Source organism: Cydia strobilella, chromosome 8 (genome assembly GCF_947568885.1).
Source record: "Cydia strobilella chromosome 8, ilCydStro3.1, whole genome shotgun sequence".
Classification (NCBI taxonomy): domain Eukaryota; kingdom Metazoa; phylum Arthropoda; class Insecta; order Lepidoptera; family Tortricidae; genus Cydia; species Cydia strobilella.
In genome coordinates, this window is record NC_086048.1 from 12,409,084 (window position 1) to 12,481,172 (window position 72,089).

General features: G+C 38.1%; 1 protein-coding gene across 1 annotated transcript; it reads left to right on the forward strand.

Moving 5' to 3' along the window:
- Positions 1-21,662: 21,662 nt before the first annotated feature.
- Positions 21,663-50,631, forward strand: LOC134743656 (protein timeless homolog). Its single transcript, XM_063677239.1, has 22 exons — positions 21,663-22,082; positions 22,169-22,352; positions 22,942-23,076; positions 23,671-23,927; positions 24,272-24,469; positions 25,651-25,833; positions 28,333-28,620; positions 31,485-31,603; positions 33,955-34,111; positions 37,253-37,333; positions 39,059-39,168; positions 39,617-39,661; positions 39,738-39,810; positions 40,656-40,854; positions 41,560-41,708; positions 42,245-42,339; positions 42,624-42,833; positions 46,178-46,354; positions 47,268-47,462; positions 48,410-48,606; positions 49,380-49,830; positions 50,169-50,631. The coding sequence occupies exons 1-22, from the start codon at positions 21,829-21,831 to the stop codon at positions 50,255-50,257; spliced, it is 3,846 nt and encodes a 1,281-aa protein (XP_063533309.1). The 5' UTR covers positions 21,663-21,828; the 3' UTR covers positions 50,258-50,631.
- Positions 50,632-72,089: the final 21,458 nt, after the last annotated feature.

A 72,089-nucleotide genomic window follows, 5' to 3' on the forward strand; every position in this document is an offset into this window, starting at 1 on the left:
AATAATAGATAAAATGAATACCAACAAAATAAATACAATATACCTCCTAGCATAATTATATGTCAGCGCGACTGCAAGTATGAAGTTGCGCGCGACAACGTCAACGGGTGTCTGTTATCGCTCGCAGCCTCGCACTATGCTATGCTGCATTCAGATAATGGTGACAAAGGGCAAACGTCATTACGTCAACGCATCATTGTGCCGTAAAGCACAGAATAAATAATAGTAAGTACTTACTACCGTATAGAAAGGGCACTTCCTACAAAACCGAAGTTTGACAGCGTGCAGCGATTCAAGGACGAATCATGCTGGGTCCATTTCTTCTAATGTCCACTATCCCTATTCGGCTATTTAGGGTTGTTAAAATTTAAGTCTTTAGCTTATCTGTGGTCGTGCAGGCAAAGGTATGTCAAGTTGTGCCTACCCTAATAATTGCTCGGAGCAATGCTGACTATGCTGAGCCCAACGGAGCCGAGAATACCCGAAAGGAGGAGTGTCGCCCCACTGGGTAGAAGTGCGTCCAAGGGTAAAGATGGCTGCCACTTTATCGTCTGTCGCCGTGGCTGTCACGTTATAACTAATATGTAAGAAAGAAACTGACGCATGGTACGACAAGTGATAAAAGCGGGACCATTACTTCCGTGCTGTACGTTTGCTGATCGCCACCATCATCTGCTGCACAAGAATAACGCTATGTTAATTTTCATTTCTTTTGGCTAGCGATGGTGGCCAAGAGGGCACCCGAAGCCCTGCCCAGCGAAGTACCCAAGACGCCCCCAGCCGCTACCCCCACCGGGCCCCCGATGCTCCCAATCACCATCCCGGCAGCCATACCACCTGCTGCACCTAAACACACCAAGAAAAAGTAATGAAAACATCGAATAGCTTAGGCAATTAAACGACACGCGTACAGTTGCTAGAAAACAACTAGAAAATGAAAATTTTAAACAAATATTGGGTACATAGGGCAAATGCCGTACATACATTTGATTATGATTTTAATATATGATAATAATATTTATTTCATAAACAAACTAATACAAATGGAATTTTAAAAAATTAATAAGAAGCTCGGTAATTTTATTTTGCTCATTAATAAATAAAATGAATTAACATATCCAAAATTAAAAATATATTAATATTAAAAATAAACTAAATTAAAAACTAAATTTGTTCCAGTGAGTGCCCGGAGCAAAGGTCCCTAGTATACTGGCGGAAGTGGCGGAGTTACCACGTTGTATGGCTAGGGAAATTCTTTGCGTCAGGTACTCACCAGAACGGGGATCGGCTCCGTGGTCCCTTAGGTGTCGGGCTAGGGCTGCAACGAACACTTTGGCCTCGGCACACCAGTCTCTACGGCTATCGGGACGAACTCATACATTGGCTCCAAGTTGCTATACTTGGCGTGCTTGAGGTTGGCGGCGGCTTCAGCAGCGCCGCCTGCTGCACGCGTCGTGTTAGTTAAGTGAGAGATTGCAAAAGTGCTAACGCAAATTGCGTCCCAGAGTAGGCTGCGACCTCTCACCCATGGACTAGGTGAGTCCGTCTGGCCTCTTGCCATCAGTGCGGCTTAGGCCCTGGGGTTCCAATATACGAGGTATATTGGCCGAGACCAAGGCGCGCCGTATGAGGTCATTGATGGCGTGATGTCGCGGGAATCTTACCGCGGCGCGTTGGCAGCTCAAGCCATGGTGGCCGTTGGCCTCTACTGATGCTCCGCAAATACAGGGGTGAGGCTCACAGACTTGGCACCCAAATCTCAGGGCTGCTCCTATCCTGAGGGAGTCATTTTCAAGGAGGGTGCCAAGATGTGGAGAGGGTAGGGCATGCAGCCAGGCTTTGAGGCGAGCTATGTCTGCACCTGATTGCAGGCTTTTCGGGTTTTTCGGCAAGTTGCCGCTTGGGCATCGGACTGACCACTCTGTGAGGGCCTCGTCTAAGGATGGAATAACAGCATTATCACCATTAAATTGGAGGATCTGAGTGACAAGTTGCTTGGTAGCGTGAGCAGAGACGATGAAAGCGATCAGTCCGATGTCTTCAGCTCGCCGGATGCCTGACCGGCCATGGCGAACGGGCAGGGTAGCCTGGGTCCACTGAGTGTCGTTGCAGTGTTGTTATGTTTAGGATATTATTTAGCCCCTTTTTAAGAGTCCAATCGAACTTAAACTATCGTGAGACATATTTCAAAATATTTATCAGCACGGTTTTTACTCACTATTATTTTTAGTCACTTTTGGCGACATGTTTCGGATTCTTTGGGAATCCATCCTCAGGCACGAGTGTCCGCGGCGGTTGTACGTCGTGCACTGCCCGCGCACGAGATACCTTGCGATTGTGGTAGGGCGTATGTCGGTGAGACCGGAAGGAATGTCTCCACGAGGTAAAGCGAGCGTAAAGAACATGGACACCAGGAACTCAGCGGTGGCAGAGCACGCGAACGATATAGGCGCGTCCCATTTCATTCGTTTCGATAAAGCGAGATTACTGGTACGGGATTGAAATTGCAGGCCGCCCTAATTTCAATCGGGACGGAGGCTGGATGTTGCCACCTGCATGGAAGCCTATAATACCTAGGGTCAAGCGGCAAGTGTGTTGTGACGATCACGGGGACATAGTGAGTGCAGTGTGCTTGACTTCGTTCGATACAGCCGCCCTACCAGACCTTCACTTGACGACTCCATCTGCGGACTGCCCCGCGCCCCTCGCCCCCGCCCCATCAGCGCGTGCGCAACGAGCGACGAGGCGGGCGGCGCGGGCAGTGCACGACGTACAACCGCCGCGGACACTCGTGCCTGAGGATGGATTCCCAAAGAATCCGAAACATGTCGCCAAAAGCGACTAAAAATAATAGTGAGTAAAAACCGTACTGATAAATAAGCCCAATCGAAGTTGTGGATTTCTTGTTGGAAGTTCCATGTGGGGGATGTTCTGAGGGTGTAGGTTAGACGGGGCATAGAAAAACAGTTTCGCAGCAACAAAAGGGATGTGTGTGCTGACAGTTACTGAAGATCGGGAAGTGATGCTGCTAATTTAGAAGTTTTTCCACTTAATGCTGTGCTAATTACCTTCATGAAAAATTGGAGCGCCTAAGGGATGGTTTGTCTATTATTTTTGAATTTGCAAGAAGGTATGTGAAATTGGGGATGGATTCCCGAGCGACGGGTCCGCATGTAAAAAGTTTGCATTTGGCGGTGTTAAGTTCGAGACCGGTGAACGAGAGTTGAGTTTTTGCAGGTCACTTAATACGACGTTAGGTCTTCCTCCTTCTAGTCTCCTTCCTTTTGCTCATATATAGTTATACATGTATTACCTACGTCTAGCGATGTTAATAGAGCGTCGGTTTTTTGTTTAGAAGTTTTCTAGAAATCGATTTTCGCTCATGTCATCTCGGACATGGGTATATTGAGTATCAGTGCATTCAGTGTGATGTCCTGAACACAAATATATGAGATGACAAGCGAGTGGTGGGGGTAGTTGCTGTGACGTCATAAAGTCGGCAGTACAAAGTTTTTTACTTGATTCTTTCAAACATACCATGTGGAGTACCAAATGGAAGGGTTTTGTGAGTAGATCACAAATATATAACATACTGTAACATTTTCACTACTTAGTCTAACTAATTATTAGAGAACGTTAAAAAATTTCACAATCCCCATTTGACTTTGAACTGCTCTAAATTGAAAATTACGGAATGGATTATTCCGAAATGCATATCAAGTGACTGTGAATATCCTCTATATAATGTTAAAAAATAATCAACCAGATATATCCAAAAATAAAATAAGTACATCAAGTTGAATAACGCTATAATATTCTGTTACATTAAACTGAAACTATTAATTAAAACAAATAAAATACCTGACTGTTTACATATATTTTTGCAATGTTCTTTTTACTAGCTTTCATTTCGTACCCATATTGCTATAGTAAGAAAAAATAACAATCCCCCGCCCCCTCTTTTTTTTCATTAGCAGGCGCCATTTTCAAAATTTACATAGCCTTTGTCACTATCATAAATATCATAATTTTCTCGAATTCACACACCTCATATATTAAAAACCGTGCAACCGTTTAGGCTGTAGGGCGTGCCAAATAAATAGACATAATATATGTATACAGGACAGGAGGGCGAGCGTGGGTCGAAATACATTACCCTCCTTCTGATGCAGTCGGGTAAAAATACCATTTTATAAAAAAAAATACTGGAAACGAATTTTTACCCGACTGCATCAGAAGGAGCGTAATGTTTTTCGAGCGTGAGTATTTATTTGGCAAGCCCTACAGCCCAGACGACTGGACGGACGGTTTTTTACATATGAGATGTGGTTGAATTCGTCAGATTTGTGGTAGTGACATAGGCTATAATTTTTTTTTAAATGGAGCCCGCTAATGAAAAGGGAATTGTTTTTTTTTTCTTACTATAGCAATATGGGTACCGAATGAAAGCTAATGAAAGGACCATTTTAACAACTATACTGTTACTCAACTTGATATACTTTTTTATTTTTGGATATATCTGGTTAATTATTTTTTAACATTATATAGAGGACTAGCTTTTGACCGTGTCTTCGTCTGCGTGGACTTAGTAACCCCAGCTAGAGTAAAAATAGCGCCTGGAGAAAGTCTTATATCAATTATTCAATTTGAGCATATTATGCACACAAATTAGCAGACATTAATTATCACAATTCCACCCCGCTTTTTACTTTCTTAAGGGATGGTTTTCGGGATAAAAACTATCCTATGTCCTTCTCAGGGACTCAACCTATCTCTATGCCAAAGTTCATCTAAATCGATTCAGCGGTTTAAGCGTGAAGAGGGAACACACACAGACAGGCAGACAGACTTTCGCATTTATAATACTAGCTTTTGCCCGCGACTTCGTCTGCGTGGAATTAGTAATTTGGGTACCTTAATTCTTATCTGCTTTTTAATCCATCATTTTTCACCCCCAAATTGGTCCACACTATACATTTCCACCCCATTTTTTATACCCTTATGGGATGATTTCGGGATAAAAGTTATTCTATATCCTTTCCCACAGCCCAAACTATCCGCTTACCAAGTTTCATCTAAATCGGTTCAGCGGTTATTGATTCCCCATACAAATTTCCACCCCCCTTTTCACCCCCTTGAGGGGTGAGTTCTGGGATAAAAAGTATCCTATGTCCTTCCCCAGGACTCAAACTATCTGTATACCAAATTTCAACTAAATCTGTTCAGCGGTTTAAGCGTGAAGAGGTAACGCACAGACAGACAGACTTTCGCATTTATAATATTAGTATGGATATTCACAGTCACTTGGTATGTATTTTGGAATAATCCATTCAGTAATTTAAAATTACTAATTTTCAATTTAGAGCAGTTCAAAGTCAACTGGGGATTGTGAAATTTCTAATAATTTGTTAGACCAAGTAGTGAAAATGTTACAGTATGTTATATATTTGTGATCTACTCACAAAGCCCTTTCATTTGGTACTCCACATGGTATGTTTGAAAGAATCAAGTAAAAAACTTTGTACTGCCGACTTAATGACGTCACAGCAACTACCCCCACCACTCGCTTGTCATCTCATATATTTGTATTTAGTACGGCTACCATCAGTTCGGCACTGACATAAACGCGAGCGTAAACGTAACTTACTTTCTATGCATCTCGCTCGTACTGACATATTAGTGCGAGCGAGATGTATAGAAAGTAAATTACGTAGACGTTAGAGTATATGTCAGTTTTGACACTGCCAGTGACTCATGGTACGGGTACAGGACTAACAGGACATCATACTGAATGTACTGATACCAAATATACTCATGTCTGAGACGACATGAGCGAAATGTAACCTAAAGCCTGTCGTACCCGCCAAACTTTCATTACTTTTGAAATATTGTTCACTAATAAAAACGCGTTGATCTTTCGTTTATCCCGCCATTTTTACAAACCCTAAACATTTAGCTGTCAAATAGTTTTTAGTGTTCCGTGCAAAACATGAATCTAGTATTAACTCTGGATCGGTCATGAGGGGTGGGGCGAAATGACCGAACGGGATAGTCTTATGTATCTTTCAGTAGTAGTGACAGAGAGCAATATATTACTTTTTGTCTTTGTCATAGTTTCACTTTTCCACCGCTGCCACAACCGAAATTGTGGCAAACAAATAAGTACGAGACATGTCATGCTTGATCGTTGCTTGTTTAATTATTGTTGTTTTCTATGAAATTGTGCTTTCTCTTATAAAACATAGTGATGGTTAGCGTTTTGAATTGATAAAATAATGGTGAATTATTCTGCAATCGGCTGTAATAGCCGCTCTGAGCAAAAATATGAGAACATAACCTTTCACACGGAAGTACGGTATTTTACACCTTCCTCTTAACGCAATATGTGAGAATAACATCGTAAAATTACGTTACACTCAAAGCAATGTAGAATCAAACGATTTCAATAAAAATATCACAATTATTTACGCAAATTAACAAAACATTATTTGTAAAATTATCCGCCCAAATTACGTAGGTTGTTTGTGGTAATCTGTCAGCTACTCAGACGAGTCTGAGGTAAGCCGTTTTTAATCTTCTTCTTAATTTAGCTGCATAACAATCATGTTAGGGATACCAGATGAAAATATCATAATTTTATAGGTAATTTTGACCTCGAAGTTTTTTCGTATTTCCAATTTCAAAACAAAATATATACAAATGTTGTGAAGATTAAATGTGGTGTACATTAATTGGTGTGAATAATGTGATTGTGATTTGTGATTTCATAAAATTAAAACTCATAATACATTTTATTTTACGTTTTATTTACTAAACATGTTTAGTTTTGTACCGCCTGCACGAATTATATGAGGTATTTCATTGTTCATACGCCTGAAAAGAACGGCCCATTGACATTTTATTCAACAATTTTAATACCGTCAAACTTTGACTCCAGGGTAATCACCCCAACGTGATATCAAATATTGGGGTAATTTTGACCAATATGGTATCCCCACGTTTATGACGTCATCTATGTCTATCCCTTACGGGCGCACGCGGTAGGCCGCATCTATTGTAATGCTAGGTCTATGGTGCAAAACTTTGTTTTGACAAACGGAACACTTATTTTTTAGGGTTGCCAGCACTAAAATACAAAAATGGCGCCAAATTGAAATCTTGCGTCCTTTTTGGGACACCCGTTATCTGTTTATATGTTTTCAAAACCAAAAACCGATTCCAAATAAGTAGACAAAATACCTCCAGAAACTTGAGAGCTAAAATTAATTTTTGAGATTTTAATGTTCAATAAATTGGACATTAACATAAAAACATGTAAGGATCAAAGAACATTTGAAATTTAGAAAAAAGACTAGGGTAAGACGGGGACAATTGAAACACGTTATGATTGAAATAAGTCAAATTTCTTGAAAATTACAATACCTATGCATGTGACGCAATACTCAGGGTATGCGGTCAGTCATTCTTAAATCCTGGACCGATAGCGCTCGAGCGCGCGAGCAACGCAGTAGTCTTGAGGAGCCGTTCAAAAATTTCGCGGTTATAAAGAGAAGGACCTGTGCTCGGCGATGTATTTTGACTACTTGAACTTTCAATGTTTTGGATGGGAATAATGGAACATTTTGACTGCCTTTAAACAGCGATGGAGTGTTGTTTTGTAAAGAATATTGGTCCTTGAAGTAAAACATGTGACGTGAGGACGGTTGAAACAACTTACTTGGGGGCGATTGAAACGTTTCAAACGTCCCCGCGTTTTTACAAGTCTTACAAATAGTTGCGCCGAAGAAACTTGAGTTCTGTGTTTAAGCACTAACCTTCCAGACGCTTCGGGCCTTCGGCCCTGCGTAGAGCTCGGCCTTCACAATTAAGACACGTATTGTTCTGTGTTTGAGCACTATTAACCTCCCGGACGCTTCGGGCGTTCCTTCGGCCTTCAGACATTTGTACTTTGTACTATTGTCCTACGCTAGAGCACTAACCTTCCGGGCGCTTCGGGCCTTCGGCCTTCTGTCTTCGAAATTAAGACACTTGTACCACTTATACTAGGTAGTTCAGTTGATTATTGATATTTATACTTCTTTTTTTTCACAAAAATACATGCTTTATGAAAAAGGGAGCGACAGTGATTATTGAAACATTGTTAGAATTGAAACTTTTGACTTTTGTTTGTATAAAACACATTTGATTAAGCTATATGTATTAGGTAATCACAACGAAGAAGTCTAGATGTCTTACAATATTTTTTTTGCATCTCTTTCATTGATCTAGAAAAAAGCATTAGCGAACTACTTTCTAGCAATGATCCAAACATCATTATACAAGACCTTTCAACTTAACTTAATGAGTCGCTAAACGAAAGTGAAAACAGTGAAAAAAAATCCCAGAAATCGTAGGATCATTAAGCCATGGATAACTTCGGGTATTCTGCGATGTATCAATAACAGGAACAAAATGCAAATGAAACTCCGATCTGACCCGGAAAATGAGGTCCTGAGGGTCACATTTAAAAGGTACCGGAATTTCACGTGTAATTTGATAAAAAAGCTTAAACGTAGTTATGACCGCAATCTGCTAGAAAACACAAAGAAGAACTCAAAAGATTTTTGGGCATCGATTAAAACTATTACCAATTATAAATTTATTTATTTATTTTATTTAAGAAACAAACAGTCGTTTACAAACAAGTTTACAAATATTTCTTAAATTAAGACCTGGAGTTTCATTATTGTATATAAATTGCAGTCTATAAAACAACAAAAACATAAAGTAGGTAGGTACTAGGTAGTAATAGTTTGAAGGTAGGTATAGGTAAAACTCACGAGAGCCGGCGGAAGATTTGTACTGAAACTGTAAATTATATCTAAAAGAAAATCCTCGCCGATTCTCGTGAATCGACCCATGAGTAGGTACAGGTAATAAAGTTAATAAGTAATGTAGGAATTAATAAGTAATGACATGATTTCCGGAAAGTGACATAAGTATACATAAGAAAAATTTACATAATTAATTAACTACCGAAAAACACATTTTAATGAATTAATGGAACAGTTAAACAAATCCAAATTATTAAGTTTTTCATTTTCGTTAAAAAGTTTACAAACACGTCTTATAAATACATTTCGTGCATAGCATGTTCTACTATAGGGAATGGAAAACATTTTTTTCTTCTGACAGTGGCGCTGACGTCTACGAGGAACTCTCAAACGTATTTGATGTAGTAGTGAGGGGACATCTAATACATTGTTCATAATTTTGAAAAGTAGGACAGAATCTACACAGTCTCGTCGACTAGCAAGAGTTTGGAGCTTATGATGTATCAGCGACTCGTTATAGTTAAGGTGAGTATGACCAGTTCTAAAATCGAGGGTTCTAACAAACTTTTTTTGTATTCGCTCCACTCTTTCAATATGAACATTATGATAGGGTTTCCATACTGCGCAGGCAAATTCTAGGTGGCTGCGAACAAAACTGTTAAAAAGGATTTTGTAAGTGACACTATTTTTAAATGGCTTTCCCACCCGTAAAATGAAACCTAGTTGTTTGTACGCCCTTTTTATAACCGATTCTAAATGAGGTATAAACGTTAGTTTTGAGTCCATAATAAAAAGCATAAAGCTATAAAAACAGACAATACTGAGTTACTTAAACACAAATCGGACCCCTTTGACGCCGTTAACCAAGTTAACTACTTCTTTGCTAATATTGGGAAAAAGTTAGCTTCAGAAATCCCTACTAATGATAATGTTGCTCGTATACTAACTGACACTGGTGCTAGATATAACAACAACTCCAATTCGTTTCTTTTAATGTTTAATTTAATTAAAAAAGATGAGAAATAACAAATTATCTTTCATTTTGCTGAATATATTAAGGTGTTTCAAACGTTCCCACATAGTGTTTCAGTTAAAACACATAGGGGTCAATTGAACCACTCTTCCACATTCTCTTTAATTCCCTATCATTACATAACCATGGGCAATAGGCTTTTAACCCTTAAATGCATGATTTTTTGTATAACTTTTTAATAAATTGAAATAGATGTGTCATGCTGTATAAAAGTAATAAATGTGATTTTGGATAGCTGCATATTGAGCCACGGACCATCAAATATACGATGCATATATACATCATTATGCATTTAAGGGTTAAAACACATTTTATTTAAAAACTAAATAAATAACTTACCCACAGGTAATAATAATAATACATACACATACAGATAATACAGGCACATACCCTTCTAACTGTAAAATAAAATAGTACAGGCGGTTAATCATAAAGTGTTTCAAACGTCCCCGTCCTACCCTACTTTATAAATAAACTTTATTATTATATTAAAGAATATTTTGCAAATGCTGGAAACTGTACTTACATCTATACTGTACCTACGTTTAATTCTGGCTCTGACATTCGAATCTGTCATGCATATTGTTGTGATTCATCTATTATATTTTTTGTTGAATTTATTGTGTAAGTACCATATAATTGTGTTTGCATGCATTTAAGTATGTTTTATTGCAAATAAAGTGATTAATTGAATGAACCTACTAGGTCTAAAAGGGTAGACACTAAGATGTGAAAATACCATGGATGTCAACAAGCAAAAGAGAGTATTTTTGCTGTAGGTATTTACGTCAAAAAATTCTAAGTAAGAATATTTAATAAGTTGGTCATGCTCAAACTTGCTTGTCATATTTCATAATTAGGACCTACCAACAGCTGCACCTGCACCTGCAGCGGTCCCCATATTTTTCATTTGGTCGTTATTTCCTCCCATATCTGAAACAAGCTACATATTTATTAACAACAGCTACAATAATAATAGGCCAAAGCCTAAGATAGAAAGGATATATCAAAGAAAAACCGGCCAAGTGCGAGTCGGACTCGCGTTCCAAGGGTTCCGTACATTACACAATTTTTAACAATGTATTTTTTTATGTAAATCGTGAGTTTTTAAAAACCCGTAGGGTCGGATCAAAAACTAAGTAATTAAGTCCGACTCACGCTTGACTGCACATTTCTAAAGGCCCCTCCAGACTATGTGCGTGAATCGCGGCGCGACTTCGCGGAGAGAACATGTCGCGACGTTGACGTATGACTCCACACTCGCAAGTTTCACGGCGATTTCGCAGTTTGGTTCTCGCCAAAATGGCGGAAAAGCATCAGCTGATCGAGCTTAACTGCATGCTGCATCGTACGTGATTTAGCTATTTTTCCATTTTGTTTTGTTGTAAAACCGTAAAATATAGCCGCTTTATATAATAATTATTATTTATCTTGCCACATATGAGTCAAAATAGTGTGTAATGTGGAGTCTTGCCAGTTCGCACTTCGCGCCTTCTTTGACGCGGGCTAATAAACCGACAAAAAACGGGGAACTAGGCGCGAAGGCGTGAACAATCTGCGAAATCGACGCCACACTTACGTTCGCGGCTTCGCGCCGTGATTCGCGCATAAGTGTGGAGGGCCCTTAATAGGTTTTCCTAGCTGTCATCTATAGGTATAAGGTAAAGAAGTATTTTGTGTATTTTTATTTCAAAATTTAAGACCCAGTAATTTCGGAGATAAAGGGGGGAATGGTCATTTTTAACTATTTTCTTAAATAACTTCTAAATTTTTAACTATTTTCTTAAAATTACAAAAAAAATATAATTGAGATTCTCAAAATGAGCTCTTTTATTTGATATGTAAACGATATAGTTTGAAAGACTTTATTTTTTAATTTTCCCAATTACCCCCAAAACTGGCCCCCATGTTTTTTTTTTCATCTATGTTGAAAGTTGTAGGTCCTCGCTTATAGTACGGGCGGCCTACAACTCTTATTACTGGCCCCCGTGTTGAAAATTCATTTGTTTACGTTACATGTCCGTCTTTGGGTTACAAACTTACATATGTATACCAAATTTTAACTTAATTGGTCCAGTAGTTTCGGAGAAAATGGGCTGTGACAGACGGACAGACAGACAGACAGACAGACGCACCGTAAGAACCTAGCTTAATGTTCACGGCAGTTTGACCTAGATGAGTTAGTTTAGCCCGAAATCGGGTTTGCCGCGTCCATCATTGTGATACTTTGTATTAAACACATCCGAAATGCTCTACATATGATCCAACATTATTTAATAAGTATAATCATATAATAATATAATTATTCATATGTTGTAAAGATTACATATTCAATAAACAATTAACCTAAGTAGGTATGTAAACTACGTAGATATAACCACTCCGTGAAAAAAAGGTACCTAATTATATCACCTATAGCATCTGGGAAAAAATTGTGGCAACACTGTCTGGTGCTGTTGAGGGGCCTCCCCGATCCGTATAAATCATTCGTGTACTTACTGTTTTGTGTCAGCATTATTTGCGATACAGCGAGAAAATGCCGCCAGCATCCTTGATACAATGCCTCAAGATCCTATTTTAGATTTAAGCTAGTTATTTATTTCGTTTAGTATTGCCACTGTATATATCTTGTATGTAAATAATTAAACTTGAGACAAAAAAAATGTTTTGTTTGCGTCAAAAATAACTTGAATTTGAACGTACACTGACATCAAAATTAGGTACTTTCTTCTTCTCTGTCGTATCGCTCTTGACAGAGCGTTCATGGTCACGTTGAGGCGTCCGCATCGGTAGTAGAGGCGGACACAGCTCTTCGCACGATCTCCCGCCATCTCTCCCTGTTGGCAGACTGTCTAGCACACTCAGATACGCGGTTTCCCACTGCGGACTTTATTTGGTCAGTCCAGCGCATAGGTGATTTGCCGCGCGATCTGGTTCCCTCCATTCTGCCTTGTCGTTCTATGTCGCTCTATGGTCGTTATCTCGCCTAGAGACACTAGGTACTTTACTTATACCTATTTGAAATATGTTATTTAGTTATCGTGAATTTCGCTCGTACTTGTCAGCAGGTACTTTTTTTTACGTTGGGGAAATGCGTTTACGCATGCCACCTGGTCCGGGGGAACCAGGAGGGATGACGGACTAACCAGAGGACTACCGTCTAAAACCACCAACGAGTGCCGAATCCGCCTTAGATGCAGTGCCGCAGGGTCGCTATCAGCATTCGACTGCCTACATATTGTATTGTATTGACGCGGGAGAGACGTACGATAACTGTAAATAACATGACTCAAATATCATTAACATGAATCAAACCTCGTTTTAGCGCCCCGTACCGTCGGACTCGCGCACCAAGGGTTCCGTACCTTTACATATTTATTATTTTAATGTTTTTAGTAAGTATCTGTTGTTATAGCGGCAACAGAAATACATCATCTGTGAAAATTTCAATTGTCTAGCTGTCACGGTTCGTGAGATACAGCCTGGTGACAGACGGACAGGCAGACAGACAGAGAGCGTAATAGGGTCCCTTTTTACCCTTTGGGTACGGAACCCTAAAAACGGAGCCCTTGATCGATCGTGTCGTGTGTTTGTCTGTCCGTCCATCCACACGCGTCTGGCTGTCTAGCATGTCACAGTCACAGGCGTCACAGCCGATTTGCTCCGAAACTACTAGACCAATTGATTTCGAACTTGGTACACATATTATGTAAATTGGTAAACCAAAGATGGACGTGTAACGGAAAAAAAATTGAAGAAAGTTCTTCAAAATATATTGGGTGACATATCAAACGAAAAGGCTTGTTGTGACAATGTCCAATTTTTTTTTATGATTTTAACGCGAATACCTAGAAAAATAAATAAATCGTTTTAAAATTAATTAAGAATATTGGCCATTAAAGAATACAATTATAGTGGGTCAAGCAAATCTTGTCAGTAGAAAAAGGCGGCAAATTTGAAAAATCGCGGGTTAGCAACACTGTGTTCGAATAATTCCAAAATCGCGTGTCATCTGTGTCTTATTTGTGGAATGTGGATCGCCATCTTGCTTGTTTACATCATGTTTACATTCTGAATCGTCTCTATTTTATAAGATAATTTCTGTTGTCATCATTAAATACCAATATATTAAATAAGATTGTGCAAATGTGCATGAACTTAAGGTGCCTACAATGTATAATCATGCTCATTGATGGTAAACATTTCTAAAATTTGAGGTTATGATAATTACTGGAGTTCTTCCAGTAATTTTAAGATTATGTGCTGTTTTTTTGTTTTAGGGTTAAAAGGCATAAATAAAATTACAAAGTATGCCTAAATTTATCCAATAACTAATAATTAATAATTTATTAAATGGAGTTCTGGACACCGTCCATAGGCCCAAATGTCTAATATTTTCAGCGACTGATTCGGCTGGATTAAAACTCGCCCAATATAAGGCGTTCGTGGTATTTTCTCTTCAGACAACTTACCTACGGCGGTTTATGTACGTGTACAACGCAACCAAGGCGAAAAATAAACTTATTATTTGAAATTTAACAAAAATATTGAGAGCAATGGATTAGATTATTCTTGTAATATTGGTAACTGTTCTTCATTATATTCATTCAATGAATCACATGAATTATAGTGTAAGCTAAAGTGACCCATATCTATTTTACCTTTAAAATAAATAAACACCACCATATAATTTTTTTTCTTTAAATATGTATAATATACAACCGTATAAAAAATGTACACAAGTATGTGACATTCTTCAGGAAAAGTACAATTATTCTCTTCGAGCTCCTTCAGTTTCTGAACTGCCGTTAAAAACAGCCTCCTATCGCAGTGCTGATTTTCTGTTTGCTCCCTATTTATGTCTTCTAAAACAAAATCATATCAAAATGTAAATAGTCCATATATTTGATATTTAATAAGTCCTGTAAAGTTACAGTGATACCCTCTACCAGTGACTGCTCAGTGGTTTATACAAATACAAAATTCTTTATTTAATAAATTTGTTTTACAAAATGATCTAAGGGGATGGAGCCGCCCAGTAAGCATAATAAAATATTAAAATCCAGTAGGATATGTACCTGCGGAAACAATGATTTGTTTCACATTCTTTTCCCTTCACTAGCTCGGAAAGCCGTCTTTTATCCTTTAAAACAAGCGGGGAAAAACGCATTTTATCCACTAGTGGGGAAAGTAAATTGACCTTGGATGGGGCGTGTTTAAGTAGCTTGACAGATAACAAAACGTAAAACGCTCATAATAATGGTTCGTTCGATATTAATTATCATTAAATAAATGGTTTGAGAATCTAATAAAAAATACCAGATTTAGCTTTATTTAATGTTTTGAAGTCATAAACCTTAAAATTCCATAATAAACGTTTGTTTTTTAATAATTATGTTAAATATAATTCTGAACGTACAAGTTAAGTCAATTCAATTTCAAAACGCATCATTGACATTTCATACGTCAGAAATGTCAACATTGTCAACAAAAATAAAAGCGGGGAGTAAAAGCCAGATAGGATAAAAAAAAAATTTTACTTAAAAACTTCTCACGTAAAAAAGTACAGAATTTCCAGAGTTTTTGTTATAATATTGTACAAAAATGAGTGATTCCAGTTGATGAAGATGATCTAACGCCTGTGGATGATGCACTTTCCTCGCTATAGTGAGGGGAAAAGTTTTGTGTTACACACGGGTGCAAATGTATTTTACTTCTCGTGTGTTAAAACACTCGCTACGCTCAGGATTCTATTTTAGAACCACTCGCTTTGCTCGTGGTTCAACTATAGAATCCTTTCGCTTGCTCGTATTTCAATTCCACACTCGCGGGTAAAATACAACTTTGCACCCTTGTATAACAAATAACTATTTTTCCAACATAGTCCGTTTTAAATATTTTTTTGATCCTGTCAAACCTGTTAATCATATTAATTAACAATATTAACATCGTTTTTACTCCATAATAATAACAATTTCAAAATGTTTTAATTCAATAAAGTATAAACCGCGAGCGGCAATTTAAGTTGACGTATATACGAAGAGCGCGCTCAGCGGAAAAAAAAACATTTTGTGGTTCGATGACTTCGATGTACATTGCTGCTTTTCTTAGCGCAAATACTGCATGAATACTGCTCTTTGAGTGTTGCCCTGCTTTAGTTTGCTTTACATTGCTACTGACAAGATTTGCTTGACCAACTATAATTCATAAATCAACCTTTGTATGTACTTTCTCGTTAAACGGCCTTCTATGCTAAATTTAAAAAAATGTACCACAATCCCCTAATCCGCCCTACATACGCTGAATCAAAAGGAAAAATCCGATTACAAACAAAGCACAATATGAAATAATGTAACCGGAAATACGCACTTCGGTCAATTTATTAAATAGAATTACGACCTTACTGGATAATACACAATAATTCAAATGAATTTACAATCCAATTTGAATAAAAACTTACTTAGTTGTATTTATATTCACTCTGCTGCACTTGCTCGGCAGTCGGCTTCACGTACACTGACGAACAGCTCAAAGCGGTCTGACTGAAATACGAAAGAGCTCGCAATTATAATATCGAAGTGGCTGCGCCTGCGCTGGCGCTGGCGCTCAGTCACTTTAGGCCCGGTACACACTGGCGAGTAAAGGATGACTCACGTTAGACCGGGCCGTGTCCGTTTTCTATGGAAAGCATCACGTGATCACCTGCCATGTCATAGAAAAGTAAGCGCCGGAAGCTCCGGCCCGGACACGGCCCGGTCTAACGTGAGTCATCCTTAAAGCTACACGTTGCAAGTTCCCTACTTATTGAGGTTTCCGTAGTCAACTCGGAACCCTCGTTTCGCCATGTCCGTCTGTTTGTCTTTTTTTTTCGCTTGAACCCTATATACATGGCGTGGGCTATCGTTATATAAGTATTTTAAAAAGAATAAGGGTCTTCATGAACCTTTTCTTGATAAAGTTAATATAATAAAGTTACAAAAATGTGGCTCGCCTGGTGGTAAGCGGTTACCGTATGCTATGGACGCCTGCACCTCCAAGAGTGTTACATGCGCGTTACCAACACTTTTAAAGACCTACTACCTACTTACACATAAGTTTACAGTTTAGTTTAAAATATCGGCCGCCAAACGCTCAAAAATATCTGATCACACCATGTCAAGGTATCGAAGAGTTCAAAAATTTTTAGCGCCTTGTCCGCTGATAGTATTGTCTGGTGACTGAACTAAGAATTATTATTTCAGTTTCATAAGGAAATAAAAGGTATTCGTCTATGAAATTGTGTATACTGCTGACTGATATGCAATACTTACAATACAATATACTCGTTTATTGCACACCTCACACAGTTTACAAATTTTACAATAAATGTACATACTTGTTATTTTAACTAATGTGTAACCGCCTTGCGATAAACAAATTAAATTGCGCGCAGATACCAATATATAGGTACATTGTTGTATAACCTAGTACGTAATAAAATACGTATAATAAACACTAAATTAATGTACCTACCTATGAGATGAGACGGGGAAATCCTGCGGTATCTTAAGGAAATGTTGCCATATTCAACCGATATACTATTATTACGACCCGGAACAGAACGAGGGACTTTTACTCAAACCGGGAGTTTACATAGACGATAATTTTTTTTTTTTTAACCGACATCAAAAATCATTATTCGAGATTTGCGGCATAGGTACTATTGTTTTGTGAAGTCGGTTCTGATCCAGGTCCGGATCCAATCCCTCATTAGGTCAAATATCTCGAATAATGTATGTATAAATATATAAAAGACGATACGGCTCATTTTTCATCCAAACACATAATTTAATAAATATGTATTAGTGTTGAGGAAACCCAATTCAAACTTAAAACCGCCATAACTTTTGCTCAACTTTCTGTGGATCCTTTTTCCTTAAACTGCGTTCCTTAAACTTAGACCGTGGACAAAAAAATAAATACAGGTACTGTGGAATATATAACGCTCAGTCACAGACAAGCTAACTTTATATTACTTATGTTTCTAATTTTATTATGTAGTTTGATAACCACAAATTGTTAAGGGAAAAGTGCTCCTTGAAAATGTACATTCATTTAAAAGATTCACATCAATCATGCGTGGCCGGGTTTTATCGTGTTCAGTCTTTACAGAACCACAGAATAACTAATAGTACTGCCGTACAGAAAATTCACTCCTTCACAAAAGTCAGATTTAGGTATAAAATTATACCTATAGTCGCCGCCTGCAAGCAAAATTAAAACTTATAACTGCGCACGAACCGTGAATCTTCTTTGCGCGCCGCAGTTTTATGACCGATGACCGGGCTGCAGCTGCGAGTGTCGGCACGGGGTTGTCACTGACGTTGGCGAAGCGAAATCATCGACAGTATCGATGGAGCCAAACTACCTAAAGGTCCCTCCACACTCATGCGCGAATCACGGCGCGAAGCCGCGAACGCGAGTGTGGAGTCTAGTTCGCTATGAGGGCTATCGTTTTTTTGCTCACCAGTTGGCGCCTCTGTTGATGGTGGTCCAAAAGACTAAAGAAGCTGTCAGTCATTGAAGTGACATTTGACATTTCGAACTATGGAAAAGACCACCATCTACACTAGCGCCCCTAGCGGCGAATTCATACGCGTTAGCCCTCATTCAGCGAAATCGACTCCACACTCGCGTTTGCGGCTTCGCGCCGCGATTTGCGGACGAGTGTGGAGGGCCTTTTAAGATTGAATTGATGTTAATTTGGAAATGTTTCGTAGCGAAATATAGTTGGTCAAGCAAATCTTGTCAGTAGAGAAAGGCGGCAAATTTAAAAAATGTAGGCGCGAAGGGATATCGTCCCATAGAAAATTTGAATTTCGCGCCTTTTTCTACTGACAAGATTTGCTTGCCCAACTATAGTTTAATTTCCCGAACGGTTCTTTTCCAGCAGTTTACTACTCAGAATAATGACTAAAGCAAAGAAGCCGGGCAAAAATAAAAGCTTGGTGAAAGATATCGTATTCACAACACGCTATTACTTTTTGTCTATGAGTGAGTGAGACAACAATCCGCAAGTTCTTTCGTTTTTTTCAGTATTGTCATAAGATGAACTGAGGGAAATGTCAAATGGTCCTATGTGGTTCTATAATATAATCCAGCCAAATAAAATATATGTTCGTTATTTCACAGGTAGGTGTCAACTGTAACAACTTGACATAGTCGTATTATTTTAGTTGAAATATTTCGGGAATTTCAGCGGTCATCTATATTCCTGAAAGATTGTTGGAAAACGTGCTGAGTGTTTATTTGTAATGGTTTGAAGTTCCCTTTGTGATAATGTCTTGTGTGATCGAGGGCTGTAAATCGCATACAGGAAGAAAAGAAAATACGCACGAACCGATACCCTTTAATCGGTGAGTTTTGTTCAATTTTGAAGAGATTAATTTATAGGACCTGACCCTAAACATAGAAATCGATATGTTGTTTATGTAATTATTACTTGCATTCAAGTCTATATAGATTTTTGCATATATTTCCGAACTTTTCTGCTAAGTATGAAAGGTTATATTTCTGGCATAGTGATGTATCGACCTCAGATCAATAACCTATCGACATTTACAGCTTTCTTATAGTTTGGCCCAGGACTGTCTCATTTTAATTGATGAGTACAGTCAAGGGCATAAATATATATACATTCCCAGTCTCAAAAATATGTGTACGCTCAGACAATAAAATCCGTGTTCACATATTTTTAAGCCATTTGTCTGGATCGATATTTTTGCCTTCGACTGTACCTATAGTTTTCTTTGTTCTTACTTACTGACAGATTGTGTTTGCCAGACTATAGTTTAATACTAAAAACCGGTCAAGTGCGGGTCGGACGCGCGCACCAAGGGGACCGTACTTTTTAGTATTTGTTGTTATAGCGGCAACAGAAATACATCATCTGTGAAAATTTCAACTGTCTAGCTATCACGGTTCATGAGATACAGCCTGGTGACAGACAGACGGATAGCGAAGTCTTAGTAATGGGGTCCCGTTTTTACCCTTTGGGTACGGAACCCTAATAAAAAAGACATTAATGATCATTGATTAATGTTCCTTTTATTAATATTGTTGGTCACAAAACTCAACTTTTTATTTCAGATTTCCAAAGGACGAGGAATAGGGGATATTACTGCAATGTTCTGCCACCAGAGTGCAGCACTAGCTTTTTTAGTGCACCGTAGAGTAACTTATTCATACTGTACCTTTAACAGGTTTTTGACAATGAAATAAAACTATGAAAACGGATTATATCGCGTATGTATGGATGTATTATAAATTCAATATACGCGATATAATCCGTTTTCATAGTTTTATTTCATGAGTAACTATCGCGGTAACCGAAGACAATATTAGGTTTTTGACAAGTTTTCAGGGGACCTACCGGAAAACTCGAATCCGAAATTTCGTTATCTAGCTGCCTCTTTATCGCTCGAATACGCAAGAGTGACAGAGATGTTAGATAACGAAAGTTCGATTTTCTTGTTTCGCGATACACCCTCAGATTGTGATAGTGGCGCCACCTACGCCGAGTTTCGCGTAATATTCCCTATTATTAAATAAAAAAATATATTACACGAACGTTTTTTTTTTTATTTCCTATTTGGTACAGTCATCTGCAGAGAAAAGGTACCCCACGTCCATACTAATTTACAGAACTTTGTATGCAGGGGGGGTGCCCTTTCTCTGCAGCTGACTGTACATGACTAGAAACTATACATAGTCTTTTAGCATTAGAAAAAACGGTAAACCATTTCCAAGTGTCTTTTTATTGACAAGTTTTTTTATAAATATAGCAATATTTTACTTATGAAAGCAAAAGTATGTAAATGGTCGTATATTATATTTGTTGTGACTTATTTTCAAAGTGTTTTTCGATAAAACGACACGTTAAGATCGCTCGCCTTCTTTCTAATGATAAAAAAACGAGAGGTATAGTTAGACGGTTCTGAGTGGTAGACTGCAAATGAGATAAAAGCTATATTAGGTACATGCATTAATCCTCATATCAGGCGGCTCTTTGATTCCAAGAATTGCATAATTTTTATACTTTTTAATGATTTTTAGAATATGGAAATTATAAAAAGTATAAAAGTTATGCAATCCTTGTATTCCACGCATTTCATTTCATTTCAACGAGCCGCCTGCTACAGATTTCTTGAAATTGCCGCGTTTTTTCAGGTTCAACTCATTAGCCAGACTATTATCAATTTGCCAATTTCGTGATTATTCTTTTACACGGCACATAAACTTATGCATAATTTATCGATATAAAAAGTCGACACAGTTACATCCCTAGCAAATTATCAAACTTATGACACCGTACGTAAATGAGAATTAACAAGCATATATGCATCTCACTTCGGCACATTATCTAATTCGTAAGGAAGTAAAGTACGGGTATACATATTTTCGAAGCATTTTTGCCCGACTTCTATGCTTTAATCATTATTCTGAGGTTTACTATTTACATTATGTTATTATTTTAAGTACATAGTCAACCGAAACTTGCGTAGCTCGGAACATCCTTCAAGGTGAGCTCCGATTCACGCAGAGTGTGATCACAACGACGATTGACAAATGAATTTATTTAATTACTGCAGCAATAGATGTGCACAATTTAATACTTATAAACAGTATTGATTAATTTAGCAGCCGAAATTATTTATAAAGATTTTAAAAGTTTACCGTCTCCATTCGTGTGGCGTGTGGCATGGCGCATGAATTGGCATGAAGTCATTTCATTTCATTTCGCGGGCTTTTAGAAGTCAACCACGAGCAGACTGTCATAATCATAATGTCATTTGTATTGAATTGAAACTTGAAAGAATCGTGCAAACAAATTCTTTAAAAGTGCTTTAAATGTAATTATTTAGTTAATTACTGTCGAGTTTATACGCCAATAATGCGTTATTAACTTGGAATTTAGTTACGGCTAAGCATATCCAAAGCAAAATGAGTTCACTACTCTCTGCAGAACTTTCTGCAACATGCAATGCACTGGGCACGTTCGACAAGAGGACCGGGAAGTACTTGATAGATGACTACACTCTTAATACGGTAAAAGACTTAATAAGATACTTACGTCGTGATGGCGAGGACCACGAAATTCGCAGGCATTTCGGCCAAACAAAAGTGTTGCAGACTGATCTAATACCTATGTTGATTGACCACTGGGAAAATACAGAACTGTTTGACGTTACTCTCAGGTACTTCGAACTGTATTATTGTTTGTAAAGTTTAAACCATTAAGATTTCATTTATGAAGTTAAATATTTCTATCATTTTATTCTAGGCTTCTGGTTAACCTAACAAACCCAGCGCTATTGCTGTACAGGGAAGAAGTGCCAACTGAGCGAACTGACAGACACAATTATCTGCTGATATTACTCCATCTGCAGAACTATAAAGAAGAAGCATTCACTAAAGTTGAGACTTGGAATGTTTTTGCAAAGAAGTTGACTAAGATCCTGGAAATTGTAAGTTGTTTTATTTACTTCTCTTCATAAGACAATTTTTGCCATTTACATTTAAGGTTCCATTGTATAATACCATGTACCCTAATTTGCCTGTGAAAAAGGTACATATGTAAGCGGGTTGGCTCCTTGCTGACACGGACGGCTCCGGATGGACTCCTTCGCATCTTCCGTACATAATGTAGGCACATTGTAAACTGCGCTTAGTTCTAAATCTAGACATGAGTAACTGACAGCATTTTCAAGTATAATTCATATTAAATAGGGACATTCCTTCATATTTCAGTTCTTCTTCTTCAGTCGGTCCCTCAACCGTGACATAATGTCCTTCTGTTGAAGACCAGGAACAGAACCCTATGGTGAACCCTAGGGTTCTGTTCCTCGCCAAGCGCATGGCCTAGTGCAGTTTTAATTGCATAGGTGCCGTAATTTGAGCACACCATCTAGTGGAAGGAGGGTGCTGAGGTCTCGTGCCTTCAACTTTGCCTGACATATTTTAGTTAACTCTATCTAATTTTAGGTATAAGATTAACTACTTTTGTTTTTCTTTATCCATTTGTTGCCTATGTTGATTTTGTTCTTATATGTTTAGGACTGGAGTGAACGAGATGAAGACACAGGACTGATCATTGAGAGAATACTAATCCTCATCAGGAATGTGCTTCATGTGCCCTCGGACTTGGACAAGGAACGGCGGCCTGAGAATGATGCCAGTGTGCACGATCAAGTAAGAGCCACCGTGATCTTCTTCTTTTCTTGTGTTAGGGGCTATATAAGACTCCAAAGCCTATGTATCACTGCAACCATCCCTGATCTATTGTGATCGCCACTACAACTCTCGATCCAAACCTGCAACTTCAAACAGCGCAGGATCTTTTGATTTCGAGAGACTTTAACTCCTCCGGGCGCAATATATGTCCACCCAGGATTAAGTCACGAGTATGCATTAGGCACCGTGATCTTAATGACTTCCACAAACTTGTCTCTGTCATCACTGGAGCTTGCTTTATGGATCCTACTTGTATGGAACAATCTGGATCCGACAGATTTTTTCTGGATAATTTTATATTGTGCATTTTTTTGGGATGTAACTATATCCAACTAGATTGCAAAATGTTTGTCATTATCTAAAGGTGCCTCTTGTATCATGTTATTTTAAATAATAGACAACAAAAAAATATTTACATGTACTTTTGCTTAAAGTTACTTTCAATTTAGTGTTGTTTAACATGTTTACCAAATTTACTCGACTAACTAGAGGAATACAATAGCCACATTACATCTTTCACTTCAACATCAAATATTATATTTCATGTTTTAGGTCCTATGGGCATTAAATCAATCAGGCATACTAGACATAATCCTGTACATGTCATCAGAAAATGAAAAGCAATATTTCATGCATATCCTAGAGATCATATCCCACTTGCTCCGAGAACAGAATCCCACCAGCTTGGCTGATGCTGCACTGCAGCGGAGTACAGATGAGAAACTGAGGGATGAACAAGAGTTGCTCACTATAAGAATGTCGGAGAATAAGCAGCGGCTCAATAAAGTTAAGCAGTTTTCGACATCAAGGTTTGGATGAAAGCTTATTTCTGTATCATTTTACAGTAAAATCTTTAAAAGTACAGTTAAATTATTATTATTTACCTATAAGCAATAAACAAATGAACATATAATGTGGCCACAAATTCATCAGCCAAAGTAGACAGCAATAAGACCCTGTATATACATTATGCGGTAACTTGGTAATCAAGTGTTAATGTCTGACTATTTTGTTACTACAAAAAGGAAGGTGTCGTGCAACGCCATCTAGTTCAGCTGTCAAATTTGTTACAATACTTTGCTCAACTATACACATATACAGTATTGTTTTGTGTATGATATTAACTTAATTAGGAGTCAACTTCCTTTTTTAGGCATTCCCGTTTTGGTGGTACTTACATAGTACAAAACATGAAATCTATATCTGAAAATGAAATCATCTGTCTGAAGCCATTGAACAAGATTTCTAATCTAGACTTTAGCGGGGGTAAAAAGTCTAATTTAGTCAAACCAAAGAATCGCAGGCCCGCTGAAAGTGGGACTATAGAAAGAAGATCAGCTTTTGCTATTAGGTAAGAAAAATATTTAACACGAATTTCCCTGATACTTATATCGTTTATGTCTGTTTTATTAGAAGCCCTTTTGTGTATGGTAATTAGTAATTGCATTACCGTATAACTTGCAAGGTTAGGTAGGACAAGAGAAACTATGGGGCAAGGTAAGAGAAACTTGTAGTGAAAATAAACAGAGATACATTAAGATATTAAAAACTAATTTAATTGATCTCTAAAAATGTGTGAATAAAATACTTACATAGAAAGATTTTCCACATACGGTTTATCTTGCCCCGAGCAAAATAAACTGTTTCTCTTACCCCACCAGGGTAGGTCATTTTTTTTTTTTTTTTTTTTTTTAACGTTGGGGAAATGCGTTTACGCATGCCACCTGGTCCGGGGGAACCAGGAGGGATGACGGACTAACCAGAGGACTACCGTCTAAAACCACCAACGAGTGCCGAATCCGCCTTAGATGGGGTGCCGCAGGGTCGCTAAAAGCATTCGACCGCAAGCGCCCCGGCGGGCGGCCCGCAGGCCGTGAGCATTTTTGGGTGCCACTTGGTGAGTGACCCGTCCTGTGAGCTAGAAGAACCGCAGGGACTCCCCCGGAGCCCTGCGCAGCCCGCTACGGTGGAGGCAGCAGGCGCGCATAGCGCCTGGCTCTGCCCCCAGCCCGTCGTCGGCGGAGTGGATGCGCGTTAGGGTCGTTCTCACGCGCACGCTCCGCTGACCAGGGTAGGTCCTAACCTTATAACTCTATTGAAAAAGTAACCGGTGTTCAGTCGGATTTGTATGCATACGCTTATACTTTGTTAACACCAACGGTGACGCCTTTCCACTGCGCAATTCGCTACACGACTGAGCGCGCTGGTGTAGCTAAATGCAATTTTGACTCCAATGTATCGGCCCCATTCATAGTGCTCTTAACTCTCGTAAGGCCGGTCTTTACGAAGTAATTTATATATGTTTATGAATGAATGGCCTTGATCTGCTGCTCGTCGCCCAGCCGAGCCAGCATTACGATAATCAGTATACATGAATTTTAAAAAACAAAGTACGATTTGTTAGCTCAGTTCTAATTGTTGGCCCGGTGTTCCAGAGCCACTAGTAAGAATTTGTTCTTTTTTTTTTTCAATTCTTTATACCTAATATAAAATATGTTTTTTTCGTCGTATTATCGTAAATAATGATTTCAGGTTATTTTTAAAGGAATTCTGTATAGAATTCCTAAACAGTGTATATAACCCTCTAATGCACTACGTAAAGGATGTGCTGGTGAGATCCAAGGCCCAGCAGAATGACGAATCGTACTACTTGTGGGCCGTCAAGTTCTTCATGGAGTTCAGCAGGGGACATGATTTTCAAGTTGGCTTGGTCAGGTGAGAACATAACAGTTCATTAACCCCTTAACCCCTGACGTACAAATATTGTAGTTTTGAAGTTACGTATAGGTACCGTAAAATTTGCCTACTTTGCTCCCCACGGGGTAATTGTGCTCTAACACTTTATATGAAACGACCCGCCCCGGCTTCGCACGGGTGCAATGCTGATGTATTATACATATAAACCTTCCTCTTGAATCACTCTATCTATTAAAAAAACCGCCTCAAAATCCATTGCGTTGTTTAAAAGATCTAAGCATACATAGGGACAGACATACATCCAGACAGCAAGAAGCGACTGTTTTATACTATGTAGTGATGTATTAATATACATTGAAACTTGAAAGTTTATCACAACTTCATTTAAGTGCAACAACGTGACAGTAGTGATGGTCAACTTTAAATCAGCATACATATAAGTACCTTCCTATATATCAACATACCACATTATAATAATTATAATAATTAAAAAAATATTTTTAAATTTCAAATTTTGGAGCAGATTCTGGAGAATAATAGGCACATTTTACGGTACGCTTAGGAGGCCGGTGTCGATTTTAGTCGCAAAAATGTAAAATTGATAGATTCAGTCGGTGAAATTGTACACCTTTTGTTACCTAATTGAAATAACAAGTACTGGTTTCTATTAGCGCATCTTCTTATCTTACCTTTTATCAGATCAATTTGTTGAAAACAGACTCACTAAATTAGTAATGTTTGCTTTTCTGATGGACGTTTAGGTAAACGCGCACTAATTTAATTTTATTATTTAGTGTATAATTTCAACGACTAAATCTATAAATTTAAAGCACTAACTTTGTCGCTCTTATTTGTAAATTTCGTAAAGTTTGGACGGCTAAACATGGTAATTTTGTATTACACATATACTGTACTTGACGTTTATCAGACTACATTTTTATTATTATGACTTTGAAGTAGTGTAAATGAAAGTTAGACGAAATCAATTTTCTCCAGAAATGACTTCAACACAAATGACAATTTCTCTCAAAATCGACTAAATTTCAACGTAATTTTGATACTTAAACAATCTACAACATTTGTTGAAACTATTCTTATACATCAATTTGTATAATTTACCACCATAAATTTTTGATGAATTTTTAAAAATATTCTTTTCATATATTACCGGTGACGCACGCTTGCGACCTCATTATTAAAAGGCATGATGAGAAGACGTGCTAATAGAAACCAATACTTGTTATTTAGATATTACGTAACAAAACGTTTCAACGACTAAATCTATAAATTTAAAATTTTTGCTCCAAAATCGACTACGGCCTCTTAACCACACGTATAATTTTCGTAAACGATTTTACGAGAATTACACGTCAGCCTTAACTCGCGTTCAGTGAATTCGTATAAATATGTCAAGCAACATAATTATGAACTAAAAATTAATACGGGTTCCTAGTACGTAAACTATTGGTATTAAAACTCGCCTTCCGAATCGTAACATAATCGTGGGCGAGTTTAAAATCTAAATAATTTTGTTAATTAATATAATAATCGAATTTAAACTATCGTGAAACATGTCGCGCGAGTGACTAAAAATACGTGAGTGAAACCGCTAAAGTTAGCTAATAGTATTTTATACAATCGTGATATAATAGAGAGCTTTTCAGTCGAGTACCGTGTTTAAGCAACGAAGCTTGCTGAGTTGCTTAAGTTAAGGTACGAGATTGAAAAGCTTGATTATATCACTATTGTATACAATATTTTTTCTACGAGACAAAAAAATAATACTTTTAACTAGTAGAATCATATAAGTAAACAAACCAAAATATACAGCTAAGATACGCGAGCTGCCGCAGCCCGCGATACCTTCATACTCGTACGCGCCCCGGCCGCCGGGCCCGGCGCCCCCGGCGGGTTGGTCAACGACACCTCCTCGTAACTCATGAGGCCCTGGTACCTGCTCCGCGCTAAATTCAGTTTTAAGACAGTTTTTTTTTCTCGATTTTGGCCACCGTAGCCTATGGTATGGTTTTCGTAGGGTATGGATGTTGCTATATGAAGGGTGTCACATGCGCGTTTCTGACTTAACAAGCAATTATTTCTACTACAACATAAAATAAAATGTTTTTGTTGGCCAACCAATCACAAAGCAGATGCGACGCAGCAGCGTGTTTAAGTAGGCTAATTTGCATTGAATCGAGTCTCCTTAAACAAGAAACATTTTATCGAAACGTATGAAGTTCTATTTTCAAAATTTTTATAATTGACTAAACCGTATCGATAAAATTCTTATGCTTGAGTCGGAAGTGCCATAGACTATCTAACGTTGAAAAGAGTAAGGTTGTAGTGTTGCATGTTAAGTTGTAATACACAGATTATACTCGACGAGTAGAAAAATTAATATAATGTTATGAATAGATAACCAAAAATCTTTCTAACCGTACGAGATTCTCGTACCTAATGTTAATTGAAAATGGCGATTGTGAAGTAAAGATACGTTCTACATTTGTATGTTTTTAGCGAAACTATGTCGGTTCCAATGTTCCACTACGTGCAACAGCAAATGGAGAAATACTACGACATGATCAGAGTAGAAAAGAAGAAATTCGCCGTATGGGTACGACGACTACACCTAGCGCTCCGGGCTTATAAAGAACTTCTTAACACATTGCTGGCCATGGATAAAAGTACGGATCCTAGTGTCAAAGAGTCCGCTAAAGTACTGAAGAGTAACATTTTCTACGTTTTAGAATATAGAGAGTTTATTCTAACGACGTGTTTAAGTTACGACGAAAATAAAATGCCAAGGTATTTATAAAGATATATATTTAAACATCCTGTTTTTGTTGAATTTTATTTCATTTCTTCATTCATCATTTCTTCTTCTTCTTCTTTTTCTAGGGGCTATGTAAGGCTCCAGAGCCTATGTATCACTGCGACCATCTCTGATCTATTGTGATCGCCACCTACTACAACTCTCGATCCAAACCTGCAACTTCAAACAGCTGCAGGATCTTTTTGGTTTCGAGAGACTTTAACTCCTCCGGGCGCAATATATGTCCACCCAGGATCAAGTCACGAGTGCGCATTAGGCAGGGGCACTCTGTGAGGATGTGTAGGGGCGTCTCCTCTGCCTCCATACAGAGTCTGCACCGCCCCATGTCACGTTTCCCCATAGTGTGCATGTGCTTATTTAGGCCGCAGTGCCCGGTAAGCACCCTGACCAAGTTGCGCAGTTGGTTCCTAGGCAGCGCCAAGGCGCTCGAAGACGCCTTTTTGCTGAAGGCCTTGATAAGCGCTTTGGAATGGTTCAACCCTGGTTTTTCCCTCCAGAGTTGAATGGTTTTGTAGTGACAGTAGGTCTTTAGGGTGAGCCGCGTTAGGCTTCTGGGAATCCCACAAAACGGCTCAGGACTGTAGTTCTTCCCCTTAGCCCCTGCTCGCGCGAGTTCGTCGGCCTTTTCGTTTCCAACGATACCCGCATGCCCCGGGACCCAACGTAGAACAACCTTGTTCCTGGCTCCAAGGTTGTTCAATAATTGCCTGCAGTTCTCAACCAGCCTCGATGTGGTGACATCAGAGGTTAGGGCTAAGAGTGCCGCCTGGCTATCCGAATGGATATAGATAGTATGGTTGCCGTAGTTGCTTTGCAGATTTATTGACGCACATTCAATAATGGCGTATACCTCTGCCTGGAATATAGAGCAAAAACGCCCTAGGTTTAAGCTGATGCTTTTCCTGGGCGCTTCACCATATACTCCGCAGCCTACTTCAGATCCGGATTTGGAGCCATCAGTGTACCACCTCAGGCTTCCTTCTTTCCACTTAATTTGACTGTTTGACCAGTCCTCCCTTTTGGGGAGTTCCACTGAGTAGAGTTTGAGTGGACAAAATTTGGGTGCCATAGTGTCGGACGGCATCCCAAGAACAGGAATATCGTACACTGATTCCTTAAACAGTCTCAGAGTTTGCGATAACCAATTACCTCTCCTCGCGCCCGCTATTCTAAGCATACTAGATCTCGCCTCCAATTCCAGATGCAGGTGAAGGGGCGGTAGATTTAGTATGGCCTCTAGGGCTGCCGTCGGGGAGGATGACATGGCTCCAGTGACGATGACACAGGCAGTTCTTTGCAGGCTGCCAAGCCTCGTCACTGTTGCCTTCTGCGTCGTTTTCCTGTACCATGCTACGGAGGCGTAGGACACTATCGGCCTCACTATAGCTGTGTACAGCCACAAGGCAATTTTGGGTTTTAGACCCCATCGGTTGCCTGCTAAACGACAGCATATTGCCAAGGCTGATCTAGCTTTTTGTATAGTTCCGTCCACATGCTTGTTCCAGGTCAGTTTCTGGTCCAGTGTTACCCCCAGATATTTGACCTCTGTTGAGAACGGAATAGTTTTACCATTCATGACAAGCGGCTTAAGTTTGTCTAGTTTCCGCTTGTTCGTGAATGGAACTATAATTGTCTTGTCCGCATTGATAGACAATTCATTATCTCTGCACCATGTATTTATGGTGTTGAGAGCCCTCTGCATAAGGTCTGATAAAGTACTTTGACAGTTGCCCCTCACCGTCACAACAAGGTCGTCTGCGTACCCCTGAGTGTCGATTCGGAGCTCCGCCATCTTTTGCAGAAGTCCATCCACCGCAAGAGTCCAGAGCAAGGGAGATAGGACACCCCCCTGCGGGCAGCCTCTCACAGTGGCCACTTCCAGTGTAGTGTTAAGCAAGTCTAGCCTAACCATTCTGCTTGAGAGCATGCTTTGCACCCAGCGGATAGTGGTGCCGTCCACCTCCTTGGCCCTGAGCCCTTCCACCAGTGTCCGAGTGGGTGTATTATCAAAAGCGCCCTCAATATCTAGGAAGGCCGACAGGGCTATGTCCTTGTCTTCCAAAGCCCTTTCCACTCTGTCAACCAGCTCCAGCAGGGCAGTCTGTAGATCTGCCCCTACGGTAAGCGTGTTGGCTGTCGTGTATGGGTTTGTTTAGAAGACAGCTCTCCCTGATATACTTATCAATTACCTTTTCCAAGGTTTTAAGGAGGAACGAGGAGAGGCTGATGGGTCTGAAGGACTTGGCTAAAGCGTAATCCTTCCTCCCAGCCTTCGGTATAAATAATACCTTAACCATGTTCCACTGCTCCGGTAGGTGTCCCCAGGCATAACTAGCTCTGAAGATCCTGACCAAATGCGGGATTAGGACTTCAGCTCCTCGCTGCATTAGCACAGGGCTTACTCCGTCCAGGCCGCACGTCTTGTAAGGTTTAAAGGAGTTTATAGCCCACCTCACTACCCCAGGTCTTATGACGAGGGCAGCCTGCCTCCAGTCCTCTGGGCGAGGCCTATGCAGGCCTCTGACCAGCTGGGGCTCGTGTGACTGTCCTGCCCCCGGAAAGTGAGTTTCAGCTAAGAGCTCCAAAGTCTCCATCTCACTAGCAGTGAAGGAGCCATCATGCCTCCTGAGAAGGCCTACTTGATTACTTCTAGCTTTGGAGAGTATCCTGTGAAGTCTCGCTCCTTGAGGCGTATTTTCAATTTCCTCGCAGAACCTCATCATTTTCTTTCATTCGCAGAAATAAAAGTACCTAAAAAAAATATTTTTAGATAAAATATCTATAATCATTTTTAGATAAAATGTTTGAACGTCTGCTAATGAAATATCATTTTCAGGTCCTATCTCGTAGATTTAGTAGAAACAGTTCATTTATTTTTGAAAATGCTGGAACATTACGTCAAGAAAACGGGATTAGTCGTGCAGAAAAAAGTTAAGAGGAAAGCGAAATCCAAAAGTAAGTGTTTTACTGTAATTGGCTCGGTGTTGTTATAAGCATGTTCCGATTACAACATATACGCAAAAAATACATACTTAAAAAGTTGGGCTCCCATACAACAAACATGATTTTTTTGCCGTTTTTTGCGTAATGGTACAGAACGGAACCCTTCGTGTGCGAGTCCGACTTACACTTGGCCGTTTTAACGAGTCACAAGAACCTTACCGCCGCCATAGAAACGAAGTTTGATTCTCGTTTTAAAACGAAACGCTGAAATACCATGAAATTTGGCACGAAAATTCAAGTAACATATACTGGTTAAGTAGTAGTAGTAGTAAATCACTTTATTGTACAAAACAAAAATTGTTAACATGAAATTCTTATAAATTTAGGTACAAAGGCGAGCTTATCCCTATAAGGGATTTCTTCCAGCTGGTTAATCCTGAAAAAATACTAAAAAATGGTCCTACTTTGCTCCAGTATTTGCTCCACTTTAAGGAAACTGAATATTTTTTAAACTGTTAATTATTAAATATTCAGACGAATGGAAAAGAAAAAGTAGAAGAACATCTTATGTAACATATTTTACCGGTAAATCAACTTTATGAAATGTTGTTTTATATAAAACGAAGCTATGAATTAGGACCACAAGATACCCATTGTTTGGGGTATTTTTGCTCCTACCTATAGTTTACTTAGGGGTGCAAAGTTACTCCATTGTGCGCCAAATTAATAGGCCCCACCAAAAAGAGAGATTAATTTTATGACTGACGTAGCAATTCAAAATATATATACGATTTCGTTTATCTGAGTATATAAATAATAATATAGAAATATTATGTTTGAATATATTAACGTTGTCCTTTTTTTTAATTGGAGCATAGTTACCCACCAAGGGGCAAGGAGCAAAGTAGGACCATTTTACGGTAATTGAATCACAGTACTTAAAATGCTCGGATTCTTTGACAGCAAGGAAATGCCAGGAAATCGACAAAATAGTCACTCAGTTCTATCGGTCGAAAATAGTAAAAAAAAAACTTAGTTTTCCGTTTAATTTTACGCCGGTCTTGCAAAATTTTGTCACAAACATGTTACGTCATATAAATCTAGTTTTATCGGCTTCGAAAATGATATTCCACTGTACCTCGATAACATGAGGGATTTACTGGTATTATTATTTAAACGTCTGCTAACGAAATACAATATTTGAAAAAAGTATAACAAAATTTAAATGGATATGGTGGATAAATTCACTGCAGATGGGTTCTTTCAACTCAGAATCACTAGCATATTCAATCGTGATGATAAAAAAAGTCCCAAAAATTTGTATGAAAACTGTACATTCCACTACGTCACGCACATACTAGTGAAATTAAAATTCACACTAAAACGAGACGTAATGGAATGGACATTTTGGGACATCTTTTTTTAATGGCAGGATGGAGAATGCTGTCGATTCTGAGTAGAATGAGCCCAAGAAAGTCCAGATTTGAAAGAATCAGGTTTTCAATATTTATTTTAGAAAACGCCCACTACTTATATGCAAACTCGGCCGGTACTATATGCAAAATTAGCCACTGTTGATATTTGGCGTAGTCTTCTGTAAGAGGTGTTTTCCTGGTGTGCCGGAGTCGTGTTCTGGTTTTAATAGCAGGTTATGAATTTGATCTGGATTTGGTAAACGTCAGTTTTTACACCAACAGATCATATCCATAACAAATACTCATAACCTGTTATTACAATCAGAATACGCTTCCCTATAAAGCGGTTAGGAAAATATCTAATCATACATGCGGCATTTTATGAAGTATTTAAGATACTAACTAAAATTTATTTGAGGCGCGTTTGAACCCAATTTTATATGCGCAACGTTATTTTTAGTGTAAAATAAAAAATAGATACAGGTTACATGCGCTCCGAAACTACAGCTCAAAAACTGTTGCTTTTTTCCTCAGACGCCTGAAGCGCTTGAAGTATTTTCAAAGCTTTACTGAGTACCTTTTGAGACTAGTTTTAACTACAGACTGTTATTTTGTTTGCGGTTATCAAACTACCATTTTCAAGTTAAGTAGGTAAATTTAAGTCTAAGGCTCATCAGTCATCATACTCATCATACAAGGAAAATTGGCAATTGAATTTGACAATAGTATAGGAAATGTATTTGAATTTATTTTGTTTTGAAGTCAAACGAAACAAGAAAAATGCAACTTTATTTAAATTCAAAAATAGTTTTTTTTTTACTACTTACCTACATTGAATTATAAATTTTCACATGAGTTAGTTATATGATGAATTATGATATTGATGATGAACTGTATAATAAAACAACACAACTGAATTATTTTCTAAAAGTATGATCAACTTGACAGAAAAGAAGCGTGCGGTAGAAAAGTCACAACCGAGCCGAGTAGAAATACCGGAGTGGGAAGAGTTGCGTGCGCAGTTAGCTGTTGTGCTCGGCGCCGGCGTCGACGAATGCCCGCCGCCGTTTGATGCCGCCTCCGATCAAACCGTCGACCAGCAGAAGTAAGTATTTTTATAGCAGACGTGACGGCCGGCGCGAGAAGAGCTGCGTGCGCAGTTGGCTGTTGTACTCGGCGCCGGCGTCGACGAGTGCGCGCTACCATTTGACGCCGTCTCCGATCAAATCGTCGACCAGCAGAAAGTACTGTTATATGAGTGACAGCCTTTACCATCCAACAGCATGTAAAGAAAAATTTTTTTTTAATGATTTATATACACGTCATGACAACCATTCAAAAATAATTCTGAGTGAGAATTCAATAAAATTAAAAGAATTATGCAGTTCTAAGTACTTGTACCACATATCATTCAATCAATTCTGATTTAAAATAAGGATACTTTGCTTATCCGCGAAATAAGTAAGTAAGTAAATATTCTTTATTGTGCACCATAAAGTTAAAAAAATACACAGAAATCGAAATACAAGCTTAAGAGTAGATAACAACAGGCAACCTTTGGGTAGCAGGAAAGTTAAGTACTTACAACTTTGAACGGGTAGGTAGTGCCGATATGCATTATTAACAATTCCGTGAGCATTATGGACACTTTTTGGGAGCGATAACGAACGGGGTTGACTAATAGTTACCTCATGTAATTATTTGTATTCGTAGATGTAATTGTTAGTTTATTAATTAAATTAACAATTTATAAACTTGAAAATAATATATACCTACATACAAATACAATAAATAAATAATAAATAAATAATATTATAATAAAATAATATTATAGGGACATTCTTACACAAATTGGCTAAGTCCCACGGTAAGCTCAAGAAGGCTTGTGTTGTGGGTACTCAGACAACGATAAATATAATACCTATACAAATACTTAAATACATAGAAAACATCCATGACTCAGGAACAAATATCTGTGTTCATCACACAAATAAATGCCCTTACCGGGATTCGAACCCAGGACCATCGGCTTCACAGGCAGGGTCACTATCCACTAGGCCAGACCGGTCGTCGTCGTAAATATATACACACATACATAAATATAATCATATAAAAAAGGCAAGTTAAGGCAGCGAAAGGAAATAATAACGTGCTGGAATTGGTGCTAACCTGTTGTACCTACTTGCGTATTTTTGGTATGCAATTAATTAAAATCAAATAATTCAATTATTTTAATGGCACTTTAGTTAATGCAATCACTAAAAGTGCCAAAATAGCGATTTCATTTTGTAAATACCACGTGATGAGATCTTCCGATACCTGTCCCTTTATTTGATCCTAGATTCCTAGATTTAATCGTCGCAATGTGTGTATTGGTCTGATGTGTGGTGGCAAAATATAGGCTTTTAAAATTATTGTAATAAAAATAAATGCTGAATCAAAATAGTGTTTTCAAATGGTCCCTTACTTATTTTTAATTCTTATTAATACACTTATTACTCACTAACTACTAAACCCTCTCTTGCATGTTCGTGTAAGCAGTACCCGTATAGGCATTCCATAATTGCTAAACTAAGAAGTAGAACTGGCATTGGGCAGTTTTTGACTCTTTAAAGCGTTGCAAATAGACTACGGATACATCCAGCTGTTGAAAAACCTTTACCGCTCAGCGACATGCTTAATTGCATAAATGTTTCGGCCAACACTGGGCATAGGTATCAAAATAGATGGAAAGTGCTTAAACCACTTACCGTCGCTTTGCTGACGAAACCCAGGTTTTCGGCTACGACGTAGCGCTCAGACGGGGGAACTGAATGTGTCTCGTGCTTTTTAGAAAATTAAGAGTCGCACGAACCTCGCTACCGCCATACAGTCGAAGAAAGAGCCCTTTCTAAGGTCCAGTCCTGCAGGAACGGTTTTTTACTAAATCTCGCAAAAATCATAGGTGTTTTCACTAATACACATTGCTAGTAGTTTGCATCCTGTTTTTTGCGGTACAGAAATGAGAATGAGCATACTTGGCACATCCAGCAAAAGTCGGTATGCAGGCTTTTACTGGATGTGCCCAGCAGGCAGGTAAGCTAGCACTCCCATTAAAGTGTATTTATAACTAAAGTGGATCCTGTTTTTTACTGGAAAATGTCATCCAGTTTGTAGTGGCAAAAACGAATAACGGTTCGATTCAAACGGATCGGTTTTTTTGGCGGATACTGCAATCAGGATGCCCGTGTGAACGTTCGTATGTGAACATGTAAACTACTAAACGGGATCCTACAGTAAACGGTACCTGCAAAAAACGGGAGGATGCCGTGGGAAAGGGCTCTACTGAATGTGGTGCGGGCATGCTCTACCGCAAGATCCAAACTAGTGTGTGTGAACACACGAATAATGTTTGCAGGATTCAGTAAAAACCCACTCGCTGAAAGGACCCTTGATCTCTGATTTTAAAACGACATTCTGAAATATCATGAAATTTGACGTGAACATTCAAGTAAAATAATATATCTAAATATGTCTAGTAAAATAAATTAAAGCGGGTAGAAGTTTTACATACAAAACCTACCCGCGCTAATTTCTTTAGCGAAAAAAATCCATATATTTTTTAAAAAGCTTGCCTAATCATAAAAAACGAATAATTGAAGCAAAGGAGCAATATATAGATATGGTTAATATACACAAAATTGCCTAAACATATTTTCTATATTGTTAATATCTAGAGAGGAAAATGGGGACTACGTTTGTATTAAGAAGCGGTCACGTGATTTCGTCCCCTTTCCTCTTAAGCTTGTATTATTGTGACTATTATTTTTCTCTGTTCTCTTTGTTTAAAAAACAAGTTTCAATTAGATTTGAAATCCTATCTATGAAAACATGCACACTAACCAAGATTCTGTTAGCAACACTGTTTGTAAGGGTCATTATTTATTAATAGCTTATATTTTGATCATTTGTACTTTTACGATTAGCTTAAAAAAGAGTATCAGTTGACCCTTACTTGTCACTGGTTCCCGCCATCTTGAATTGTTATTAAAAAAGGCGGGTACACTGTGACAAGGGGCAGTTCGTGTACAGACGAGTTACAGTGTAGACGTCTTGGAATATTTATTGTAAATTGGTCGTTATTATGTTGGTAACGAACGAATAAAGTTAAAATATTGGTACAAGTATTAGTTTTCATCATCAACCCGGTGGTAACCTAACAATTCGCAATCTATGTCCATTAATAAACACGAAGATTTGTCTGCAGGGAAACGTGCATGAAGAACATTCAAAGGCTCATGCGGGAATACAAATTCGAGGATGCTGTGGGGACGCTGCGCGCCGCGAGGTACGCCATTAGCTGTATTCACTTCTTAATTATCATGTGCATGTTTCAAATAACAAATAACATACCAACCCAACAGCCGTATCAACATTATACAAGCCTTGTTACATTTATAAAGTATCTAGTAACAGCTAATGTGCATTCATTTGACCCGTGTATGAATATTATTTTGTTGAAACTGGTATATTGTTCAGAATTATTTGATTGTATTCCACGCTGTTTTAGCCATTACTTGTTAGGCATAGCCAGGATATTACAGGACATGGTATAATACCACGGTAACTAGTATTTTACGTGCAAATTCTGAATCATACATAGGTACTCTGAATCGCCATGTCATTTCAATAATGAATAATAAAATAACTGTTATGGCACACATCTTCACTTCGTTATCGGTAATTAAAAATATTTTAACATATGTGAGTGATACGAGTTGCGAGTCCTACGTCATTAACGGGAGGGCAATTCGAACTTATATTCCGATATCAAAATGATGTCATTTTGTTAGCGTTTTCGCGTGCATTTCTCTCGTACTTGTTCGTACATGTATGCCCAATTATAAAGCATGGCACGATAGGGATGCCACTCTAAGAACACGTTAAATTACTTTCTGTGAAAATTTTTTTATTTATGTTTTTTACAAGTAGACACACTACTATTTATTTCGTTTACAGGGATGCCAAATCAAAGTTACGTTTTGACATCTAAATGATGCCATGTAGTTCTCATTCGCCCGTGCGCTCGCTTGTAGTACATGCATGTACGGACAAGTACGACCGAAATGCACACACGAATGATAACTGAGCGATTTAATTTAGATATCACTTTGATGTCAACGTGTACGTTCGAATCGGCCTCCGAGACCGCACGGGTGTATTATAACAAAATGACATCATTTTGACATAGAAATGCAAGTTCGCATTGGCCTCCTGAACTGGCATTAACCATGTCTGTTAATTACTGACGTAGAAACGTTTTATTTTAAACAACATATCAGCATGTCCAGGTTTGGGAAATGTACGTTCATTAACGATGAATTCGTTAAATGCAAGTCATTTTTACATGTTACATAACTTTGCTTGCTTTCTGCTGGCTATAGGAGTTGTGTAAAAGTCTGTGACAAACATCAAAGGCGTCGGTCCACTGTTACTTTTACACTGTGGCATAGGTAGAGAGAATCATACTGTATTTTTCTTACACTTGTATTATTCCGAAAAAAGGGACGAGAACATTTTTTTTACTCTACAGGCACTGACAAAATTGGTTTGTCGAACTATTTCATTTAAGGCGGTTCCCTGAGCCAGAAGGCGAAAAATCTCCTAATATGATTATATTTTTCTAAGAGACGTTGATATTCGTAGACGTGGAAAAAATATATGTAGTTCTTGATTATATTATCTTTAATTTATAAGCTTCCGATACACGAATTATGACACTTCGCTCGATACAATTAATTCCCAAAGTAACCTCTAACTAGGACTTTTAATCTAACTTTACTCGGTTATTTATTATGTGACACTATAACCAAAAAAGAAAAGAAGAAAAAACAATTTTAACTTAAATAGTAATTTTACCGCATTGTAAGGCAACGTTTTTAAAATAAATCGAAATCGACAAAGTTCGATCAAAATTGACACTTGGCGCGCATGGTCTTTCCCGTTCTTTCCTGCGAAATGTGACAGTGATATTAAAACGTAGATATAAAATTACCAATTGTTAACTGAACAGAGAAGTGTGGCCGGAGGAAGGTATATTTGGCGCAAGCGACATTCAGCAAGAAGAGGAGCTGGAAATGCTGGAGACCATTTACGGGACCGATTTAGGAGTCGAAGTACCAGGTTAGTTCTCTTGAGTTTCCCAGGGACCTAGCCAACTGACAATTGTTTCTAGAAAAGGCTAATGGTAACTTCAAAAACTCGTGTTACGAGGCGTTCGCTCGGTCGGTCTGCCTTCCTGATACATATTTGCCTTTCGATCTTCCAAAATATATTTCTGGCTACATAGCAAATTAAAAATGAATGAAGTTTTCAATTTAATGTGATTATTATAAGAATAATTAACAACAAAATGAAATGAAACGAAATGAAATGAAATATATTTATTAATAACAATTGTTACATCGAACATTACTTTCTCAACTTTTGATTTCAACTGAAGTAAATTTCCCTATTTTTCTCCTTTCGATTAGTCTTTGTCTTACGTAATGTATTTATATTTACTTTGAGACAGCTTCGCAGGTAAAGGCTAGTTTAGAGTTATTGAAATAAATTCTAATTACTATTTCAGAGGTGATCGAGGGAAATAACCAAGAAACTACGGATGAGGAGGAAGGTAAAACAGCCCTTCTATAATTAAGTAATTTGAGACAATTTTGATTAAATTTTATTATTTAATATTTTCTTTGTAGACGAAGAGGAAGAAGAGGAACGAAGTGCAGCAATAGTTGAAACAGACTTTGATTTCAATGATTTTGTTCAGAGGTATGTACGCGACGTAAGTTACATGATTCTTTAAGGTTCCGTACCTTTTAAAGTGCCAGAACAAACTTTTTGTAATATTTTTCTAAAGAAACTATGAAGTTTTAGATTCACCTTACTACCAAAAGCGAGGTAAGTGTTGCGCGTCTAAATTCGGCTGCCAGACTTGACAACTAGTTTGTCAAGATATCTAACATTAATTAATGGCACACCAATATACCTGATCAGACTTGATGAGTCATTGCTTGCATGACTGGCGCTTATGAGTTTCGGTACACTAAATCGCAACTCTCGAAACCTGAATTACACTACATCAGCATGAGCAGCGATTTCCTTGATCAAGTTAACCTACACCCGTTTTAGAATGCATACGCCCCAGTTTCACTACTTTAGGTACTATAATTCCATGGTTAAATTAAAACTAGTTTTTACTGGCCAAAATAATTCATTACAAAATGTGGAAGCTAGAATATGCTTTAAAAAAATCCGGACAAGTGCGAGTTGGACTCGCCCACCGAGGGTCCCGTACAAATAAAATTTTTAGTATTTGTTATAGCGGCAATAGAAATACATCATTTGTGAAAATTTCAACTGTCTAGCTATCACGGTTCATGAGATACAGCCTGGCGACAGACAAACGGACAGTGAGTCTTAGAGTAAAACTAGTCCTAACGCGCTTCAACTAATTTTCGCGGCGTTCTGCCAGAGTTGAAAGATACGTGGGACGACGAGCGAAGCGAGGATAAGCGTGTTAGGTTAGCAGTGACCAAGAATCGACGTGTGTTGTATGTTTGGTGCATTGAGTGCTCAAGTCATCTATAAACACATATTATGTATTTCTTTACCAGATTTTGCAGCCCAAAAGTAGTAAGCGCTTGTGCGTCCCTTCTATACGGCTACGACAAGAACCTTCCGCACACAAACCACTGCATCACGAAAATGCTGCACAGAATAGCGTGGGACTGCAAGCGACCGGCTATGATGTTCCAAGCGTCTTTGTTTCTGGTCTTTCAGAAGATACTCAACAACCCTATGCCTCAATTTAAGGTTAGTACTTGTGCCTTGGGGTTGCGCCCCGGTATAAGCCAAGCGTGAGTCGGATTTAAAGAAACATTGTAAAAAAAATGTGTGATAGAACGGATTCCTTAGGGCTAGAGTTCGTTTTTATTTTATTTTGACTGCTCGGCTGCTCTTGGTTATTATATGATTTGTTCCCAAGTGTAGAAGTAACATACCTGCATCCGTAAGAGATCGTTTTACGCATCAAAGAAACAGTATGATAGGTGAGTTACGTTTACTACCAAACATTTGTGTTGTTAGTGAAACTTACACATTTATTTTGTAGATATATTGTCTATTGTGTACTTTAGAATAATTCTGAAAATTTCGCATAAAATTGTTCTAAATTTACCTACTACACCTACTTATTAAACTTACTGTACCTATACATAATTAAATTTTACGCATTAAAATAACAGCTACTGCTGTTGTCATGTTGTTAACAAGAAAATACGTCGATGCCAGATTTATCCTTTGGTTGAAATTAATCCAAGCCACCTTAATTAAATATTTAGGTCGAAATTAATTTCTGCCACGTGGAACGCTTACAACTGAGAAATTGAGAAATATTGGTAAAGACTTATATACATCCAACTTTATTGTTAGAAAAAAAATGTAACCTAAGTTAACTTCCTAAAACGAAGCCAAATATTATTTCAATGGTAATCATTGATTTCGTTTCCTTTTATTCAGGAGCTGGAAAAGTTCGCTATATTTATACTAAGGAAATTTACTGAAGTCGCGCAGAAAAATCCCAAAGTTTTTATTGAGCTACTTTTCTGGACAAATTCGAAGGATGCCATCGACATAGAGTGCGGGTACGACCTCTACTCCGATCAAAAGTAAGTGTTGATTAGTTGATTACATGTTTAAAATGCCTATTGTGATGTGTGTAGTGTGTTTGTTGCGTTTATTGTCGGTTGTTAATAAAGCGATAGGTACTGCCATAACAATAGATAGCAGTACGAAATCACTGCTAAAAAAATGTTAACAAAGGTTAGCTGGAAGAAATCCCTTAAAGGGATTTGGCCTTTGTATTGCCTATTTCTGTGCCATATTTGTGTTCTGTGTTTCGTAAAATAAAGAGTTTATACATTACATACATACATACAAATCACTAATATCGTCAAATCAATAATTCGAATCGAATCATTTATCTAAAGCCTGTTTACATGTCAACGTACATATATACAGTAATCAATATAGAAACAGTCCGAGACAATTATCTCGGTGAAATACTTGAATTATCTTTCAAAATACAGTTCAAAATTGCTGTAATAAAAGCGGTATGCAGTCGATCATTCAATACCTTATTTAATACCTGTATTATAATGTAATCTGCATTACCTACCTTAGAATATACATTTTTGTATGACAGGGATAGAGTGGGTAAGGGTACCTGGAGCGAGGAACAGGAAGAAGAATTACGGAACCTGTACATGGAGAACCAGTCTAATCCACAAACTGATCAAGGTACGTGAATTCTAAGTATACGTTGCCCCCAAAATGAAAGTAATAAGGTCTGATGGGGAAAGGGGGACCACATTTATGGGCTTGTCGTACTGTTTCTCTTACCCCATACAAAATAAAGTATGTTCCTCTTACCCCACCTTTCCTTATAACACAAATTGCTTATTTATTCAGTCGATTTGACAAGACGACACTTGTACAATTAATAATTATACTTTTCTGCGTAACAAAGTCTGTACGTAGACTCACATTTATAATAATAGTAACTTTGATAACACATTGAACAGACGTTATCGACTGGATCCTCGAGAACCTAATCGACCAGACCCGAACGCGGCGAAGCGTCATAAAGAAACTAAAAGAGCTCGGTCTCATCTTCCGTGCTCCCACCAAAAGAAGCAACAAGGAGCGCCAGCGGGAGAAAGTGTCAAAGGAGTTCAGTGAGGAGGAGGATGACATGCTTAGGCAGCTTTGGGAAGAGTTTGGCGATTCTACTGGTAAGTTAATAGTAACTTAATAGTTCCTTGTCTTTACTCTAATCATAGGATTAGAGTAAAAACAAGGAACTCTAAAAAAATGTAACAGTTTTTTATTGCTGACTGAATTCTCCTCATTGGCATGTCTATTGAGTACTTCTCGTGACCTTTCTAATGTGTTTCTCCAGCGAGCAGACCTTTGGCTACCGTCCGACTGCATCATCAGATCAGCTCCATCTTAGCATAGCATTGTCATCGAAATTGCGAAAGTAGGTATACTACAAATTTCAACGGAATCAGACACCGGGAAGTGGTTCAAATTTAATTTACAAGATTTGAAGCACACTATATATACAAATATACGCTGTAAAGCTAAATAAAAGTGTGTAATAAAAACGTCTACAATGAAAAGGACCTGCCTTGAAATATTTTACGGATTCCTGCTATCTTGACTAGAAGGCATGATCTCTTGTAGGACGACAAAGGAAGGTGCCTAAAGAGTAGCTTAACGAAGAATCAGATCAGGGGCGGTTACAATGATATATCTTATCTACTCATTTTATTTGTAAAAAATCTTACTTTAAGACTGGCGGGTAAACACTATCAAAAACAGTGTAACAGTCAGCAGTAGATCTAGCAAATAGGGTGACGTGTTGAAATAGACGCACACTCATTAGTCATTTCCTACAATAAACTTATAATTTACAATAAAGTTTTATTTAATTCAATATGAACAACTCGTCGCCCTCGTCGGCATAAAAACTTTTGCTGTTGGCTGTGCCGAAACGTGTATATTTTACCTGCCATTTCGCGCTGAACTTTGTCACTGTGATCCCGTTGGTTAAACTGTTTAAACTTAATAGTCAACGCAAAACCTCGCAAAGTTACTGAAGCTACGTCCAAGATTTGGTCAAGGAACCGCAGACGTAGCAGTTTGATTGTGGGGCTTCCAACAAATGTTTTGTGCAAATTAGCTTAAATCCGGGTAAATTACTACAGGATTTGTCGCTTTGTCACGACAGATGCCGATTCCAAAACCCGATATTCTAATAATTCCATTTATATGTTGTGCTTACGTACAACCCGTCCTAGTTTGGATTATTTCAGGTCTCAATTATCCCTTTTGTGTTCATTTGATTTTTGCTTCCTACGAATGACGGTATAACCTCGTGTCAACCATACAAAATTATAGCTATGTAAGTTTGAATCTAGTTGCATTTCGGCACTACTTTTAAAAAAAACTCGTATCTTGTTCTGTCAATAAAAAAAAAAGTTGTATCTCAGTATGTATGGGATGCATACAGAGTAACTGCCTTTCAAGTTTAAGTAGCAGTGTGAGACGAGATTATTTGATAGTAGTTACTATTATGAATTGGGTTGAATTTCATTTGTTCGGAAATTATACGAGACAAATGAAATGCTACTTTGTTTTTAATGTGGACATTCTATCGAAACGGAGTGTGAGATAGGTATGTAGCATATATTATTAATATGTAGGTATATAGGTAACAGTGGCGCAGCGTGGCAAAAACGCTGATTCACATAATTGGGCTTATAACAAGAACAATATTACCTACTACAGCAAAAGTTATCCATATTAGGGCCGTGTTGCATATATTATGTGCATCATGCATCTTGAGCTTGAGTGACAATTTTATCTCTAATTGCAAAACTCATGGTGACATCACTACATTTCATATAAGTTTACAACTATGCGTTGCCAGTTGCTTTCAATAATGTCGTCATTCCGTTTTATCACAATTCAATGACGTAATTAAATTAACATCATTATGAATGATACTCGTACAGCCCCTGACTTCAAAGTAAACCGCAGGCGTGCCTTTCGACTCGGGCGAGTCCGACGACCCCCCATTGGAAAACCCTACGTAATTTCTACTTTCCAACTCTTCATTATTTGAATAATTTGTTTGTTTTTAATGTTGAAATATTAAATTTACGTATATTATTAAAACTCTTTAAATGAATTGCTAAGTGAACTTTAGCCGATACAATGCTACACTGTGTGCTACGCCGTAACCCGTAGCAATAGTAGTCCGTAGACTGGCGTAGACCCGTGATTACTAAACTATGAGGTACCTGGTCCGCGGACCACTGGTGTTCCTTTGGCATAGTGGCCCGCGAATTTATAAACAAGAAAACCCTTTGTTGACTTTATTCAACATAGGCATTCCAAACTGAAATTCTTTCCAATCAAACCTGAATAGTGGCCTTTATCACTGATAGGCTAAAAATCTCTTAGGGCCACTTGCACTTATCACTAACCCGGGGTTAACCGGCTAAACCTGAAGTTACCAGTACAATTTGACACTGTGTTAAGGGTTTAACCGGTTAACCCCGGGTTAGTGGGATGGTGCAAGTGGCGCTTAGAGTGTAATTCGACAACTCACAGTCACCACACATACATCGATGTTCCCGTACTAATATAATATGGCGAGACGACCGCTTGTTTCAGTTGCGTCCAACTTTGCCACATGTTCTCATGAGTAAATTTGACTAGAAAACTAAATACAAAATTAAATATAATTTAAAAAAATTGGTTTAGCGGTTAACATTGGCTGTTGTAGTACCTATATGAATTATGATGTAGATTGGACTAGGAGGTTTTTACAAGAAAATTGTCACCTATATCTGGTTAGTTAACGCTTTACATTAGTCTGCACCACTTTATGTTTTTTATTCTAAGTGTAGTCTAAATACGTTAACAGAATAATTAAATAACTTTAAAGTGGGCGTACATTCAACCTAAATCACAAGCAGTCACAAAAATTGTTTCACTAGATTAATCAATTTTTTATTATTCAACGATATTTAAAATAAAATAATGATAATTGATAATTATTAATGCCACTCGTAAAGCCTCAGGTTTAAATGTCTGTATAATCTGCCGGTCGACTCGCTGAGGTCATTGACCCCGCCGCGCTTGGTAACACTCAATAATTACCTACAAACTAATTCGAACGTACACTGACATTAGAATGATATCTAAATGATGTCATTTAGTTATCGTGAATTTCGTTCGTACTTGTCCGTACACGACTCATTTCGTGCCTGTGCCCATAAACTAACCTAATGTAACCCGTTTTTTACTACTTTCTTGGTTTAAATATGAACTATTATCAATACGTGATATTTTTAAATGAATATGCATTACAAATGTAATTATGTGTAGTACCTACATTATATTATAAGTATACAAAATAACAGTAGGTCAAACCAATATCTTACATAAAATTATATCAGACTTAGCACCTTTTGTACACCTCGAGTAACGGCTACAACACAATAAACGGATAACGTTAACTCCAGCTATTGAAAATATTTCTATTCAGGTTCCTCTATTACAGATCCGATGCTGTTAATAATGGGCCGCATGCCACGCAAGCGACCGAAGCGAAGCTTCGTGGAGAGGATGTTGGAGCTGGGAATTATACAGGACAAGAAACAGTGTCGAAGGAAGAGGCAGAAGGGAATGAAGAGCAACGGTGAAGTGAAAGGCGACAGCGATAATGATAAGTCTAGTGGTGAGTAGTAAGTTAAAGGCTTGAGCCTTTTAAGGCTCGGTCTTGTATTTAATAATGTGTTGGATGTAGCGCAAAGGCTGCTACAACTCGGTATTATACAGGACAAGAAACAGTGTCCAAGGAAGAGCCAGAAGGGAATGAAGAGCAACGGTGAAATGAAGGCAACAGCGATAATGATAAATCTAGTGGTGAGTAGCCAAGTTAAAGGTTCTAGCCGTTAAGACAAGGCGTTCTTAGTGGGCGAGCCGTAGCCTTGATGGCTTGAGCCTTTCAAGACTCGGTCTAGTGTTTATATTGGGCCGCAAGCCGCGCAGGCGGCCGAAGCGAAGCTTCGTCGAAAGTTTGCTGGAGCTCATTATACAGGACAAGAAACGGCCCAAGGGAGGGCAACGGTGTAATTAATAGCAATAGCGAAGTTGCAGGCTATAGCCGTCAAGACACGGCGTTCTTACTCATAGGTGCTCATAGCTAACTTTAATTTTGGTATATTTCAATTCGTTTTTATAACTTAAAAAACGAAATACCCTACATTTTTAACCCACGTCGTAAAAAGAGGGGTGTTATACATTTGACGCCAGTGTCTGTATTTCTGTCTGTCTGTGGCATCGTAGCTCTCAAACGGATGGACCGAATTCGATGCGGTTTTTTTATGTGAAAGCGAGTTTCCTTGCGGTGGTTCTTAGCTATGTTTAATAAAAATCGATCCAGCAGTTTGAAGAGTATCAGCTCTTTTCCAAAATAATACATGACATTTTTGGCATAAAATGATTTAAAATCTTATGATTAGCGTAGGGTTTATTTTTTTATTTAATAGTTACTTCCAGAAATAAGTTCCACAATTCCAGTTACCAACTTTTTTTTATTCAATTAAATTATTTATTTTTATAGCTTCACTTTTCTATTTCAATCGTAGATTCGTCTTCCTCCGAATCGTCGGCGCACTCCGACTCCGATGACGATGGTTCACGACCGTCTTCTCCTGTTACGATGAAACCTGCCAAAAAGACCATGAAAGCGAAGGAAGTTTCCAAAAAGAAACCGCTGAAGAAACAGATCCAACTCAGCGCCAACGAGATTGCCAAGTTATTGGTCAGCGCTGTCGACGATGGTAATTTTTTTAACTATAAAACTTAATTTTTTTTAAAGCGCTGGTGGCCTAGCGGTAGGTAAGCGCGTGCGACTTGCAATCCGGAGGTCGCGGGTTCAAACCCAGGCTCGTGAGTTTGACCAATGAGTTTTTCAAAACTTATGTACGAAATATCCTTTGATATTTACCAGTCGCTTTTCGGTGAAGGAAAACATCGTGAGGAAACCGGACTAATCCCAATAAGGTCTAGTTTCCCCTCTGGTTTGGAAGGCCAGATGGCAGTCGCTTTCGTAAAAACTAGTGCCCACGTCAATTCCTGGGATTAGTTTCCAAGCGGACCCCAGGCTCCCTCCATGAGCCGTGGCAGAATGCCGGGACAACGCGAGGAAGATGATGAAAACTTTAAATTATATTTTGTACAAATTAGCGACATAGATAACGAAGTAGCTTAGTCAGTTGGGGTGAATTTTTCTTTCAATTAATTTTTTTACAACAAAACTGTATTTAAATCAAAATAAATATTTGTCATAAGAGCCTACCTGCCTTTGTACCTAGAAGAAATTACTACGGCAAAACGGGGTAGCTTTAGGAAAATTTGGGGTTACTTTGATAGTTTTAAAATAGCTACAAAATTACCATTATTCATTATTTATTGAAACTGGTCATGTAACTAGTTATATTAATATATATTGATGGTCACCTACGGTAAAAAATCCTGCATAAAAATATATTATGGCTTAAAAACTGAAATTTCAAAGTCGCCCCTACATTTCTAAGCCACCCCGCTTTACGGTATTTGATAAAACGAGTAATTTGGTTAGGTTATTAGCTAAACACACCGGGAATCAAAATTTCATATAGATTACACCGTACATTGGGGACACGTCACGTATTGGCATAATATTGCCAATGTAATGTTTTGTAATTCCATACAGTATCCACTTAAACTATTTTTCTCACATATCAAGGCCTCATGGAACCACTAAAGTGGGTAGCTGAAAGTTTAGAAGAAGTAGCACTCGACCAAGAGGCGGAAGGGTTCGACCCGACTGCCGAAGGTATCCCAGTACTCCCCCTATCCAGCGATTGTGTGGATGCCATGGAGAACGAGTTGTTCAAGAAGATCTTGATGGGTATTGGGATCATGCCGCCGAGTGATGAGCAAGTAAGTTTTCTGTCTTGGGAAAAAAGTTAAATTTTTGGATGTGATTTTTTTCTTTGTCGAGTATGCCGAGACATGTTTTTGTTACTGAAGCAATGGGGTTGGCAAATGTCAAAGGTTTGCAGAGATGGCGCCATCATAGCTTGCCCCTTTTTCTATGAGATTTGGCTTAAAGGGCTGGCATCCAGGGCATTAAAAAAACAAAAATTTGACACAATTCTAGGGATTGACAGGGCAAGCTATGCTGGCGCCATCTGCTAATTATTTCGACCGGACAACCCCATTAATTATTGCTTTTTACATGCTAGTGTATGAGTTAGTTTATTTTAAATTTGATTTAAAGTTTTAAGTACCTACCACAATGACACAGAATAAGTAATAGCTATTATCATCCAGAATGGCCACGCACCGCCCCGCCCCGACTCGAATTACCCCACCCCGCGACAGAAATCTGGCGGACTTCTGGCGTGCTCTCAGTACTATTTTTTAGCAGCAACTTACTCACACTATGACGCATGACGCGTGTACGGACGTGCCGTTCACACATAGTAACGCGAGTGATTTTTGATGTATAGCGTGTCCGCCCTGTGACAATGATTACTAACTGTAGTACAAAAGCATGTTTTGCTTCTTTCTGTTCGTTATGGCAAACATCTTTGGTAGCAATACCAGTTTTCAGTTTGGTAGCCTGGCCGCTAGAAAAATGACTGTTTTCTATTATATTTCTATTCCATTTTGGACATACCTAGTACCTCATGCTTTGGTTTTATTTTTAGGAAGCATATTGGAGGATACCGAGCAGTTTACATTTCGAAACGATTAGAAAGAGGCGCGAAATTATAATCAAAGCTGTGAATAAAGAGCTAATAATAGATCCCACGGTAGACGAAACTGCTATCGAAAACGTTCCTGAAGTTTCAAACGACAATACGAACGCAGAATCTAGTGATGATGACGACCTATTCGCAAATTTAAGAAAGATGAGAGAAAGTAATGTTGAAAACGTAAAAAGCGCTTCAAGTACCGAAGTCAAAAGGAGTCAGAAACGAAGTCGTAGTGTGGATTCAGAGGAATCGAACAGCAGAGGAAAACTGCCGAGGATTGAGGAAGAGATAGTGAATGGTGGGGATGAGGGTGAGGACCTTCTGTCGTTTGCTAAGAAGACATTACAGACTGAACTGCCGGATACGGAGGACTTTTTAAGTAGCTTGCCTAAAGCAGATTCAGGTAAGACTTATTTTTAAAATTTTACCCCCTGTCTCCAGTTTATAAACTAAACGGTTTTTCCTTACATTCGTATAAAAACAGCCTAGCTTTCGGATAACTTTTGTACAATAGATGCTTCTACAATGACAACATGAGTGCAATAATTATGGACTGACACTATGTTGTACTCGTATCAGCAAGAAAGTAATGTAACATGCCTACCCTAAGTAATGTACCTATGCTTGCCTCTTTACCCACATAGACTATGTGGGTAACGAGGTCTGACCATGTCTGCTGAGTATCTGCAATATCTGTATTCAGAAAGAAAATTGGCTGATCAATTCATTGTCTTCTTGCAGACGACAGCGAAGATGAAGAACAAATAGTGTTGCCGATCAACCGGGACAAGAAGAGGCGCAGGGTCATCATCGACGACGATTCGGACTAATCCACCTAATACAGCACCGGCCGGTAATATATACCACCTCCGTCTTTACATGTATTGTATCGCACCATAGAGATTATGCACACATCTCGTTTTATATACACTGAAAGCTTCATTTTAAATTTAGAATTATTTTCTCCATTCCTTTGTTACCTGTATATGAAGTGTCCATTATTTTGTCATTACCTGTTGGATATTATAGCTTATAAGGAGAAAAAAAAATCTCATAATAGTCCACTTTTTGTTGATTGTTGTAACTCTCCTTTGTTGATTATTTTACAATTTTTATACTGTTGAGATATTTTTGGTCGGTTCTGTATTGTTCCCTCAAATGTTTCTGTTTTCATTAATTATAATGACTGTAAGTAATACAAAAACTTTTTAATCCCTCCTTCCCCTAATCAGTCTGTTTTTTTTTAATTGGCTAGATTCGCCTGGCCCTTAGGGATTCTAATTTTAATCCAAAAAGTATTTTCTGCGGGTATTATAATTTAAGTTTGTTTTTGCTGAGGCAATCTTTACCGTAGCGAGCCTGAATGAAATATCAAACAGAAATTGCGCCCGTTAAATATTTACATTTTTACATAAACAAATATTTAACGTTCAATGTTTTTGCGCGCCAATTTGGGCAGATAGAGGTGAACACCGGGAAAACAGGCTAAGTGCGTATAATTGACCGAAAGAGCGTTCCGTATCACTTTGCTTTCGTATAACTGTCCAGCTTTTATCCTCTCCAGATCGCATTTCTCAAACGATTCTTGTGAAATTTTGTGATTTTTTTTATGGAATTTCGACGATTCAGTTTTTCAAAATGGCGGAACCATGAGGGTTCGCGAGGTCTATAGCTAGAACCACTAGTATATTTTATACAATACGAAAAACGACCTCGTCTATCGATACTAAGTGCTATCCAGTTCAGACCACATCTACCGGCTATTACCTAGCAACCTTTATTACATCGTTCACCTAATCGAGACCGTCCTGCACTACACTTTTCTATATCTAATTCCATGTATTATGAATATCATTATCATACATGTCATAATGACATAACGCACTGACTATTACCACCAACTAATGGGTAAACCATCCGGTCCATTAATAAACTAGTATGGAGTGAACAAATCCGAATCCATGACTAATAAATATTTAGTGATACCAGTTACTATTTAATGGTCCATTGATGCGTATTTCATTCACTAATTCCTGGTTATTTAGGCATATTTTGTAGCAAACCGAATGTGACGTATTTCGAATCTCTATGCAAATTAATTTACCTCGGCCGGGCAACACAGCATATGTAAACGTCGGACAATTACACTCGAAACATGTCAAAAGGGACAATGGTTTGTTTATGCGGTGGCCTCTTAGCCGCCTTTGTTCCTATTGGTTTGAGGGATAACAGCTGTATAATGGGTTATCGCTTGTATAATTATTGGTCGTACTACATTTTGGACTAAAAACCCAGAATTCTGAGTTTTGTCCAAAATGTTTAAAAGACTGGACTCTGGTGTTCCAATGAGAGGTGAGATCCTAGGTCTGTTTCGTACCTGCTTCAACTAGCTATCGAACGCGGGAATGCGGCAAATTTTAAGTTTTCGGCGAATACCTACCAGACAAGGAGTTATTGTGTTGTTTTTTTTTCTGTGGTATTTTGATGATGCGTGTTGCAGATGGCAAATGACTTTCTGTATTTTTTAGCAATGCACAATGTTTTCAAAGTACCATAGCCAACGTATGTGCCAGCCCGCGGAATATTAAAATCGGCGTATGTCTTATGGACTAAATCCCTTGAAAAATATAAAGAACTTAATAGTCTTTAGTATAAAGAAATTTTTTTACAATTATTTATCGCCCCAGACGAGATTTGAACTCACGTCCTGAAGCTAACGAAAAAAAGCTTAGTCACTCTAACCAGACAAATATTTTCATCATATCCTTTTTAGTTTTTAGGGTTCCGTACCCAAAGGACCCCGACTCTATTACTAAGACTCCGCTGTCCGTCTGTCTGTCACCAGGCTGTATCTCATGGACCGTGACAGTTGAAATTTTCACATATGATTTTTTTCTGTTGCCGCTATAACAACAAATACTAAGAAGTACGGAACCCTCGGTGCGCGAGTCCGTCTCGCACTTGGCCGGTTTTTAATTTCTGTTTGCGTTCCGGTTCTTACACGCTTTATATGGATTTGAACTCGCCCGAAGCAGCAAGTCTATGATTTATTCTTTATTTCAAAAAACGTGGTTTCGTAACAGACGGCTCATCTAATACAAATATCAAAAAACTTTATTAAACGCAGGAATTCCAATATCATTGAAGCTAGCAATATGTCGATTCAGTGCGCGCACTTGTTGGTATTTTCTTTCCACTGCGAGACCGTGTGTTCGCCCGATATTGCAAATACTCTGCAATTGCAGTATAACCAAGCGTTACTGCAAATTGGAAATATATGAAGGTATCTGCAAATGGAGCTTTTGGAGGATGTACTTGGGTTGTCGGATTTTTAGGACTGACTTTATTGTAGTAATATGGAACACGACGATATTGAGTTTAGAGTTCGGTTTTTCGTATTATTTCAGCATCATCATATTAGTTACAAACTCAACCATTTTGTATAAAACCAACCAATTGCGAGTCGGACTCGTGCACGAAGGGTTCCGTACCATTACGCAAAAAACGGCAAAAAAATCACATTTGTTGTATGGGAACCACAATTAAATATCTATTTTATTCTGTTTTTACTATTTGATGTTATAGCGGCAACAGAAATACATCATCTGTGACAATTTTAACTGTCTAGCTATCACGGTTCATGAGATACAGCCTGGTGACAGACAAACAGATGGATGGACAGCGGAGTCTTAGTAATAGGATCCCGTTTTTACCGTTTGGGTACGGAACCCTAAAAACTGACGTGTAGAAAAGTGTATTTAAATAGTGTTATGTTAGATTCATTGCCAAGGAAAGTATAAAGGGGCTTTAACCGCTTGTACCTTTGAAGTCTCTTTGAGTTAGCTACGCGTGGCTGCAGTTTTGAACCGGTTATGGTATCTCCCACATTAGACATGTAACCTGTTAATTTAACAAATCCGTTTGCCAACCTCTTAATCCTGCCGGATTAATGTAGTTTCCTTATACCCCGGTAATGGGCAGATACGTTCACAAACTACCCGTTACTAATTAAATAAATTCCCCTCGACCTCGTACCGTAAGAGATTAGCCCTATTATACCTTTCATACAACTTGCGGAGATTAATTTCGCTGGGCCTACACTAAATCTTTTCACTTGCCATCAGATTAGCTCCCTCCCGGAAATGTATCAGTGTTTTTTCTAACATTATCTAGCTCCATAAACAGTCCCGCCCTAAAATAACATTCAAATTATTTCTACTTTGCATTTAATCTGCGGACCCGGCATAATTTGCTATACGTTACTAGCTTAATTATTACTGTACACAAAGCAAAATGTATGTAAATAGACGGGTCCCAAAGTAAATGTAAGAGTATTTTCCACAAATCAAATACAGTTTAACATTTGTGAACAGAACTCGGCTACAATCAGAGCTTTCATCTTTTAATAACACTAATTCCAAGGGTCCCTGAAGACGTTTAGAATATCCAACTGAATTATCTAATTGTTGTAACACGAGTACACATACAAAATAACTTAGTTTCAAAACACTTATTACCTAAATTAAATTCCTAGGAGCGGGTCAAACTAATGTACCTAATTAATTTTCCCACGAAGGAAAATTACTTAATAGATATTTGGAAAAATTAAAACTTTAGTTGCCGAGTCAGTTGGAAATTCAGAACGCCTGCGGAGATTCAAAGTATTATAAATTCGCTCTGTCTCACTTATGCTACCCAATCCCGAATGATGTACGAGTTACACTTTAAGACTGAGTTCGGAATCGATAGGTTACAACAGTATTAAGGCGAGCTATCGGCGGTATTGAAAAACCACTCGAAATAGAGAGCCCTGTACCAATCTGAATATATTTACACGCCAAAAAAACACAAACGATCGCTTCATCGCGTAATCCCTCGGGCCACGGCTTTCTTATTCAAATGTTCAGTCAGCTTTTTTAATGTTTCAACACAGCACATCATCAATCTTTGCGGCGCTCGAACGTGCCCATTACGACCGCCCCTTACAATTATCCAGCCGAATAAAAACGTTTTAAGTGTTAAATTAACGATATCTCTGCAGAGCTTGTCTGACTAAGTGATTAATTCCTACCCTCCTCGATAGTGAGATCTTAAGCACGACCCTTACTTAATATTCTATCTATTATTACAGATTTTTGTTAATGCTAGCAGATTTATTGCTAGGCGAGCTAAAGCTAGGCGGTGAATAATTCGGGGTCTGTCTTTTTGAGATGGGGTAGGGTGGTTGTCTTAAAATATGTATTCTGTTAACTTTACCTATATAATCATCGTTCATCGATTTAAAAATATTTCAATGGGAGTCGGAGCACCTGCGGACAATTTCGAAAACTTGTTGAGCTGTAGGTGATACAATTGGAAGCCATGAAACACTGACATTAATTAGTTTTTAGAGTTCCGTACCCAAAGGGTAAAAACGGGACCCTATTACTAAGACTCCGCTGTCATTATTATTAACCGTGATAGCTAGACAGCTGAAATTTTCACAGATGATGTATTTCTGTTGCCGCTATAACAGCAAATACTAAAAAGTACGGAACCCTCGGTGGGCGAGTCCGACTCTCACTAGGCTGGTTTTTTCCGTTTCTGCTTAAGGAGAATAATAGTAAATTGAAATAAATGTCATATACTAAGAAAAAGTGACCAAGGCCTCCAGTGCCCCAGGCTGGAGCACTGGAGGCCTTGGTCACTTTTTCTTAGTATTTGACATTTATTTCAATTTATAATTTATATAGTAGTAGTGCTTCTACTTGAAATAAAAACAAATTAAAGTATTTTCTGAAAATTATTTAATTTGTTCTAATACTTCTAACAGTAGTGAGAATAATAGTGGCAAATTTAATAAATTAGAATAATCACAAAGTGTCTTTAAGTATTCATAATTCTAGAATCCCATCTGTTATTCCATTAGATCAATTTATTTAAGGCATAACAATACATTTGTTAAAAACGACCTTATCCATAGATTAAAACTAAAAACTAAAACTTAAATAAAACTAAAATACATCTAGAAAATGTGGCCCCTTTGGCATGGTGCCGAGGATGCTGGCAGCATTTCCCTGCTGTATTGCGATGCTAATACGTTGCGCGAGATTCCATTAAATTACATAACCTAAACTTAATGATACCAGGATATTTGCTAAATATTAAAACCATCACCTGATGGTAAGCGATTCGTCTGCTCGTTTGCCTCCTATATTATATCATAAAAAAATTGGTAGGTAAAATTGGTAACATTTATATGTATTTGTGCTCGTGATAAGTTTAGTGCTAAGTGGCGGTAAATTGTGTATCCCAACATTCCTATTTATTCTCTTTGTCCCGCAGTTTCGAAAGCTTTTACCTATGCCCATAAAGGTAAAATAATTACCTATTTGACTCGTGAAGCTTGCTAATTGCGACGGATCATTTTCAAAGTAGCATCACGTGTTATTGAATCGCGCATTGCCGGAATAACTCCCGTAATGCAATTGTGAGCACACTCGGCAGTCGTTACGCGCAAACGTTTAAACTTCGACTCGATATAGGAAACGAACAGAAGTTGCGGAGCTCGTTGTACTGAATGTTTCTTTTCTGAACACTTTTTCCAATCGTTTACGCGAGGCCAGGCGAGAATTTTTTTTGGCAAAATAGAATAAGTGTGCTCTCCGATTTGACATACTTGTCACAGATCTCGAGGTCACGGTTACATTGGTTTAGTTTGAGCATTCGATTCATTCGACATCGTAGCAATGAGAACTAACGGCATCTAGTCACTTAGCTACGCAAATATAAACGAGTGTCATTCTTCTTCTTTACTCGCGACCACGGAGAGAAAAGGATGACAAATGAGATGAAAGAATAATGGAAAGTAAATGAAAACAGCAAAATCACCTTTGTCAACCGCTTTCCTCCTTCATTGTCGGATTTCAGAAATGTTTAAAAAACTCCGTAAGTACACAACGAGGCAAAGTTATAATAACCTTCTTGCGAATTCACCGCATGAATTTATTCTAGGCGTTTTTTGAAGTTTCCTGCGGAATAAGTTCCTACTTATTATAAATGGAGACACGTGCAGCGGGGCCCCTAAGCCATTAATAAAAAGCAATGATATAAACATCACTGGCTTATTGATTAAAAAAAATCTGAAATGGTACAATATTAGTCCACGAAGAATTATTTAAACAAGTTGAAATTCCATTAGCTAATTTAAGCGTTACTTTGTTCATAATTAGGTAGTTTTTGTTTACCAACATGGCCGAAGGACTTTACCGTTTCGTTCATTTATGTCAGCTTTGTGATTTGACTTATGTACATTAACAAGGTATTGTCAGTGGGGGGACACTCCTCCTTTCGGTCAAACTCGGCTCCGCTCGCCTCAGCATTGCTCAGAGCAATTATTAGGGTTGGCACAACTTGACGTCCCTTTGTGTGCACGACCACAGATAAGATAATGACTTAAATTTTGACAACCCTAAATAGCCGGAATGTATAGTGCCATACATTAGAAAGGGACAGCATGATTCGACCCTAAATTGCTGTCAAACTTCGGGTTTGTAGGAAGTGTCCTTTCTGTATGGTAGTACTTATTCTGTGGTATTGTTTAGTTTTGAGCATTATTTGTTTTACTTCCCCCACTAAATTGCTACTACAAAAAAAACCGGCCAAGTGCGAGTCGGACTCGCGCACCGAGGGTTCCGGACTTTTTAGTATTTGTTGTTATAGCGGCAACAGAAAATACATCATCTGTGAAAATTTCAACTGTCTAGCTATCACGGTTCATGAGATACAGCCTGGTGACAGACAGACGGATAGCGGAGTCTTAGTAATAGGGTCCCGTTTTTACCCTTTGGGTACGGAACCCTAAAAACAAATTTTCTCTCAAAGTGCCTTAACCCTGAACCGCATATGGTTCCAAATTTGGAACGTATAGTTGGTCAAGCAAATTTTGTCAGTAGAAAAAGGCGTCAAATTAAAAAAATGTAGACGCGAAGGGATATCGTCCCATAGAAAATTTGAATTTCGCTCCTTTGTCTACTGACAAGATTTGCTTTACCAACTATAATGATATTTTCCTCGTGGATTGATATAAGCGTAATCTGTTTATAGTGGATAACCAATAACGATCAAGTTATTTTACTACGTCGATGACAAACAAGTATACGTTCCGTCTGGTGGTAAGCGGCTACCATAGCCTAAACCTTACCAAAATATTAAAATAATTGATATTTTTTGAAAATGTAAGTGATTTTTTTTGAAACCTACATTTCCATAAGGACAGTCAACCAATTTGATTCCTAGGCCACTATGGAACCATCTCATAATGAATCAATATGTTTATCTTTTATGATAGTGCTTATTGAGTGGTGTATGTCATGTATCTAGTAGTTAAAGCGACAAGGTTCTTAGGTGGCCTAGGAATCAAATTGGTTGACTGTACTTACTATTATTGCATACAGTTCCAAATTGGGAACAAATTGTTATTTACTATTATTTTTAATTGGGGCGAATATAAATAACTTTTTTATGTTACATTTATAGTGTTTTATTACATAGGTATATTTAATTCGGGGAGAATAAAAAATCCATGCGGTAAGTATTGTGCGGATTGTGCCATTTCAAAATTAAATTCTGCGCTCCCGAATTCACAAACGGATAACGCTATAATTTAAAGCCGGCTCTAAAAAGTGTTTTGGTAGAGGGCATTCCATAACATTAAGGAGAGGATACGAGGGTTTGCACTACCGCCTCAGGTAAAAACCAAATTGAATTTTCCCCAGCCAAATAGGACGGTATCGCGTAGATAAATCTCGAAGCTGCCTTATCCCGTACCTACGAAAAACAAAGTTTAATAGAAAAAGTAAACGCGAAAACACTGAATGTTGAAAGTTTTAATTTGCGCCAAGATTACCGACGATTGGAGAGTTTACATTTAAACCGTCAATAATTGCCAAATTTTGTTGTGGTTTAACGCATTCATCTCGAAACTTTGTTTCGAAAAGCTGGGGGATTCATTATTTGTCAGCAATACGGATAGTAGATAGATATTGTACAATATATTTAATAGTTCAAGAATTTAGGTATCTACATTTTAAATATTTTATACATACACATTCATAATCATGTTTGCTTTGCTTGTGTTAAGCGATTTCAACCGGTAACTTTAGCAATAATTCATTTCGTAATATCTTTTGTTGTGCAATTAAGATTTTAACATAAACTACCCAAAAAGGTTGGTAGATACGAACACAATCGTATTCAGATTCTGTCAACTGAAGAGCCTACTAAATTCATATAAAATGTCTGCTTAATGTCGGCCGTCTCCAACAATAGATCCACAGGGTAAGACCACTATTAGACATAAATAGGCTTTAACGATATGCCATTACAAATAACATATCTTCACCGGCAGCGTCACACAATAGGAACCGTTTGTAAATCCCTACCAGACCCGGCCATTTAGGCAATTTATATCATGCCACTTGCGAAAGACATAAACCGATATCATGTCTAACGAGGTCGCGGTGTTCTGTGGAATAATTATCTTTATATGGGCCCTTTTAATCGAGTCTGCTCCTAACCGCGCTTTACGGTGTTATAAAGTTAATGTAATTTTATAAGGGGTCTTAGCTTAGGGCGTGCGTTTAATTTGAGCTGTGCGGTGGCTGCGACCGCGAGCACAAGGCTGTTGTTACTATGGATTAACGGGGTCTAGCCTCGAGTGAACCTGTATATGATGGATGATGGACGCCAACAGATTTGGTCAAGAAATTACCTAAGTATTTACCTTATTTAAGATCCCTTTTGAGGTACGAGCATGAATTATTAGTTGTATATTCACGGTTTTACTTAACTCTCTTATTTACTGACACTCTTAATTTAATGAAATTACTTTTGGTAATGAATGGCATCACGCGGGCACCACCTATCGCCCAACCAAGCCTTGGTGTTAAATTCCACAAATCCAACTAACTACATCCAAACCAAACGTCCGTCCTAAATAATATGTTTATCTAAAAGCAACGTGAAAGTTGATTCTATAGGTATAATCCAGTAACTTTGTCGCCTTTTGTAATTTGGTTCGTTTGTTCTCGTTCTCGGAAACTATAAAATCTACAGAGACCATTCTAGTCTCGTATTGTAGCAAATTTAGGGTACTTTAAAAACGTCTTGAAAAGGTACTATCAAAAACTAATCCGGTTATATTATAATCCCCCAAATATAAATAAAAAAACATAATTTTCGCGGTTGTTTCGATTTTTTGACAGTTGCGTTCGGCGCTCGAGGTCTCAAACTTGGATTATTCATTGGACCAGCAAAATAAACAAGTCTGCAAGATATCAGAACTACCGGATTTAACGCAAACGCTAATGTATGAAGTTACTGTATAAACTTATTAGTATGTTTGTAACTCAATCACGCAAAACGGCCAAAAATCTAGGTCCAATAATGTAACCATAGCAAAAACTGAAGTAGCAGAGTGTATTGAGCAAACAACCTAGGACTTTAGTAGTTAGTAGTTATTAGTTTGGTACCTATTTACACAAGTTAGGTATCGTATATACATTCGTATTTAACTTAATACCTGCATATGGTATTCAAACTTATAGTAGGGCGGCGGAACAGGTTTTAGGTTACTTTTCGTTCGAAAATAAAAACTTAACAACTGAAATCAGTTACCTATAGGAAATGGAATTCCGACAGCATAATAGTAGAATGGCATTTTCTCGAAGTCTTCTAGAAATCGATTTTCACTCTTTTCATCTCGGATATGGGTAAATATGGTATCAATGCATTCAGTATAATGTCCTGGACACAAATATATGAGATGACAATCGCAAAAATGGTGGGGGTAGTTACTGTGACGTCATAAAGTCGGCAGTCGGCGTCGAGTCATCGGCGTGTGATTGCGGAGCTCCTATGTGCAGTCCATAAAACATATTATCTACGACTGTCCAAAGAGGAAATACACTGGAGATTCCCTAGACTTGCTCTTCCCTGATGTGAACGCAGCCCGTTGGGTGAAGAGGCTAGATATCAAATTATCATCATCATCATAACTTAAGAGCTTTGCTCTTGTCGGTGGAGTAATTGCCAATCCTTTCTTTCCTGAGCCAGTCTTTTGATTTCCTCGTACGATGCATTCTTTTTTACTTGGCTCAGATATGTGATTCTAGGCTTTCCACTGCCTCTCGTCTTTTCAATTTTGCCTTCCAGGATGTTTAGGAAAAAGTTGTCGTCTCGTATTAGGTGTCCTAATATCTTGTCTCTCCTATTCCTTATGCTATTTAATAAGCTTCGCCTTTCTCCTACCATATTCAAAACCTCTTCATTCGTCTTTCTTTCAGTCCAACTAATCCTTTCCATCCTCCGCCAACACCACATTTCGAAAGCTTCCAACCTTTTTCTGTCTTTTTGTCTCATTGTCCACGTCTCACTCGCATACAACGCAATGCTCCAGATAACCACTTTTATCAATCGTTTCTTGGCTTTTTTGGAAATGCGCGCCTTAAGAAGGTCTTTTTTGTTGTTGAAGGCTCTTTTAGCCATAGCGATTCTCTGCTTGATGTCTTCGGTGCATCTAGAGTCATTGGTTATCAAATTATAGTCCTTAATTATTATCTATATTTCCACAAATATTTTGTTAGTAAGCGACCAGTTTTTGTAGCCATACGATTAAATAAATAAAGTCGACAGTACAAACTTTTTCTTTACTTTTAAACATACCATGTGGGGTGGTATATTTAAAAGTAGAAGATATGAAGGGGACACGGAAAGAACATAATGTCTAGTCACTTTAGTAACATTTTGAGTAATCGCGGTTTTCAAATTTGGATCCATGTCAAAATGTATGGTAATTCTGTGACCATGTATTTTTTAACTGAAAAAAAAGTTGTGTTACATATATTATACAGTGACCTGGTAGCAAAAGATATAACTAATAGTTCATTAAGAGCTCTACATTTTGAAAATCTTATTTTCCGAAAAAAGTGACTAGACATGTTCTTTCCGTGTACCCTTCATATGTAAACAGTCGGATTTTTTGTTTGTTTTAATAATAGCTGCAGTATGTAACAGAACGTCCGTACACTCTACGGTGTCAGCTTACATTACATTCAGGCAGGCCGTATCTATAAAAAACGTTCATTTATTCATAGTTTCACGGAAAAGACAGCAAGTTATCGACTAAGCAACGATGTATTTGTGTCAATGTCGCGGAACTTAACGATACCTAGTTATCCTTGTCCTAGGATATATTATGTATACTTACTCGTACGTTCGCTGATTATCCAGGACAGCGCGCTATATAAGTTTTATGCGCAAATATGAAACTCCCCCGTTTACTTTTGACGTTGCTCCATTACCATAAATAAAATATAAAACCATTTTACTTCCCGGGAATTTTTAACGACAATGAATAGTGCTTATTCTCCAGCGTAATTTTTAACACGTTGCTACTTCAAAACTTGTTGGTTTATAAGTTACGGATGATTCACACTGCACCGTTCCGAACACGGCATTAGTATAGTGAACGTTAAATGCTATACTCGTAGGTATATACTAGAGATGCAACGGATAGTTCGTTGGCCGGTTACCGGATGTTGGGCCTGGCCATCGGCCGAATATTCGGTATTATACTGCCGAATATTCGGCCGGCGGAACTATGGTTTACTGATGTTTCGGCGAAAATTACTTGACAAACTTTCAGTTCCCAAACTATTTATCCCATATTTTTAATTGGGCGAAATTTCATTTCGCAAATTTACATAATCCAACCTAACCTAACGCAACCTAGTACGTCATTTTCATTTCGCAAGTATGGGGTTGGGAAATGAATGAATGGTTGCGAAGTAAGGTTATGCCAACGATTGGTTTGCCAAATGAAACTTTGGCGAAAAGTTGCTTGCCAAGTGAAATTTGGCGAAATAAATTTCGAAAAAATAAATTTAATTTAAAATTTCGAACTATGCCTGCATTTCGGTTTTTCAGGTGCGCATTGTGCAGGTTTTGACCTGCTTCGTAGTGAACTTTCTCGCGGACTCATTGCTAGGTTCGAATTAAGTGCGCGTGCAAGTGAGTCGAATGTAATTGTTTTAAAATAATAAACGAGTACGATTATGACCGTGACCGTTTCTTAAATCCAATTTTTTTACTCCGAAATCATGCAGTTACTATCCGGATAGTAGGTCACAATCCGGTATCTGGCCTGATATTAAAATAAGGGCCGGATAGGCCGGATACCGGATGGTAACCGAATATCTGGTGCATCTCTAGTATATATACCTACGAAAATCCCAGAAAACTAGACACGATTCGGTTACGGATGGCATAAATAAGTATAACCAATTGAACTAATTAGTTTTATTTTAGGTCGTTTATAAAAAAGTACGGTCAGTAGATTTTATTTTTCGTTTTTCAAATTATATTTCATTATGTAGTACTTATATCAGAAGACTTGCGATGTCAGAAGCTTGCATAGAAGCATGAAAGTTCGGAGTCAGCTCGTTAAGGTGTAGTGTAGCGTGCACAATCCTTTAAAAGTTGAATTCTTCTCAGCAAAGTTTGTACATCGAGCTCCATATTACGCAAGTGTAAATGATATAATGCTTGCATAGCTTGACGGATTCCGTTTGCTATCTTTTTAACGCAATTCAAATTTCAAATAAAATTTGGAATGTTTTGCGATAAAATTACTTGAGGTCGCTACTATTTTAATTAGGTATCTAATTAGCTTAACGATATTTATTAGACATGGCTATATAAAATAGGGCTATATGATTTACCTACCGTTTTTGGCAACCTTTCCACCGATTTTAGACAGTTAAAGTTTGAATTATTATATACTTATGTAGATATTATTATTTTTGGTTTTTTAAGCTTACTAACTAATAAATTTCCACAATTTCCGTAATGTTTATTTTATTTTATTCGCCGCTACTTTAAATGTAAAAGATAGTCGCTTTGCTTTTGCGCTTTAACTCCAGTTTCAATAGAAAATCCTAGCTAACGATGTACACACCGAGGCAAAGTCGAGCTTTCTTTGTGGAAATGAGCTTACTATGCGTCCTCTTTTAACATAAAGAAGTGGAAGTCTGGTTTAGGTACCTACAAACATTGATGAAAATGTGTTAAACGTGATGAAATTATTCGACTTCTTTTCTCAGTCCCTTAAATACGATTTTTTTAATAGAAGTCGCTGTACTTATAGAAGTAAGCATGCGGTTTATTCTAGAAACAAATCTCCGTCGGCAGGCACTATTGAATAGCAAAAGTTATTTAATTGCCTATTTTACTGCATAAAGTACACATACCTAGTTGCCTACTCGTAGTACTTACTCTACGTTTTAGGGTTCCGTACTCAAAGGGTAAAACGGGACCCTATTACTAAGACTCCGCTATCTGTCTGTCTGTCCGTCTCTCACCAGGCTGTATCTCATGAGCTGTGATAGCTAGACAGTTAAAATTTTCACAGATGGTATATTTCTGTTGCCGCTATAACAACAAATACTAAAAACAGAATAAAATAAATATTTAAGTGGGGCTCCCATACAACAAACGTGATTTTTTGGCGGGTTTTGCGTAATGGTACGAAACCCTTCGTGCGCGAGTCCGACTCGCACTTGGCCGGTTTTTTAACTCCCTGACCGTTGATTTGCTATTATTGTAAGAATAAGCAGTTTAATTATCTCGTTTCCACCATCATCATCTTCCTCGCGTTGTCTCGGCTATTTGCCACGGCTCATAGGAGCCTGGGGTCCGCTTGGCAACTAATCCCAAGAATCGGCGTGGGCACTACTTTTTACGAAAGCAACTGCCATCTGACCTTCCAACCCAGAGGGTAAACTGGGCCTTATTGGGATTAGTCCGGTTTCCTCACCATGTTTTCCTTCACCCAAAAGCGACTGGTAAATATCAAATGATATTTCGTACATAAGTTCCGAAAAACTCATTGGTACGAGCCGGGATTTGAACCCGCGACGTCCAGATTGAAAGTCGCACGCTTTTACCGCTAGGCCACCAGCGCCTCAAAGTAGCCACTCCTGAGATAAACAATCTTATAGTTTTCATTATCGACCGAACCGAACCCATGTAGGTTACCTCGTCCCTCCTTAAATTTAGTTTAGATATATGGGGTGTTCCATAAACTCACCATAATACGAAGAGGACTGCTCATAGGGGACCTCATAACTTTCATAATTCATCGACTCAACCGCACGGATGTTCAGCGGTTCCTAATAATATAAATTAATTTATATTTTTATCGGAATTCGTGTAAATCGTGATAAAGTTTCAATAGGTATTTAAAAGTGAATGGGTCTGTTAATTATAATAAAAGTTGTAATTATAACATTTATAACAAAGAAAAAACCGTGTTCGTTGAGCTGCATTATAAAAAACGGGACAAGTCCGAGTCGGACTCGCCCACCGAGGGTTCCGTACAAATTTTTTTTTAAATAAATTAATGGTCTTGAGATTTTTCCCTGTACTTGTAGTGTAAAACGATATTACTTGGCAATTTTCATAGTTCTAGGTCAACGGGAAGTACCCTATACATTTTGATTCCTTTGAGAGTGTCGAAACATACGTTTATTGCGGCATAAACGGCCGTATCTTTTTTTTACGTTAACTTAGAAGTTTTATTTTTTCACAGCTTCAAGGGACTTTATATAGACCTAAGCAAATGGTATTAATTTCAACTCGATACCTCCACGCGTCCCCAAAATAAAGGGTCCTGACAGACAGACGGACGGACGGACAACAAAGAGATCCCTATAGGAATAAGGGTTACGTTTTTTTCTTTTGAGGCACGGAACCCTAAAAATTAATCTTAAAAAAAGTAAAACCGACTTCAAAAAGGATAAAATAAAATATCAAAATATCGGTGCCAAGCCAAATCTTAAAAGCGTCAACACGCCCTCAACCAGAATGCCAACCCTGGTGTAGTTCGATGAGAAAGAAGGAACCAGTATTGTAACTATTTGGCTTGGCACCGACTTCAAAGCTCAGTATAAGTAGAAGAAAGCTCCGTTTTAGGGACATGGTGTTTTATAACTTTTTTGTGTAGAACTTAATAAGCTTTTGTTTCGCTATACACAGTATTCACATTTAACCCAGATATTCCGAGAAAAACAGAAAAACCAAAAAGACTTATACTTTTTAAGATGGCGTTTGAACCCCGTGGTCCCCGAAGCTCCAATTTTATGACACGCAAACAGGGATCCCTGAAATTGTAGGTGTCAAATTTCATTACTGTTGTTTAAACCCCATTTAAGACCTAAAATATGTTTTTATAGTCACATTTTAAAGTTTTACACATTTTTCCTCCATTTATTTTAGTAAATTTGTATTTCATAGCACTCGTGTACCAATTATGGATCTTGACTTACTTGACTTATAGTCCTATATCCCCTAGATGGGGCAGAGGGCATCCACAGTGCTCCGCCATCCCGTTCGATCTTGAGCTTCGCGCTTCATTTCGCTCCACGTCTTGCCAATGGTCGCCGCCTCTGCGATGATCGTCCGCCGCCAGGATTGCTTAGGGCGACCACGTTTCCGCTTTCCTTGGGGATTCCAGTCAATTATGGATATACTGATGTCTATTTTATTGAAATCCACTCAATAGTTTAGGCGCTAGAAATAAAAATATGATTTACTATTCGGCGTCCTCTCAAGGCAGCTGTATTGATTTTTCTTTAATAAAACAGGTGTAAACAGGTTGTGAAGGGCAAGAGGAATCTGCCAATATGTCGTTTTAAAAAATCCGTCCAGTATCCTGAGCTACAGGATGTACTGATTTTCAGTATTTAAACCCATAACCCTACTTTCTGTTTAAGTCGCAGTCGAGTAAAATGTTGATATTGCAGTAGAACGTGTACAAATGTATAGACAAAAGTGGAATTCATATTCTTCCAAGTTTCATATTAAGAGAATATCCCCTTAAAGGGTATAAGCGCTAAATCTGGATTCAGCTATTATTTTCTATAACAAGATGTATTTTTTCCGCAAAGTTATCTAGGACTTATTTGTGTAGAATTTAATAAGCTTTAATGTTGCCTTACACCATATTTTCATAGAGAACGTATATTTAGAGTAAAACGGAAATTTCTCCAGGATGGTACACATTTTCCAAGATGGCTGCGATTCCTCGAGGTCCCCAAATGTGAAATATTATGGACATGAAAAAGAGACCTTTAATTAACATACATACCAAATTTCATAACTTTGGAAGGATTTCGAGGTGAGACTTAATCCGATGTTTCGTGTTATATCATTCAGTTTCGGTTATTTAAGTTTAATTTATATGGGAAAGGTAATGGAATCAAAATCAAATTCGAAAGTGCTTATTATAGGACCAAAAGAAAAGAGCTGCTAAGTTTTTTATAGTTTTAAGAATAACTTAGGTACGATTACCAAAGCACATGTAGATTGTAGGTATACAACGTACGATTGACAACGCCTTGGTGGCCCGAGGCCTCGTCGTAATCCTAGTGACATATCTGGGTCATTGTCGTAGAATAATTAAAAAGTTTCGACTCATTCCGGCGGTGTGAAGAGGTCGAAGCTGGCGACCGCAGCTGTCAGAAAGTTGTGCATTAACTTTTCATTTACAACTTGGAACGAACCGCGCAAGCTATCGCGAACTTCGGTGTTTTCCACATACTTGCTTTCGTAGGATATATCGAGGCGGTGCGGGATAATTAAACTTATTAAATGGTTATAAAGTTGGTAAGTTTTTTTTTTTCAATACTTGTATCTTGATAGCCTAAGTGGTATCCGGAACTGCATAGAGTTATTATTTATTTATTTATTTATAGAGTAAATAAATATAAATGGAAAGTAAATATATGTGTGTAGTGTAGTATAGAATTCTATACTACAGTGTATATGTTGCAGTCAAATTGTAAGAATCCGCCGTTTACAAACGTCGTCGTCATTTTACAAACTTGAAAACGGTTGTAAAATTACGACGACGTTTGTAAAATACCGAAAGCAAATTGTATAATAGTCCAGGCAATTTGTAAAATACCTTATAAGTCTTATGACATTCACAGCGTCGTTTGTAATTTGCCGCGGCATTTTGGTCGAATTAGTTAGTTCTTTAATTTACCACGCGTGGCGCTGCACATCAAAATTATGAAAATCGGTGGGGTATCCATCAAAATCTGGTGTTCGTCGGACTTATTAGGAGCGTAAGGGGACGGGGGAGGCTTTTGGATCTGGGTGGCCCCGGCGCTGCGGAAGAGCCGCCCCTCCGCCCTCACGTGACGAAGCACGGTCACTACACTCTGCTCCGCAGCTTCGGCTTTTCGGCGACCAGCCTCAGCCGCTCGCCTCGCTCGTTCCCGCGCTCCGGCACAGCGGGTGAGACTGGTCACCCTCCGAGCCTCCGATTTCGCAATTGCTCTCTAGGGGTAGGACAGACAAGACCACGTGGATAGTGGAGTGCTGTGATTCGGTTTTGGGTGACCATGTTATTTCGGTGGCCGAGAGAATGGTGGTGTAGTATAAAACTTAATATAAATTTATAAAACAGCAAATCATGGTAACCCTCCGACAACCATCGTGTTTACGTTGACACTATTGAGCGCACCGTAAAATGGTACTTTGCTCCCTGGTGGGTAACTATGCTCCAGTTCGAAAAAACCGGCCAAGTGCGAGTCGGACTCGCGCACGAAGGGTTCCGTACATGACATAATTTAAACAATGTATTTTTAGGGTTCCGTACCTCAAAAGGAAAAAACGGAACCCTTATAGGATCACTCGTGCGTCTGTCTGTCTGTCCGTCTGTCACAGCCTATTTTCTCCGAAACTACTGGACCAATTAAGTTGAAATTTGGTACACATAATATATGTAAGTTTGTGACCCAAAGACGGACATGTAACGTAAACAAATTCACTTTTGAGGGGTAAATAAGAAAATAAAATAAAATAGTTTTTCAAACTATATCGTGATACATATCAAATGAAAGAGCTCATTGTGAGGATCTCAAATATATTTTTTAAATAATTTTAGGATAAACATCTTAGAAGTTATTCAAGAAAATAGGAGTAATACCCTTTATCTCCGAAACTACAGGGTCTAAAATTTTGAAAAAAATAGACTAAATAGATCTTTACCTATAGATTACAGGAAAACCTATTAGAAATGTGCAGTCAAGCGTGAGTCGGACTTAATTACTTAGTTTTTGATCCGACCCCTACGGGTTTTTTAAAGACATTTCACTTACGTCACTTATTTTGCCTATTTTCTTGAATAACTTTTACTGTTTATCATAAAATTATTAAAAAAAATATATCTGAGATTCTCACAATGAGCTCTTTCATTTGATATGTAACACGATATAGTTTGAAAAACTTTATTTTATAATTTTCTCATTTACCCCCCAAAAGTGGCCCCCGTGTTTAAAATTCATTTGTTTACGTTACATGTCCGTCTTTGGGTCACAAACTTACATATGTATACCAAATTTCAACTTAATAGGTCCAGTAGTTTCGGAGAAAATAGGCTGTGACAGACGGACAGACAGACAGACAGACGCACGAGTGATCCTATATAAGGGTTCCGTTTTTTCCTTTTGAGGTACGGAACCCTAAAAAGGAAAAGGATTTTCAAACATAATATTTCTATGTTATTATTTATATACTCAGATAAACTAAATTGTAATTTATATTTTCAATTGCTGCATTAGTCATAAAATTAATCTATCTTTTTTGGCGGGGCCTATTAATTTGGCGCACAATGGGGTAACTTTGCACCCCTAAGTAAACTATTGGTAGGAGCAAAAATACCCCAAACAATGGGTATCTTGTGCTCTTTATTCATAGCTTCGTTTTATATAAAACAACATTTCATAAAGTTGATTTACCGATAAAATATGTTACATAAGATGTTCTTCTTAATATTCCATTCGTTTAAATATTTAATAATGAACAGTTTAAAAAAGTTATTCAAAATTTCCTTAAAATTAAGCAAAAATTGGTGCAATGTAGGACCGTTTTACGGCACTAATAATTCGCAATTTGCAAAAAAAATTATACATTTAATATTATATACTTCTTCTCTATAATATTATATCTTTCTTTCTTTCTTAATATTTCATAAAGACCTAATTGGCATGTCTTCAATAGGATAAAATCTCAAAAGTTCAATATTAACAAAATATTTAATCAAATAAATAAGTTATCAATTACAAAGTAATGCCGCAAGATTTAACAAAGACTATTATTATTAATCTAGAATACCGTTCACTGCGGCGTGCGACATCTTCCCAGACGCCTTAATATTGTTTTATTAACTTCATTTAACTTTCGTAAATTAATTTTCGTTTGATCATTTCATTGGGAGATGAGTTATAATTGAAGGGGCGTCGCAATCGCTCGGGATCCACAAACGGAATAATGTCAAATCAATTAAAAGTTGAATTCGGGCATCGCGCCAGGGCCGAACGCCGAAGTTGATTCATTAGTGCGACGCGCGGCGTAGACTGCCTCTGTATTCCTGATCCGAACTCTTCCCGAACAGTTTACTCAGTAATAACCTTTATAATTGGGATCTCTGCTTGGGATATTGAGGTCGCAGTTGTACCCATACTAATGCCCCAAAGAACTCTTGCTTCTGCTTGAAGCCAAGAGATTGCAATACAGAACGAACCTCCGATAACGCGGGATGCGCGATTGGGGTAAATTAAATTTTGGCTGGTCCAGAGTAAATTGATCTCGAGATCCATAATAGCGCTAGGCTTATTTTTTAACAAAATAATCAAAGACCTGGTCCCTCAGAATAGATTTCCCTTTCAAACCTATGGTTCAAAGTCCCAATACTTCCCATTATTCATGATTGCCCAGTATTTATTTGACTTTGATGTCGAAGATTCTTTACCGTAACATAGCATCCATAACCTAGGTGCGTAATCTACAGCAATTTCATAAAGCCGGCAGGCTTTTTGCAACCAAGTCCGTGGCAGCCGAAATAGTAGGTACCAACACCGACTATCAGTATTTCGACTCGCCCGAGCCCAAGGAACAACACGCAGAACCGACGCGACGCCACGCGCCACTTGTCTACGCAAAGCCTGCATTAGTCTGCTTTCAACCAGTGAATAGTGCAGTGTAGTGGTGTACGCTATTTACCAATTAGAATCAATTATTTCCATACTTGAGTTCTACTCGGGTTTCAAGCGCTTTCATTTTTATGGTCGCATGTCGCATGGGCCCTCGTACCAAGAAGTTTCTCAGTACTCGTTTATACGAAATATGATTTGATGTTTAAGAGTATTTGATGTTTGGTTAAGGAAAACATATTGACTTAATCCTAAAGAGACGCCGAGATACGACGGTCATGATGATTGGGAGTGGTTTCCTTGAGATACGATACGAATTAACATTTTGGATTGTAAGAGATTTCCACACTCTAAACGTAGCACTTAAGAATGTACTTAATAAAGGTTGTCATCATCAATATCAATATTAAGAGGGCCTGGCCCTCTCTGTCGTTGCAGCATTTTCCATTCCAGCCTGGACTTTCGTTTTTACTTCTTGATATGAGTGGCTACAGCAACATTCTTTTATCCGTGTCATATATGATAATCTGGGTTTTCCTCTTCCTCTTTTTTTCCTCAACTCTGACCTCCAGTATGATTTTATTTAACCCTTCGTGTCGGAGTATGTGACCTATACATACACATTTACATACCTATACATTTAGCTTTCAATAAAATAAAATAAAATAAATAAATAAATAAAGTTTTATTTCAGGCAACACGTACAGTTGTACACCCATATCAACATACAATTTAAAAGTTACAATGCCAAAAGGAATACTTAACTAAAAACAAAACACTTAAAATAAAAGTTAAACAATTAAAATAGTATTACACTATTTTTTGTTCCCGTTTTGGTGCACGGAAAGCCAGTGCCTAAACATATGACAACTAATGTTGCGATACACCGACATAAGGATGGTGTTTTGCGAGCGGCGCATCCCCTCCCAAAAAGAAGCAATACGCGCGCGTACCACTGCGAAGAAGTCAGGGATTCTGGCTTCCGCGAACATGGTGGAGGCACTGCAGGAACGCGAAAGCCCCATCAGTGTCCGGAATATATTATTATACTGCACACGGATGACGGGCATTATTTGTCTTTTGTCTTTTGCCTTCTCTAGAACTTCGTGGTTGGTGCGCTTTTCTGTCCAGCAGATTTTGAGCATCCTTCGCCAACACCACTTTTCGAATGCTTCTAGACGACGGCGGTCTTGTGTTGTGATGTTCTAACTTTCACATCCTTTCACAAGTTTTTCCTTATGTTTAATGTTCTTTACAATAATAAAGGTCGGTTATGCATATAAATGCAATTTGGAAGCAAATTCACAGCACATCTTACCCACTCCACTGAACACGGTTTAGTTCGGCTTAAATACTGAAAACAGACATTATTAGGGTTTTGAACGATTCACGGTTAGTTTCACTAGACTTATATTGACCGGGATATAGACCGTGATTACCTTACGGCCACCTTACGAGTGAACATGATGCATGTAACTGCGTCGAAATATCGGGAGCTCACAAATAATACAAAAGGTAATCACGGTCTATATACCGGTCAATATAAGTCGACAGACATTATTAGTTTCGTAGCTTAGAAAAAAAAAAACACAGGGTAAAAAATATTTAAAACCACTAGTTTAAA

Excerpts from the sequence above, each read along its gene's own strand:
- LOC134743656 (XM_063677239.1), top strand. The coding sequence starts at position 21,829 with ATGAGTTCACTACTCTCTGCAGAACTTTCTGCAACATGCAATGCACTG. Across the intron at positions 23,077-23,670 it reads ATGCCAGTGTGCACGATCAA|GTCCTATGGGCATTAAATCA; the intron begins GTAAGAGCCACC and ends TTCATGTTTTAG. Across the intron at positions 39,169-39,616 it reads TTTAGGAGTCGAAGTACCAG|AGGTGATCGAGGGAAATAAC; the intron begins GTTAGTTCTCTT and ends TTACTATTTCAG.